This window comes from Humulus lupulus, chromosome 1 (assembly GCF_963169125.1).
Source record: "Humulus lupulus chromosome 1, drHumLupu1.1, whole genome shotgun sequence".
Lineage (NCBI taxonomy): Eukaryota > Viridiplantae > Streptophyta > Magnoliopsida > Rosales > Cannabaceae > Humulus > Humulus lupulus.
In genome coordinates, this window is record NC_084793.1 from 266693872 (window position 1) to 266765960 (window position 72089).

At 35.2% G+C, this 72089-nt stretch overlaps 1 protein-coding gene and 1 long non-coding RNA gene across 2 annotated transcripts; one reads left to right on the forward strand and one right to left on the reverse strand.

Moving 5' to 3' along the window:
* Positions 1-20209: 20209 nt before the first annotated feature.
* LOC133806369 (putative U-box domain-containing protein 50) lies at positions 20210-36587 on the reverse strand. The gene is made up of 8 exons (XM_062244481.1): positions 36227-36587; positions 36029-36141; positions 35764-35891; positions 35312-35630; positions 35078-35218; positions 22095-22634; positions 21056-21751; positions 20210-20544 (listed from the first exon to the last, which is right to left on the reverse strand). Exons 1-8 carry the CDS (start codon positions 36387-36389, stop codon positions 20347-20349), a joined length of 2298 nt encoding a protein of 765 aa, XP_062100465.1. The 5' UTR covers positions 36390-36587; the 3' UTR covers positions 20210-20346.
* A 6448-nt stretch (positions 36588-43035) lies between these two features.
* LOC133806376 (uncharacterized) lies at positions 43036-44237 on the forward strand. Its single transcript, XR_009879033.1, has 2 exons — positions 43036-43452; positions 43785-44237. It is a non-coding gene; the product is annotated as an uncharacterized LOC133806376 (long non-coding RNA).
* Positions 44238-72089: the final 27852 nt, after the last annotated feature.

Here is a 72089-nt window from a genome sequence, read left to right on the forward strand (position 1 = left end):
TAATAAATCATATCCCTTTCATGATCATTCTAGCAAAAATGATGAGAATGAAGAACAAAAGATGAACCTGAATCAATGTTTTTGGTTAGAACCTTGCGAGAAATTTGACTAGGAAAATTCATGGGCTTCTTTCCCTTGGATTCGGAAGGTAGAGGTTCGAAGACATGGTCAGAGGGCTCAGACGGAGTGTCGGATGCATCAAAACCATCCTCTGATTCAACAACTCGTTCTTCAGAGGCAATCAGATCTTCAAGTTCTGGGGTAGATTCTAACCTTTTGGTGCTTTCAGAATTTGACTGGTCAGAAAGATTAGATGCTTCACCAGATGGGTCTTCAGACGGATCAACCTCAGAGGAAGAACATGCAGGTGGAGTGATTTTGAGTTTCTTCGCTGGAGGAGATTTCTTTGGAGGAGAAGTCTTGCCTCGTTTTCTTCCTTTCTTCACGATTGTCGTTGAACTAGAGGTAGTTGCTTTGGAGCGAGTCCGGGAAGCGGGCGACATACCAAAAATAGGTTGTACAGCAGCAGGAGATCCTTTTGATTTGGCTGCCCCGACTTTTGAGGGTTTAGGATTTGGAGCAGGTGGCTCGATTATTGAAGGAAGGGTCTCGGTAGGCACTAAAGGAGAGGTTGTGGACATAGGGAACGTCTTTTTGCAAGCCCTAGTCTTGATAGAGGACTTCAGAGAAGATTCTGAAGCCGTCGGAGGCAAAGCTGATGGAGAAAAACCACTCGCAGTAGTAGAAGGTCTGGGAGCTCCGGTTGTAACGCCCTGGATAGCCAAGACCGTTACACTGTGTGTTTATAAAGTGCCAGACTTGCTAATCAAGTCATTAAAGTAAAAGCGTGTTACTGAAACAGTAGAGGAACTAGGGTTAAAAGTGTTTTGGTCTCAAAAGTTACGTTTCCATTACTAAACATTGTTTATTTACATGGGATCCCAAAAATGACAGTTTAAAAGCCATTTACAAAAGTTACAAAGTTTAAATACATTGACTGGCCATATTAAGGCAAAAACGAGCAGTTAGGTAATTCCCTGTCCTGACACACTCCTCGACCATGGTGATCGAACAGCTGGCTATGTACATTTCACCGCTGAGCTCTCCACCTCAGGCCTGGTCCAGCTTGCTCTTGCCCTTACCTGCACCACGAAGCACCCGTGAGCCAAGGCCCAGCAAGAAAACACAGCAACAACAGAGCATGAACAACTAGCAAACAAGTCAATTACACATATAGCATCTCATAAACTCAAGTATATCATCAGTCAAGTATTTCATATACTAAGCATCTCAGCTCATAATACATAATGCACAGACGATAACCAGGGCTAGCGCTCACAGGCTGCTCCCTCTGTTATCCTATTGTTTCTGGCTCCCAGTGGCCAATTCGCACCCCGTGCGCTAAAATCATGTACGATACTCTTAGACCGCTTTTACGTGTCCCTTGGCATAATACCAACATTGACACAATACAACTCTCGGGAGCACTTAGTCCCATTACGATCATACATTCGGGTGCAGTTTTCTTACCTTTCAATTCACTGGTTTTCGATGCCACGTAGCCGCAAGCACGGTCCTCTACCCCGAGCCTCTCCAAAGTCCTAATCACAACACAAATAAAACATTCTTTGTCACTAACCAATCCAAAACTACCTTCCCGGAACCTAACCCACATTCTCGGAACCCCCAAAACCTTAAAACTATACCCCGGAGACATCCCCCAAATCCCTGGAGTGAAAGGCCAAAATTGCCAAAATTGATGTCCTGAAATTGGCCTTGTGTCGCGGCACAGCTTTATTGTGCCGCGGCACCCAGCAAGTCAGGGGCCCCGTGCCGCGGCACGCTAAAACTGTACCGCGGCGCGCCTTCGCAGGCCCAGAATTCTGGGTTTCCCTTCGCGTTTTTCCCGAGCCTAACTCATTCCAAATCACCCCAAACTCCATCCTAAGTCCCAAAACCAACTCTAGATCCTTAATAAACCCCACAGCAACCTAGAGACATCATACTCAAGCCCATTCACACAACTATTCCCAAGATTCACTCTTGAATTTCATGCTTTGTAACTCAAACCAGAGAATTAAAAACAACTTAAACCCAAACACGAACCACACTCCAAACTCCCTAAACCTTAACAGAAATAAGCCTAATAATTACACAGAAGCCTTACCTTGAGTGGTGAGTCCAACCTCTAGCTTTAGACCTCCTTCCCCTTTGATTACCCAATTCTGAGTTCATACAAAACCAGCCACCAATTTGTTTCAATTCACTCTTATCAACCAAAAATCAGACTTGAAACTTAGATATACCATAACCAAAATCTTACCTCTGAATATTCTTGGCTTAAGCTTGATTTTGACTACTTCAACCCTCTTGATTTTCCTTCCAAGACTCAAATTCAGCTTCCTTCTTCTTCTTTTCTTTTTCTCTATTTCTAGGTCTCCATATTCAGCATAAATCAATCATGCCCCAAATGAAATAACGTTTATGATCTTTTCCCTTCAGCTAATGGTCATTTATCCTACCAAATGACTATTCTACCCTTCCACTAATACCCCTTCCTAACTAACCCCCAAGGGCATACTCGTCCTTTTACCAGCTTTGCAATTCTACCACTTTCCCAATAAAACCTGTTACTCTCTATGGTTACTAACAGTTACGCAGGTTACCAAATTACCAGTTACCACTATCTAGCTTCCTAGGACCGTCTCGGCACGTGCATCACATTGGTATCACAGCACCCACGTGGTACAATTCACACATCATAATTATCACATAACATAATTCACATAGTCATATAACATGCTTAAAATCATAATCATGCGTCTTAATCATAAAAATCACACATAATTCCCATCATGCCCTCCCGGCACACTAATCAAGGCCTTTAAGCCTTATTAGTGAATTTGGGTCGTTACACCGGTGGTCTTAGTTCGAGCCATGGGTTCCTGCACACTTAGACAAACGAGAGTGCAAACAAGCAAAAAACAAGAAAAAAAAATAAAGTGTGAGATTGGAAGAGTGATCGTGGGAGTGGAGGCCAAACTTGGGATATAGGCATAACAAAATGGGTAGTTACCCGTTTTTGACTATGAGAGAAAAAGAAAACTTTTGTGTTAATTGTGACTAAACCAAAAAATGCAACAAATATATTTTTTTTAAGGAAATTTCTCAAATTGTCCTTTTTCTTCACATATTACACAATTAATAATTAGACAACTTTAACTTTAGAGAGAAAGATGACAAAAGTAACACAAAATCATTTTGGACAAAAAAACAATATGCACTGATATTCAATATACCCCACGAGATTCAATTGGTGTATTATTATTATTATTATTTATTTTGGTATTCCTTTTATATATATTATTATGTTTTTATATAAATAACCAAAATATTTCCTTATGATGTTATCAAAAAATGTGAAACATGAAAAACAATAATCAACCAATACAAAAATTAAATGAAAAATGATAATGTTAGAAAATTATTTGATCTATATAAAATGCTTGAGAGTGTTGGAATGAAAATAAATTTTTCTGGACCACAAAGTATTTTTTAGGAAAAACATTAACATAGAGGATGAGACTTACATTTTTTTCTTTTTCTTCATATAGAACAGGTATTTGTGTGTGAAGTGTAAATTATAGGGTCATTACCCATGTTGGCAATTTCGGCCTTTTTATGTAGTACCCAAAGGAGACGTTGTTACACTACACTAGTGGTAGCCCTTTTCAATGGTAGTGTGTCCTCTACATAGGTCTAATTACATAGTCTCAACTTACTCATAGTTGGCTTTCACACACTGGCATAGGTAGCTCTATTCTCGCAGAGGAACTTGAAACTGAAGAAGATTTGTTAATTTAGCTCAATGCCCTCTTAGTAGATGTTTTTCCCAAAAATAAATTGTGAAGAAATTTTTATTTTGAAACCAATAAACTTAACATGTCATATATTCAAAAATAATTAATCTAACAGAAAGTAATCACAAAAATTTTACAATTGTTTGAGAATCGTTTAACAGGAACAAAACACATAAGAGATGAACAGCTGGAATGGTCATGAGACAATAAATAATTACATGCTACAAACCCTCTAGGATTTCCTAAGGGAATCAAACCGAATTGAATCATGGGACTTAGTGAAAATATCAGCAATTTTGCTTGTCTGTTTCAATGTATTCCAAGATTAGTGTCTTATTTTTAACAAGCTCTTTAATGAAATGGTGTCTAATATCAATGAGTTTTGTGCATGAATGTTGGACAGGATTTTTAGAAATATTTATTGCACTGGTATGGTCACAAAAATGGTTAAAGTGTCTAATTCAAACCCATAGTCAAACATCATTTGTTTCATCCATAGAAGTTGAGGACAACAACTGCCAGCTGCAATGTACTTGGCCTCAGCTATAGAAAGAGATATGAAATTCTGCTTTTTTGCTATGCCATGACATCAAGTTGTTCCCTAGATAGAAACACCCTCCATTTGTGCTTTTCGTGTCATCTACATTACATGCCCAATCGGCATCACTAAAACACACAAGATTAGAATTTGTTTCTTTAGAGTACCAAATCCCATATTCTAAAGTACTGTGAACAAATCTAACAATTCTTTTTACAACAGTCACATGTGACTCCATGGGATTTCCTTGGTACCTAACGCATATCCCAACACTATAACATATATCAGGACAACTAGCAGTGAGATACAAAAAACTACCAATCATACTGTGGTATAAAGTGGGATCTGCCTTAACTTCATTCTCATCTTTTGTTAAGAACAGTTGTTCCTATGGGAGTTTTGGTATGTTTCGCAGTATCAAGCCCAAACTTTTTGACCAAGTTTTTGGCATACTTACTTTGAGATATGAACGTACCATCTTTTGATTGCTTAACCTGCAAAACTAAAAAATATGTTACTTCACCCACCATACTCATCCCAAATTCGTCCTTCATTTGATGAACAAATTCCTGCACTTCAGAGTTAGATGTAGAACCAAACACAATATCATCAACATATATTTGTGCAATAATTATGTCTTTCTTGATTATTTTAATGAAAATTGTTTTATCTACTGCACCTCTATGATAACCATAAGACACCAAAAATTGTGTCAATCTTTCATACCATGCCCATGGGTCTTGTTTCAAACCATACAAAGCATTTTTTAATTTAAAAACATGATTTGAAAAATGTGGATCTTCAAACCCCTTAGGTTGTTTAACAAAAGCTTCTTCATTCAAACTACCATTCAAAAAAGTGGATTTAACATCCATTTGATGAAATTTGAAACCCATGAAGCATGCAATAGCTAATAACAATCGAATCGATTCAAGACTAGCAACAGGTGCAAATGTTTCATCAAAGTCCACACCTTCCACTTGAGTGTACCCTTGTGCTACCAATCTATGTTTGTTTCTTACTATTGTGCCAAATTCATCAATTTTATTTTTAAAAATCCATTTTGTTCCAATGACATTAGTGTGAGTTGGTCTGGGCACAAGGGTCCACACATCATTTCCTGTAAACTGTTCCAATTCTTTTTGCATAGCTTTAATCCAAGTTTCATTAGTTAAAGCTTCTTTTAAGTTTTTTGGTTCAAGTGAAGGAGTGAAACACACATGTTGAAAGAGATTCACATACCTTTTCCTTATGACCGTGCTCTCCTCCAAATCACCCAGAATGAGATCGGCAGGATGATTCTTTTTCACCATGGTTGAGGGTTCTCTACTTACGGAATCAGTGATGATTTTTTGGCATTTGTGCCTCCGCCTGTTCAGACGGTGATATATCAGACACCAAGGGTGATGGTTCAGTTGATGTTTTTGACACAGGAGGCAAAATTTCTAATACATCATTTTGTGCATATGAGGAAACAGACGCGTTTTTAATGAATTTGTCTATCTCCACTTTTGTTGAAAATTCTGAAAAATATTTTGTATCATCAACAACAATGTAAGCAGATTCCATAACAGTTTGGGTTCTCATGTTGTACACATGGTATGCCCTACTATTTATGGAATAACCAAGAAAGACACCAACATCACTTTTAGCATCAAATTTTCCAATATTTTCGCGATCCCTCAATATGTAACAGACAAAACCAAAAATGTGGAAGTAACTTACATTCAGACGTTTACCTTTCCAGATCTCATAAGGCGTTTTGGCTGTACTTGGACGTAAGAACACTCTGTTTATTGTGTAGCAAGCAGTATTAATAGCTTCAGCCCACAATTGTTTGGACAATTTATTGCTATTCAACATTACTCTTGCCATTCCTTGAAGAGTATGATTCTTTCTCTCAACAATTCCATTTTGTTCAAGAGTTTTGGGTGCTGAAAATTCATGAGAGATACCACAAGACTTACAGAATTTATCATACACAACGTTTTCAAATTCTTTACCATGATCACTACGAATTCTTACAATTTTTCCAATATGACAATCTTTTTCAACTCTCAATTTAAAACACAGATTTTTGAAAGCATCAAATGTGTCAAATTTTTCTCTTAAAAAATCAACCCAAGTAAAACGAGAGAAATCATCTACACATTAAAAAATATATCTTTTTCCTTTTAAAATCTCAACCTGGATCGGACCCATGAGATCCATGTGAAGCAATTCTAAAACTTTTGAGGTATTTACATCCACAATACCTTTGTGAGTGATTTTTAATTTCTTGCCAAGTTGGCATGGCTCACACTTACCAATAGACTCTTTACCCATTTTGGGTAATCCTCGAACAATACCTTCATTTGACAACTTTTTCAAGATTTTGAAATCAATGTGACCAAGTTTTTCACGCCACAAAACAGTTGAATTATTTATGACTGAGTGACATGACACATTTTGAGAAAGAGTATAACAATTGTCAACTGATCTGAAACATTTTAAAACACAATTTCCATCTTTATCAATCACACTACAATCATCACAATAAATCCTTGATCACAAATCTGACTTATGCTAATTAGATTAGCTTTCAATCCATCAACCAATAAGACATTTTTCAGTTTAGGTACCTTCCAAATTTAGGGTTCCCTTTCCAAGTACTTTACCTGTCACACCATCACCAAAAGTAACTGCACCGCAATTTTTAGCTTTAAAATTAATAAGAATATTTTTGTCACATGTCATATGTCTAGAACATCCACTATCAAAGTATTAAGAATTATATGTATGAGTTATATGACATGTAAATGTAGCAAGACAAGTATTCACATCCTTTTTGACCCATTTTTGTTTAGGTGCATGATGTTTCTTTTGTACCTTTTTGAATTTTTCATGATGAAAATAATTTGTATTAAAAACATTCATCATAGTAAAACACTTTGGTCGAATGTGACCTTTGACACCACAAAAATGACAAGTGGGAATGAATTTCTTAGTCCTTTCATTAGAAGTCAGATTCTTACCAATCTGTCTCTTTGCTGATGAGACAATCTGTGATGTTGATGGATTAGAAACCTGCAGTGTTAGATCAGAAGATATAACAGGTAATGCGCGAGCTTGAACAAATGCATTTTTTCCCTTTGATTGAAACCCTTTAGATCCCAATCCAGCATTGTTTCTTTGACCTGCATTCTGGACCTCTTCAAAAATTGTAGATCCTCAATTAAGCATTTGAACATTTCATTTTATAAGATCAAGCTCTTTTTTCAGACGATTAATGTAACGACCCAAATTTACTAATGAGGCTTAAGGGGCTTGATTAGTGTGTCGGGAGGGCATAATTGGAATATATGTGATTTAATGATTTAAAGCATGTTATATGACTATTTGAATACTTGAGATGCATGACTATGTGTATTAGTATGCATGTAGGCCCTGAATAGGTTAGAAGGGCATAATCGTAATTTTGACCATTAAGGGCATAACTGTATATAAATGTGATAACTGTTGAGACCACATTATTATGTGGATATATCTGTGATCTGTGACTCGAGACGATCCTAGTGAGCAGATTAGCGAAAAAAAGTCACGGCGGGGATTTATACCTGGCTCGAGGCGAGCCTGAGGGTATAAATGGGAATTTAGAGAATATATTGAGGTTAATTTTGGTATTGAGGAATATAATTGGGGATTAGTTAGGTATCGGGAATTAAACGGTAAATATAAGAGACACTCGAGGAAATTAGCGAGAATTGGGTAAAATGACCAAAATGCCCCTAAGTGGATTAAAAGACTTGGGATTAAAGGGGAGGGCATTATGGTCATATGGCTTTTAAGAGATAGGTATTGCTGAGGCTTTATGTTAGTGGAAGTGGTAGAATAATATAGAATTCTGGGGAAAGAAAGAAAAGAAGGAAAAGAAGGAAAAGAAGGAAAAAGAAAGGGAAGAAAACAAAGCTGTTTTTCTAAGGGTCGGTTGGCGATCTCCTTCACCATTTTCTTGAGGTATTTTGGAGCAGAAACCCAAAGGAAACCAGGGTAAGCTTGAGGCAAGAGTTCTTGGTCTGACTTGAAGATTTGGCAAGGGTTTAGCAGGGATAAGCCATTTGGTTGAGGTAAGACTTTGAAGTGTCTTCAGTTCTGGTTTTGATTTTTAACTAAGGTATCTAAGCTGAATTGATGGGGAATTCTAGGGAAGTTGGAGCCAAGGATTGAGGAAGATCAAGCTAAGGAGGTCTAGAGGCAACTTAAGGTCGAATTTCCATCAAAGGTATAAAATTCTAAGCTTTAAAATTTGAAGGTTTGATTGTCTTTGCTGAGTTTCTGAAGTCTATGAGCAACTATGGTGAGTTTTGAGATTAGGGATGCATGTGATTGGGTTTTGAGTATTTGGGATGCTTAGGATGAGTGGAGTGTGTTAATAAGCTTGTTTTTAAGTTTGGTGAAGGTTTGGAGAAGTTTTGGTTAAGTTTGGCACGGGGAAATCGCAGGAAGGGAAAATGTGGTGTTGGTTGTTTGTGACTAGCGCTACAGCGCTAGCCTTTGGGCGTTGTAGCGCTAGGCCATGCTTTCTGGGGGATTTTGGTTCTGCTTGTAGCGCTGTAGCGCCCTCCTTAGAGCGATGTAGCGCTGCCCTATTTCCATAAAGGGATTTTAGGGTTATTTACAAGGGTTTTTGACCAAGGGTTCGGGGTTCGATTCCACCACCCTGTTTAGTGGAATTAGGACTTCCCGGGGATCGGGATTGGTCCCGAGGCTAGGTTTTGGACTTGAGGTTTGGTGATGACTTTGACCTATGGTTGTGATTAGGTGAGCGCTAGGGCTCGAGAGGGATCGTGCTCAAGGAGTCAAGTGATCAAAGCTAGCGAACCTAAAGGTAAGAAAACTGCACCCGGTTATATGTTTATGATGGGACTAAGAGCTCCCAATATTTGTATAATGTCAATGATGGTATTATGCCATGGGACACGTGATAGCGGCCTAAGGGTGCCGTATTCAATATTTGCGCACAGGGCGCGGCTTGGCCACTGGTAGCCAAGGATAGCTTATTATTCACTGAGCTCGGTTTAAGCGAGCCGGAGTTAGTGGGATAACGGAGGGTGCGGCCTGAGGGCACTAACCCTAGTTATCATTTGTAAATTGATATATGATATGAGTTGATAGGTTTAGTATGCTGAATACTTGGTTATTCTGAATGTTTATGTGGTTGTGAACATGTTTATGCAATATGAGATATTGAATTGGCTATTGATTGCTTATGCTCTGCTGTTGTGTTTTCTTGCTGGGCCTTGGCTCACGGGTGCTACGTGGTGCAGGTAAAGGCAAAGGCAAGTTGGACCAATCCTGAGATGGAGAGCTGCGGGGTTGAATGTGCATAGCCAGCTGTTCGGTCGCCATGGCCGAGGAGTGGATCAGGACAGAGATTGCCTAATTGTCTGTTTTTCCTTAATATGGCCACTACTGTATTTAATTCCTGAATCATTTGTAAATGGTTTAATCTTAATATTTTTGGGATCCCGTGTAAACAGGAAATGTTTCTTTATAAGAAATGTGACTTTTAAGACCAAAATCTTTTAACCCTACTTCCATTATAGTTTCTATAACACGTTCTTAATTAAATGACTTGATTAGCAAGTCTAGCACTTTTATAAACACACGGTGTAACAGTCTTGGCTATCTAGGGCGTTACAATTAATTTCAGCATTTTTTTATCAAAAATCTTAGTTTCAAGAATTTTAACATTCGTTTCAAGTTCATCATTTCTGTAAGAAAGAGATTTAATGATTTTTGCATTTGATCTATTCACAGCACACAACTTAATCCATTCATCATACATTTTTTTGTAAGATTCTTCTAGTGAATCTTCATTGACTTCTGATTCATCAGAATCAGTGTCAACAACATCAGTAGTACCTGTCGTATTATCAATAACCTTATATACTGAAACAATATTGTTTAGGCAAACAAATTTTCTATTTTTCTACAAAAGACACGGAAACTTCGAGAGTACAGTAAAGCAACATTTTCTCTATCTTCATTACTACTTTCAGAGTCATTGTCACTCCAAGTAGCATTCATACCTTTTTTTTATTTCTTTCCAAGGTATTTGCACATTCTGATTGAATGTGACCAAATCCTTCACATTCCTTGCATTGAATTATCTTTTTATTATTAAGAAAAGAGGGTTTTAGAGATGTATTACCTTTAGAAAGAAAAAAATTGTTGCCCAATGTTTTCATATATTTTGTAAAATTTCTTGTCAATAAGGCCAACTCATTATCATCTTCATCCTCAGAACTTACCTTCTCAGAACTTTTGAAGGCAATAGATTTTTCTTTTTCTTTTACATTGGTTGGTTTTTCTTTTTGTCTGATTTTTTGATTCAGTTCAAAGGTTCGAAGAGAACCCATTAATTCATCTACCTTCATGGTATTTAGATCTTTGGCCTCCTCCATAGCCGTTAGCTTGGTGCTAAACCTGCCAGGTAAGACACGAATAATTTTTCGAACAAAAACAGATTCTTCTAATTTTTCTCCTAAGGCAAAAAATTCGTTAGCAATATCAGACAATCTTTCATAAAATTCAGTAAGAGTTTCAATCTCAGATATTCTACGATCCTCAAATTTTGTTTGCAACATAATGGACCTAGAACGCTTGACATCAACAATTCCATCAATTTGAGTTTGAAGGATTTGCCAAGTTTCTTTGGCTGAATCACAAGAGGATATGAGTTTAATGTATCTGTCGTCAACACCATTGAATAAGGCATGTAATGCTTTGTTATTGTATCTAGATAGTAAATCATCAACAGTTGATCAATTTAACTCAGATTTTATCATTGTTTCTCCAGTTTTTTCGTCAACTTATATTGGTCTTGACCAGCCTATCAAAACAATTCTCCATGCCTTCTCATACTGAGATTTGATGAAGGCTATCATTGTAATGCCCCGAATTCTCCGATGTGGTTTAATGGCGGGAATAGTAGGTCGGGAGGGCCATACTTGCTTAATTATGCCATTAAATGATATTATGCATGTATATGTGAACTATATTATAATATAATGTTAAATGTATGCATGTGGGTCCACATTTTAATTACAGGGGTGTGATGGTAATTTGGCCCGTTGAGGGTATAATTGTATATTTGTATGCATGTCGGTGATATATTGTTGAGACCACATTATAATGTGGGTTTGTTCGAGCCATTCAGCATGAGACGATCTTGGATTATTGATTAGCGCTTTAGTCACAACAGGTTTAAGTTCGGGGCTCGGGTTGAGTCCCGGGGTCATTTTAATGATTAGAGCGTTACCGGGAACTAAAGGGTAATGGGATATGAATTATTGGTGTTTGAGACTATTGAGAATAGCAGGAATTGGAGAGCGTTAATTATGATTAACAAGATAGGAGGAAAATACCAATTCTTCCCTTGGGAGCCTTTAGAAACTTTAAATTGACCTAGGGGTATTTTGGTCTTTTTACCCCTAGGATAGATTTAAACCATTGTTGGATGAAAGAAGAGAGCAAAACAGAGCAAGTTTCTAAGTTTCTCCCGTACCTTCTTTTCTTCATCCTTCTTTGTGATTTTTGAACCATTCTTGAGGATTCAAGCTTGGGAAGCAAGCCTTGGGAGTTTGGGAGTGTGTTCCCCCATCGAAGAGCATCATAAGCTGAGCTTTGGGTAAGTTTCTAACCATAGAATTCCCTGGTTTGCCCTGTTTTAGTTCTGTTTTGCAGTTGTGATTTCTAGGTTGAGCTCTTGGTTTTGTTGGGATTTTTGGCTAGGCTTCCTATGGTTGGGATGTTTGGGATATGTTGAGATGGTTTTTGGGTTCATTTGGCATCAAAAATAGGTTTTGAAAGCTTTGGAATCAGGTTGGAATCGAAGGAGATGAAGAAGGTCGGTTCAGGGGAGTCCTGGTCTGGAGGTAGCGCTATAGCACCCACCTTAGGGCGCTATAGCGCTACTCAGGAGTCAAATGGGCGTGTTGGGGGTTCTGAGAATAGCGCTGGGGCACTAGGGGTCAGCGCTGTAGCGCTAACCTATTCCTTCAAAGCCCCGTTTTGAGTGTTTTTAAGGGTGTTTGACTTGGGGTTTCAATCCTTAAGGCCCGGGATCGAATCTACTCACCGTGTGGGCATGATTCGAGGTCCCGAGAGTGATGCTTAGGTTAAGACCCTATCCATGTTGATTCTCATTAATGGAGGTTATAATTGGTTGTGATTAGGTAACCGCTAAGGAACCAAAAGATCTATCGTTCTCAAGAGTTGTCCTTATCATATCTCTCGCTTGAACCTGAGGTAAGAAAACTGCACCCTGTGTATATATGACATGCATATTTTCTATTGAGGCATGTTGATTGATGAATGTTGACATGGATTGCATATTAAATGCTAGTGTATGTTGATTACTTGTATATGGCACTGACTAGTTAGGGACACTGACCTAGGTGTCAGAAACGGCATAAGCGTCCTGAACGCAGGGCCGAATGAAGATTAGATCTAATCAATATCAGTGTTGAATGGCTCTAAGGCATTAACACTGGACCGACCCCAAGGTCGATGAACTTATAAGCGCTTGGCTAGTCTAAGACTAATTACTGGGAGCCAAGGCATAAGGCCCAGGTGACTGTTTGTCACATGGCTAGGGAACGATGTTCCAGGGTTATGACTCTATGGTCATGAGGAAGGTTATGTTGGTGACCAGTCACCATGTGTAATGCCCCGAATTTCCTAATAAGGGTTAGGACCTTGATCAGGAGGCCGGGAGGGCCATAATTGAATTATGATGTTATTTAATAATCATATGCACGTTTATGTGAATTATATTATTATAGGATGATAAATGTATGCATATGGGAGTATTTACAATTATAAGGGCATTTTGGTAATTTGGCCGTTGTGGGCGTAATTGCGTATTTTGGGTGCATGTTTGTGATTAATTAATATAGCCACATTATAAGGTGGATTGGTTTGAGCTATTCGGCATGAGACGATCATGAAATGCAAGTGTTCGGTCTAGTCATAATGGGCTTAAGTTCGAGGCTCGGGGTAAGTCTCGAGGTGAATTTAGTGATTAGAACGTTGCTGGAAATTAGAGGGTAACGGGATATGAATTATTGGCATTTGAGAATATTGAGAATAGCGGGAATCTGAGGGTGTTAATTATAATTAACGAGATAGGCAGGAAAGGACGATTTTACCCTCGGGAGTCTTTAGAAGCCTTTATTTGACCTAGGGGCAAAATAGTCTTTTCACCCCTAAGATTTATATAAACTCAAGGTTGTAGAAGAACAGAACAAAAACAGAGCCTCATCATCCTTATCTTTCTCCCTCACCCGTGCACCATTTTCCCTCTTTCACTCTTTGGAATTTTGAAGCCAAATTGAAGGGACAAGCTAGGAGATCAAAGGTGGGAGCTTAGAAACTTAGTTCAACCATTGAAGAGGGTTTAATCTCGAGTTTGAGGTAAGTCTCAGCCATGGAATCTCTGGTTTTACTCTGTTTTTGGTTTAAGTTTTTCAGTTTGTGATTTCTTGGTGGATAGTTGGAATTAATGGAAGCTAGGTTGGTGTTTAACTTGGGTTTTGATGAGGGTGAGTTGTAGATGAAGTTTAGTGGTTGAATTGGGTGTTAGGTTGATGTTTGGGACTGGTTTGAAGGGTTGGTTTCAAGGAAAAACGCAGGGGAAGAAAACTGGTTCTTGCTGTTTTGTGTAAAGGGTCGCGGCACGGCTATGGTGAGCCACAGCCTGCGTTGCTTTCTGGGGGAGATGAGCCTCTATCTGAGGGGTGAGCCGCGGCGTAGCTGGGGAGGGTCGCAGCCCATAGAGTCATTTTTGGCCAGAAATGGGTTTTTGACTTGGGGATGCTTGCCTTAGGCCTTGGGGTCGATCCTACTACTCGATTTAGTTTGGATTGATGTCCCGGAGGCTAGATATTGGTTTGGGAACCTATGTTAATCATTTTTTATTAATGGTGTCCTGTATTTGGTTATGACTAGGTGACTGCTAAAGGACTAAAAGTTGATCGTTCTCAAGGGTCGTTCTTTTAATCATTCTAGCTCGAATCTGAGGTAAGAAAACTGCACCCTGTGTATATGTGACATGCATGGCTATTCTTGATGCATGTTGGTTGATTATTAAATATGACATGCATGGCTATTATCAGTGCATGTTGGATTGTTAAATATAATTCATATGATGCACGAGAAACATGTGATTAGGACATGCTTTGTATATTGGGTATGTTATTGTTCAGAGCTTGAGCCTCTGTGTTTATGCATGATCCTAATTGTAATAGTACTTGTTAAGTAAGCATGTCGAATACCTTGTTTATGGATATTGGACGTAAGATATATGTTTGGTGGCAAGGCTTACCTGTGTATAGTACTGACTTATTAGTCAGAATTGGCAACGGTGTTAGATCCATCTGTGAAGCTGTGATTTATTAGTCAAGTTCACAATGAGTTAAACACTGGTCATGTTTTACTGACCTAAGAGTCAGAAATGGCATAGCGTCATGAACGTCGAGCCAAATGAAGATTAGATCTAATCGAAATCAGCATTGAATGACTCATATGGGGTATTAATGCTGGACCGACCAGAAGGTCGATAAAAATTATAAGTGCTTGGCTAGTCTAAGACTAGTTATTCAGAGCCAGGGCATACGGCCCTGGTGACTGATTGTCACATGGCTAGGGAACGCTGTTCCATAGTTATGACTCTAGGGTCATGAGGAAGGTTATGTTGGTGACTAATCACCATGCACCTATCCTGTTAAAGCTAGTGAGATGCTTACTTATCTGTTAAGCCTTGGTGATCCTAACGTCACATGGCTAAAGGGTGTTGTCCCCATATTAGTGACTTTTGTGACTGTCACCTATTTGTTTGGGACTGAAGGTCTTGAATAACTGTTATGATCATTGTTGATATTATATCATGTTATATTGTGTTTTCTTGCTGGGCTTCGGCTCACGGGTGCTATGTGGTGCAGGTAAAGGCAAAAGAAAGTTGGACCATCCTTGAGAGCTTAGGTGATGACGTGTACATATGAAGCTGCTCGTCCATCATGGCCGAGGTTTGAAGGGGAACTATGGTTAAACCCTGTTTTGCCGCATAGAACGACCTGTTGTAAATATTTTCTTGTAGTAGACTCTGAAATTATAACTTTGGGATCCCAACTTATATATTAAACGTTCTAATGAAACGTTACATCTTAACCAAAAATTTTAATCCCTAAACTGCTAATCATAATTTGTACACGATTTTGGCCAAGTGTCTCGATTAGCGAGTTTAGCACTGTTTACAAGGCACACTGTAACGGTCCCTGGAGTTTAGGGCGTTACACCATGCACCTATTCTGTTTAAACTAATGAAAGGTTTAATTACCTGTTAAGCCCCAGTGACCCTATCGTCACAAGGCTAAAGGGAATTGTCCCCATCTTAGTGACTTTTGCGATTGTCACCTATCTGTTTTGGACCGAGTGTCCTGAATGATTATTATGATCATTGTTGACATTATATCATGCTATATTGTATTTTCTTGCTGGGCCTTGGCTCATGGGTGCTATGTGGTGCAGGTAAAGGGAAAGAAAAGCTCACCCAGCCTTGAGTGGAAAGCTTAGGTGGTGATGTGTACATTTGCGTCCGCTTGACCACCACAGCCAAGGAGTTCTCAAAGGAACTAGGGGGTTTTTCCCTATTTTTGCCGCTTAGGTCAGCGGGGTTGTAAATTTGAAACAGTAGTGGCCATTTTGAGTTGTAAAAAACTTATAAATGTTTTGAATAGCTCATGAGCAATTTATATACTTAATAAAATATATTATTTCCTCTTTATTGTTTTTCACCTTAACCTGTTAATAACACTTAGAACACGTTTTTAACCAAAGGACTCGGGTAGGGGGTCAAATTTCCGGTTCACTGATCCCCGTAACTGTTCTGGGGTAACCAGGGCGTTACAATCATCCTAACTTTCCAGTAAGGATAATTTGAATCATTAAGCAATGGTGGTCGAGTTATAGAACTTCCTTTGGCAAAAACTGACATGTTGCAACCAAAAAACACAACACAAAATACAAACAAACGGAAGGAAACCCACAAGATCTCACTAAGAGTTTAGTGAACTGCTCTTATACCAATTGAAATTCCATTTTTTAAGATTACCAACTGAATTTAACAAATAATTTTGATTAATGTGAAATAGTTAAACAATTGTTTGATCAGACAGATATTCTGATGTATCAGGACAGATTGCTAATGAATCAAAATATACGAACAGAAAGTAAATAAACTAAAAGTAACATGACCCAAGATGTTTTTTACGTGATTCAGAAACCTAGTCTACGGGGTCACGCCCAGAGATAAAATCAATTAGTAAAGTCTCAAGAGTTCAAAAAGCAATTGACTTATACAAGTTTAGACTCCCTCTAAATCCTTGTCGCAACCTTGAAGTACTCCACTTTAATAATTTGATTTTGATAAACACCAAGAACACGAAATCCCTTCTGAACTTGATGAGTGCTTACTTCCTTTCGAAGTAAGCCTTGTGAAGATCTTCTTTCGAAGACTTGTCTGTCATGTTCACAAACTTTATGACCTGTTTAAAAATAAACAACACAAAGCACAAACAAGCAAAGAGATAGTAGAACAAGAACTACTTTTTACAAATAAAATTTCTCTTCAAAAGCATAAAACCTTAGAATACTAAAGAGGTGAGAATGGCTGCTGCTTAGGTCTGTATTTATAGAGTTTAGAAACCCCTAAGCCAGCCAATCTCGTTAATGGCCTAAATCAGACCAAAACGAGAAGTTACTCAAAATAACTTCTCATTTCATTTACTGCAGGAATTTCCAAATGTGACAGACAATCATTCTATAGCATCAGGAAATGGACGAACCTGATCTTAAAACTCAACCAGGTTCATTTCAAAATTTCCTTCCTTTGGGCACAAGCATTATTTGGTTTCCTTATTTTAGATAGATAAAATCAAGGAAAAATATACAGAGAATAATTCTTTAATACACATACTCATTTTAGACAATGTTATCATAAATAATTAAGGAAACTTGACTATATATAAAATGCACTTAATAAAGAATTGATTGTTACCAAAATGAGACACAATCACACTTAATTACCCAATATACAATTTCAAAAAATTCCCTTTAAATAATAAAATATATTTATTAAAAAGGTTAGCCAAACAAGGATTTATATAGTCTTCATGTGGGAGACGTTGGAATAAGACATTAAAAGTTATAAGGGGATTTTAATGTCTTATGTTGGGAGACATTGAAAGTTTTTTTTTGTATGACTACAACGGTAAGTCATTAAAACTTTATGGAGACGTTGCAAGTAGGATGCGCAGGCCCCACGACTCGTTTTGGGCTTAGAGGAGACGTTACATCTAAGCCTAAAATTTATGATCTCTTTTTCTATATATTATTATTATTAAACTTAAAATAAAAAATAAAGGTTGACTGTGTGACCTTCTCTCTTCCCCTTCACTCTTTTTCATTTTGTCTTTCTTTTCCCTCTCTCATGACCTAACTGCCACCCTCTCTTCCCTCTTCCAATCTCTCATTTTCTCTCAAACTCATCTCCCCCCTCTCAAAAGAATCCTACCCCCATTTTCCTATATATCATTCTCTTCCTCTTTCTCTCAAGAACCATAGTTGCCCATTCCCCTTCCAATCTCTCTCTCTCTCTCTCTCTCTCTCTCTCTCTCTAGCTATCTTTGTTCTTGCAAGTTGGCTGCGATGGAGGCTTGCACTAGTAATGGTGTGGAGATCTCTCACTCTCTAAAATGCATCCCCTTTCTCTCTAACTCTCTTTGTTTCTGCAGGTCGGTGGCGTGGTGGAGGGCGAGTGTGGCTCGCGATGATGGAGGGGCGGAGGCGGTAGATGCAATGGAGGCTATCTTTCTTCTCCATTGTATTTGTTTGTTTTTTTATGAATCTGTAAAAATTCTGAATTTTTTCTTTTTTTTTATTTGTTTCTTTTTTAATTCTGTAAGAATTTGTGTGAAATTGATTTTCCATATTATTAATGAGTTTTTCATATTTTTTTAATGAAATATATATTACATATTAATTAATAAAAAAGGTGAAATCAATTTCATTTTATTAATCAATACATTAAATCAAATAATTAATATTCAGATTTAAAAAAAAATTAAAAAAAACCCTACGTCTCCCTGGGAGAGACGTGGCACACTTCCAACGTCTCCCCTTGGGAGACGTCGTACGGTGTCATAATGGTGCCTACAACGTCTACTAAGGGGAGACGTTGGAAGTGTGCCATGTCTCCCATTCAGAGACGTCGTATGGCTACCTACGATAGCTCCCACATTAATGTCTTCTTTTATGAGAGACATTGTAGACCTACAATGTCTCCCATATGGAGTCATAAAGCCCCTATTTTTTTTTTTTGTAGTGGAAGCTGGAAGATTTAGTTATTTTATAGAGGAAAAAAGATGAGGGAGGGATTGATAAATTGCATCACAACAAACAAACCAAAAAAAAAAAACATTTATTGACAATTTGAATGGCAACATAAATTTTTAATTTTAATCACAACTTTTTATATATAATAATAGAGAAATTGGTGAAAATGACCTCTTTTTTTAAGTGATTTTGCACTCTGGCCTACTTTTGATAATTTTTTGCAAAATGACATCTGTCTAAAATTCGACCAGTTATCTAAATCTTTCGATCAGCTATCTAAAATTTTCGACCGGTTGTTTGAATTTTTTACCACCTGTCTAAATTTTCGACTAGCTGTCTAAATTATGAGAGACCATTTTGCAAAGAATTATTCAAACTAAGCTTGAGTACAAAATGACTTTAAAAAATAAGCCATTTTTCCAAATGACCCATAATAATATTTATTATGATTAAAAGTACATTTAATTATGATAAATTATTTTTTTGGTGATTAACACTTTTAATAGTATATTTTTTAGTATTGAATGATAATATCTTCTTAGTCATAAGTTTTTTCAAATTAGCCAGAAAAATTGTTGTGATTAAAATAAGAATTTTTGTTGTGATTGTAAGTTGTAAGGGTGCTCAACATCCGATCTAAACCAACCTAACGGATCCAATTCAATATAAATTTGTCCAAGAAGCCTAGGTAATGTAATGCAAATATAATTTACTATTGAGAAGAGTTGACTAACCAAAGAATAATAATGCTTCATTGGGTGAGAAAGTAATGCCAACACATACAATTTGTACACATGAAAATAATAGGAGAGGAGGTGGTAGTGATGCATGACAAGAATGCTTAGGAGGAATGCTTGTTGACCTTAATAAGCATAAAATGAGCATGTACCGTGTCATTGACATTCATTGCTTATTCTATTTAATCAATTGCGGCTATGTTATAACGTAAGGGAACCTCTAAAAGCTGACATTTATGTAGAAAATCGATGTGTCTCAATATTATACATTAACCATGTCAAAAAAAAAAATATATATATATATATATATTATACATTAAATATAATATCTAATTAAGGTCACGGTTAGCCTCACTGACTCGGATGTAGAGGAATTAAGAATATGCTTCTAATAGATTCTTGAGGAGACCCTTTTAAAATTTGAATCAAAATTATATCATTTATTAATATATTGTACATTATTGAATAATAATTTTTTTTAATCATACATAATGCCTATCGATATGGCGGTTTAGAACGATTTGTTGTCCTTTTCTAAATGAGTTTATTTATTTTTTAATTAAGATTAGGATGATAATTCTTTAAAAGATATACAAATGGGAAACAAACAAGTGTTAAGATAACTTGAAAGATATAACTTAGTTAAGTGTTAAACTAGAATTATGTAATAGCTTTTTTTTCACTCAAATACAAGCTAGTACATGGTAAATTATCTCTTTGTCAATACAATACAATATATAATTTTTTGATTAAATCGTTGAATATTATTACTAAATTAAGGTGGTAGAATGGATCTTTTAATATGCCAATCTGTAATGAGAGAGCGGAGAGAGTTATTAGGGATGAGGAAGTTGTGTTTGAGTTTTAAGTTTGTCATGGGTGAAGTATCCTTTCCCATTCTCATCCATGCTTCCATAGCTTCCATTTCATATGAAAACCCATCTGCCGCTACATGTGGATTTATCATCACATCCTGCACTCATAAAAAGTTGGGTTAATCCTTGTTCCCAAACCAAAATAAAATAATTCTAATCAATATTTGCTTAAATACATCAAAATCTAACTTAGTCTATTGCTTAGCTTTTACTTTGGAAGTTGTTTAAGATTCAAAAATATGTGTACGTGTGTGAGTAGTAAAAAAATAGGCATGTGCGCATTTTTTGCTTATGGGGCAAGGGTATTCAAGTTAGTCAACATTAAGTGACATACGGTAATTAATGCAATTTACTATCAGTTATTATATATATATTTTATTTTATATTAAAATATGTGAGATTCAATATTTAAATATATCAATCAACATATGTCATATTAAATGGTGTTGGACACGATATGGTACCTCGTAAAAAAATTTAGTAATAAATTTGAATAATGATTAATGGGTAAGTCATTTGAGTTAAAAAGTACTTCATATAATTATTGCTGCTAAGAGTATAAGGATGAGATTTATGTATGTTAGAAAAACAAAAACTCAACCATCTTACCTTGTATATGGGGCAAAGGAACACATAGGGTACTTCAGAAGACTCATGTCCTCCATCACTCATGATCTCACCTCCTCTTCTATCAACTAATTCATCACCCTTTTTCCTTAACTCTTCAAGCTCTTCCATCAACACTTCCACCTTCAAATTTGTGGGCCCCACGCTTGAGCCCAAACATCTGAATGCCAACAAGGCAAGTCTCTCCACAAGATCCAATGGCCACGCTCCACTTGTCTCATCCAAGACTTGGACAAGGGCAGCCTTGTCAACAAACATAGCTTCGTCTACAAGCCCAGCCCAATTCCTCCCAGTCAAGAGCTGAAGAAGCAAAAGCCCAAAGGCATGTATATCTGATCCAATATGGGTTTCATCGTGGGCTTGGGCAAGCCCAAACCCACCAATCTTGGCAATGAGGTTGCGGTCGAGGAGAATGTTGGAGGCTGTGAGGTGGGCATGGATTATGGGTTTGGGTTGGGCCATGTGGAGATAGCACAGGCCAGAACAAACCTGTGCTGCAACATGGACTCGAGTGTGCCACGAGAGGGCCCGATTTGCAGCTCCACAAGAAGACGATGAGAATATAATGTCCTTGAGAGAACTACTGTGCATGTATTCGAAAACAATGCATTGCGGCTCTAAGCAAAATCCGATTGTAGCAATCAAATGAGGGTGCCTAATGTTTCCGAGAAACTTCACCTACATATGAAGCATCAAATAATATAAATTATTATTTAAAAAGTTTTTGAAACATAACACACTTTCACTTGAATCATTAATTAGGCAATTATTAGTTAGTTATGACAGTTGTATCAGTTATGCTTAGTACTAACAGAGTATGACTTGACCAATGTAGCAACTTATTCATTGGATACAGATATGAGATAATCTATTGGTTGTTTGTTTCTCAAGAAAATGGTGAGAAAATGAAAAATAGCATGTCTGTAATACGTTTCTCGACCCAAACCAACCAAAGACGTGTTATTATATTTAAAAAAAAAAAAGATTGAGTACATTATGATTGTGTTGTGTTTATAAGTACCTTTAGTTGAAAATCTTGATGAGTGAGTTGTGCATTGTTAGGTGATGAGGTCATCATTTTAATGGCGACAGTTTGAAGATTGATGCGGCATTTGTAAACACTGCTAAAATCTCCACCCGACATGATTCTCAAACGATCTGAAAAATCTTCAGTGGCCAATCTGATCTCCTCACCAGAAAACTCCCTCAAGTTGCACCTTTCTACCATTCTGTTATTCTCTCCTTCCGCCTCTCTATAGAACTGAATCCTCCGCTGGAAAACCTCTTTTTGCCGCCGTAGCACATCGATTTCCTCCACCATCGCCTCCCGTTCCACAACCAACATTTGTAACTCTGCCTCGCCTTTTGATTTAGCCATTTCCAATCTCCGGAGCTTGTCGGAGAGATCGTACCGAAGCTTAAGAAATGAGTTTAGACTCCTCTTACTTTCTTCCACTTCGACTATGGCTTCGTTGAGTAATTCTGTCGTGTTATCTAGTTCCTCCTTCAATTTCGATTTATTCGTTCCCCCTTTTTCTATTAGATTTTCGAGTCCTTGCACCTGTTAAACAATTAAAGCAAAGTAAAAAGTTGTCGATCTTTAGTACTTTTGAAGCTAATCAAAATAAATTTGGATTACCTCTTTTATGTTCAAAAATTAAGATAAAGGTTAAATTTTGTAATTAGTGTAGAAAAACAAATTGGCAATGAAAAAAATAAAGAATACACAGATATCATGTCGAAAAAAAGAAAAATTCATCATCTCGAAATGAAAAGTACAATGTAAGAATTACAACACATTTATATGTGCGGCCGTAGTACATAAACAATAAATAAAAACTTAATAAGATAATAAATCTAACTAGGCCAATTAGAATTCAAGTTACAAACACAAAGAATTAGAATATTTATAAGATAGATTTACTTTTGTAAAAAATATATATATTTTTACATCTTGTTTTTCATACTATCAAATCTTACCAGCGACGAAACAAGGCCCCTTTGTCGAGTTCCAGAATTTACTTAGCTAGTTAGATAGTAGTTGTTGTAGTAGTAGTAGCTAATAGTAGTTATAGTATGTTTATTACTGTGGATTTTGGTTCAAGCCAGGACTTAGTTGAACACTCGTAGCAACATTTATAGATTTTATAAGTTTAACCTATAGTTTAAGAATATTAATTATAGCATAAGGTTTGATTTATATAGCTGATTATAAAGATGTCATTTATTATACTATAAGGTTTAGATAGGATTAATAAGAGCATGACATTTGTCGTGTGCAGGTTTATTTAAGGATTTTACTATAGTTTAAATAAAAGAAAGTTCTAGAAAACTATAGAACCTTCCAAGACCATTAAGAGCATGACATTTGTCACAATCTTATTTATTTAAGGAATTAAGCATTTTTAGGTGGATAATTCAAAAATAGAAGTTTCTAGAAGCTCTAAACCCTTCCATAACTTGCTGGAATCTTGTATTACTCAGTCGAACCTGATTAATCAATTTAATTATGCTGGAAATGTGCAATTACATGTTTAATATATTCACGTATGCCGATATATCGCAGCCTAGGAGCCGATGTATCGCCACACGGGGAATACGAAAAACATGTGAACTTCGCACAAACGAATCGACGAGCACTCGAGGCATAAGCCCAGGCGATATATCGCCTATAATGGGCGATATATCGGCCCTAGGATTATGTTTTCAAACGATTTTGAAATCGAGCTCAATTCATTCCTTAACCTCTTGGTTAGCCTCTAAACATTTTGATCAAGTCTTCAGCCTCTGTTGAACGAATATTCAAATATTTTTCAATTAATATTCATTATTTTTATTCAAGCTAAAAGGAGGTAGTTCACTCCTGGAACTTTATAATTAGGACCTAGTACCCAGCCATTTCTCTCATTCTTCAAGCTGTGTTCAGAGCCTTCAAGCTGCTAGGGTTACTATAGAGTGATAAACACTTGGGTTGGGGTATAAGCTTTATCATCTTAAGCTTTATAAACACTTGGGAAGTAAGACAAATAGTGTGTTTCCAATATCAAGATGTAGTTCGGTTCTAGTACATTCAAAGGTATTCCTAATCTTAAGTTCATTTTAGTTTAATTCTTTAGTTTTCTTTAGTTTTCATTCAGATCTTAACTCATTGTTTTCAATTCTTGGTTAGGTATCTAAGTTCTTTGAACCTAAGGTTTCTATTCGGTAAGTTTCATCTTGGTGGTTTAGTTGATTTCTTGATCATCTCTTTCTTTAGAAATACTTACATTCTTATTGTTGGTTTTAGGAGTGTTCCAAATCTTGTCCTTGTTCTCATATCCCGGTTTTGGTAAGGAAAATAAGATAGAATTATATATGTTTATATGAGATGTTATGTTTATGTTATGTTTACCTTGGGCATATGACTTGTATAGCTAACAAGCCCCAGTAAATTATGGGCATATGACTTGCTTGGCTAGCAAGCCCCATCAATCTATTGGACATATGACTTGTTTAGTTAACAAGCCCCAAGTAGTATAATGGCCATTGTAGTATATGACATATGTTTATAGTATATGTTTATGATATAGTTTATGTATATGTTTTATGTTATTAGCAGATTTTCCTTGTTGGGCATTAGGCTTATTCCTTTATTTTATGTACTCGGGAAAATAGATATGGCGGCAGAAGGATTCGTGGTAGCTTGGCATGTGTATTGAGGAAGAATGGATTCGATGGACTGCGTAAACAATTTGAGGACGACGTTATTTTCAGTCATTTTATTATGTTTTCTTTATGTATTTTCCACATTTAGCTTTGTAAACAATTTTATTTAAGTTTAAAGTTATGTTTTATTTTTAAACAATGGAATCCCATACCCCGAATTTATGTATTTCAACATTTACTTTAGTGTTTTTAATAAAGTTTGTGAATGTTTCTTATGTATGTTTTCTAAAAAATAGTGTCTATGTATAGTAGTTTTAATGGTCCAAAGTCTTAGAATTAGTTGGGTCATTACAGTTGGTATCAGAGCAACGGTTCATTCGCATGAAGTTCTCCTTGATACACACGCTCAAGCTCCGAATCTAACCGCCAATGTAAGTTTTTATGTTATAGTTATTATGTTTATATGTATAGCTAACGTTTTAGCCTTTATGTTTTCAATTAAGAATGAATGGAGCATTAACTTATGAGGATATCTGAGCTATTAAGGCCTTAAAAAGAATTAGAGAACCAAGAAACACCGTAGGAGTGCTAGAAAGAATCACTCGGAGACTACTCTTATTCCACAGGGAGATAGGTCACCTCCAAGAAACTAAGCAAATCATTGATGAGAGCTACGGAGCAATATGTTTTAGTGATTAGACTTTTTAAAGATTATCCTACTGTAATTGCAGCCTTAGAAGACATATGGGAGACGATAGGTGATGAAGATGAATTACTGGTAGCTATGAGATATTACTTTCTCATACTTAGGTTCACCTCTAAGATGGAGTTCTAATTCACAAATGAGCAAAAACATAGAATTTTTACAAATCTTCCTCGGGGGCATTTTGAGGCTCAAGATAATGATGACTATGAAGAAATAGACAATGATATGTTAGATGAAGGATCAGATGTAGGAGATCCCGATTTTTAGAATAGATTAGTTTCTTTATTTATTTTATTTATTATTTGTTTTCTTTTATGATTGTACATAGTGAAAAACTTTTTCCAAATAAATATCAATGTTATTTTGATGACATGTATGAGTTTGATTTTCTTTTGCAATCATAATAAATAATAAATTTAATAAATAATGACTAAGTTCGATGAGGGTGGATACAAATCAATGGATCGGGTTCCATATTGAGAGTTAGGGGGCCATAATAGTGGGAACGATTTTACTGATCCCAGCCCTCCCTCAACATGGTTAACTTTGGAACAACGATAAGTTTCGAGCCTGAGAATTAAGTCATATAGGATGATTAGAAACAGACTTAGAAAATAATAAAGATGGCTTATTTTTAAGTATAGAAACCCACTCTAATTATAAAGAAGGCTCATATAATTTTCATAAGAAATCATAATTAATAGGTCCGAGTTATGTTTGTTTAGATTAAGTTTTTGCCTTAGAGCCTATTAGGGTAAGTTCTAACATGTTTTTCTTAATTGTTAGAACCCTACTAAGATATCGCTCAGAAGGTCTGCTCGCACCAATGCTAATGCCTCCAACGCCACTCCTGAGAGCAATGAAGCCCCTCCGAGAAAAAACATCGGGATCAATAGAGGCTGAAGACAGATCAAAGGGACAGAGAAAAAACATGCTTCTATCACTCCAAAAATGTATTTTCCTTCCTCTCGATTTTCTTGAGCAAAAAAAGGGTGTACGTGAACGACCTCCTTTTTTGCAAAGGGATACTGATGGAGAAGATTGGGTTGTTTTTTTTTCTGGGGACGTCATGGTTAATAGACTGTCTTGCACATACTGGGCAGAGCCGTGAAATGTCTTAAAGAAAGCGACAGTGTTCGCGACTCAACCCAGAGAATTCATACGGTAATATCATTCTAACTTAATTTCTGCAGCAACAATTTTAAGATGATCCTAGTTTCTGCCATGACTGCTACTGATGACTTTTCTGGCTCAGCTACATTTGATATTAATAAGCCTCTTCATTTTGAGGGTTTACATTTTAAACTATGGAAACAAAAAATGTTATTTTTCCTTACTATGAAAAAGTCAACTAAGTTATGACTAGTGGGAAACCAGTTGTGTCTGATACTGCTGATGAAAAAGAAAAATATAAACAAACTAAGGATTTAGAGTCTGGGTCGAGAATGATTTCCATTGTAAGAATTTTATTTTGAATGGATTGTGTGATGATTTGTATGACTATTATAATTCCGAAAAATCTACAAAGGAAACCAGGCCATATGGCACGGAAGTGTAGGAACATGCTAAGCTTTTCCCTACATGCTAACCTGGCTGAAGAGCCTTACACGGCTATGATTTTTGAGATCAACCTTGTTGATGGATCAGATGGGTAGTGGGTAGACACCGGTGCTTCTCGCCATGTCTGCTATGATCATGCTATGTTCAAAACATACATTGTTGTTGAGGATAATAAAGTTTTGCTGGAAGACTCTCACACCACTACTGTTGCTGGAATTATAAATGTGGAACTAAAGTTTACCTCTGTAAATACTTTGTTACTAAAAGATGCAATGCATACTCCAGATATGAGAAAGAATATGGTTTCTAGTTTCTGGTTTTTTTCTTAATAAGGTTGGGTTTACTCAAACTATCGGGGCAGATTTGTACACCATCACTAAGAATTGTATTTTTGTTGGAAAGGGTTATGCTACTGATGGCATGTTTATGTTGAACGTTGAATTTAATAAAGTATATTCTTCTGCTTACATGTTGTGTGATTTTAATGTTTGACATGCTATACGTTGTCATGTTAATAAGGGCGTTATTAAGAACATGAATAGCTTAGGTATAATTCCTAAAATGTCAATAAATAATTTTGAAAAATGTGATTTTTGTAGCCAAGCAAAAATAACTAAGACCCCACATAAATTTGTTGTTAAAGAATCTGAGCATTTAGATTTAATTCATTCTGATTTATGTGAACTTGATGGGTGTTGACCAGAAATGGCAAACGCAAATTTATTACATTTATTGATGAATATTCTGATTTTACTTTTGTCTATCTTATGAAAAACAAAAGTGATGCGCTTGAAATGTTTAAATTATTTGTGACTAAAATGAGAATCAATTAAATAAGAAAACTAAGAGATTTTGTAGTGATAGAGGAATTGAATATGACTCAAGTATGTTCATTGAGTTTTATAATTTACATGGCATTGTACACGAAAAAATGCACCATATTCACCTGAAATGAACGGTAAGGCTGATAGAAAAAATATAACATTTACTAAATGTGTTGTGGCTATTTTATTGAACTCTGGTATTGCATCTCATAGGTGGGGTTAAATTTTGTTAACTATTTGTTATGTGCTAAATAGAGTTCCTAAGTCTAGGAGCAAAGTTTCACCATATGTGATCTTGAAAAATAGGCAACCTAACGTGTCTTATTTTAGAACCTGGGGTTGTGTTGGCTTATGTTTGTATTCCTAATCCTAAAACACTTAATCTAGCAAGTAGAGTCTATGAATGTGTAATTATCGGTTATGCAATTAATAGGAAAGAACATATGTTCTATGAAATAAATGCGCAAGTTATTGTGGAATCAAATGATGCTGATTTTTATGAAAATAGATTCCTGTTTAAATTTAGAAATAGTGGGGGCGCATATTCTAGCAACATTCTTATGATTAGGATTAATGAGGATATTGATGATAGAGAGTTAGAACCTAGGAGAATTAAGAGAGCTAGAGTTGCTAAAGATTATGGTTCTGATTTTTGTGCTTATACCTTAGAGAAGGATTCGACTAACCTCCAAGAAGCTTCGTCTTCTCTAGATGTTGACATTTGGCAAGAAGTCATCAATGATGAAATTGACTCTCTTGAGTCTAATAAAACCTAACATTTAGTTGATTTACCTCCTGGTTGCAAACCTATAGGTTTTAAGTGGATTCTGAAAAAGAAATTGAAACCTGATGGTACGTTGACAATTACAAGGCTCGTCTGGTAACCAAGGGTTTTAGGAAAAGAGAGAATGTATACTTATTTACACTTACTCACCACTTACTAGAATAACATCCATCAGAGTCTTGATTTCTCTAGCATCAGCTCATAATTTAGTTGTGCACCAAATGGATGTTAAGACTGCTTTTTTAATGGTGAATTAGAATAGGAGATTTACATGAATCAACCTGAAGGGTTTGTGATCCCTAGTCAGGAACATAAGGATTGCAAATTAGATAAGTCTCTGTATGGTCCTAAGCATGCACCTAAGAAATGGCATGAGAAATTTGACAAGTTAATCATCTCACATGGTTTTAAGGTGAATGAAAGTTACAAATGCTTCTACTATAAATCTGATAATGACATTTGCACTATTATATGTCTATATGTGGATGACTTGCTTATATTTAGTTCAAATATTCATGTTGTGACTACCGTGAAATCACTGTTGTGTTCAAACTATGATATGAAAGATCTCGAAGAAGTGAATGTAATCCTTGGTATAAATATTACTAGGTATGAAAAAGGAATTTCTCTAGATCAATCTCATTACATTAAGAAGATCTTGAAGAAATACAATTACTTTGACTGTAAACTTGCTTGCACACCATGTGATCCAAGTGTAAAATTATTTAAGAACACCGGTGATGGCGTAAGACAATCTGAGTATGCAAGCTTTATTGGCAGCCTTTGGTATGCCACAAATTGTACTAGACCCAACATTGCCTATGTCGTGGGATTAGTGTGCAGTTTTACTAGTAGATCTAGTATTGAAAGGGTAATGAGATACCTGAAGAGAACTATGAAACTTGGATTACATTATCAGAAGTTTCCAGCTATCCTTGAAGGATATAGTGATGCAGACTGGAACACTCTGTCAGATGACTCCAACGCAATAAGTGGCTATATTTTTAGTATAGCTGGTGTAGCTGTTTCATGGAAATCAAAGAAACATACTATTTTGGCTCAATCCACCATGGAGTATGAAATGATAGCACTAGCTACAGCTAGTGAAGAAGCAGGTTGGCTGAGAAGCCTGGTAGCTAAGATCCCTTTTTATGGGAAAGAACGATACAAGCTGTGTTGATCCACTGTGATAGTACCGCAGCTATTGCGAAAATTCATAACCGTTATTACAACGATAAGAGACAACAGATACGTCGTAAGCATAGTATTGTTAGAGAGTTTCTCTCAACATGGTTATTAGAGTGGATCTTGTACGCACTGATGATAATTTAGCAGATCATTTGACGAAAGGATTAGCTAGAGAGAAAGTCCATAAAACATCGAAAGGAATGGGACTATTACCCTTAGAATGATGAATCACTCATGATGGTAACCCAACTTAAAGACTGGAGATCCCAGGAACTAGGTTCAATGAGTAATAACAAGTTGTGAAGTGATATGAATTGGATCATGCTATTTACTTAAAGTATATAGAAGCATGAATTCCTGAAGAGATGAGAGGATGAGTTAATAGAAGAGTACTCTTGAAGACTCACCTATGTGAATGTGGAATTGGAGCCGCTTCCTATGGAATTTCGGGAAAAATTTCTAAGCGTTCACTATACTGGGATCGACGTTCACGAACATTAACACATGGGATTTTGACTACACCCTTGAAAGGTTGGAGTGTGGTACAATGTTAGAGATAGAGTTTAAGACTACGTGTCACTCTAGTATAATCTAAATCGTATTCACTAAGAAAGTGTTCAAGTCGAAAGATACATTTGTTTATGCGCAATCTTATAGATTCTGATATTGCTCGAGAAATTTTTTTTAAAATCCAAGTGGGGGATTGTTGGCACTTTTGCAAAAAGTAAAAATGATTTATTAAAAAATAGAAAAATGTCTTTTGTGTGTGATATGGGAAATAGTCTCACATGAATTTGGAACACTCTTCCAAGAGTGTATATAAGATGCAAGTGATATCCATTGGGGTGTGCCCCAAAGGGTACACAATTTTGTGTGAATGGGTAAGGACTTACACACTTGACCACCACACGCATGCTCGCACGCTGCCATCGTTGTCTGTCCAACTGATCTAAGTCAGGTGGGTGGTGTGGTGTCACACTTTATTTTTTGGAAAATTATTTAATAAATATAAATTTTTATTTTATTTTATTCATTAAATTATATTTGAAACATGTTCAGAGCAATCAAATTCGGAGACTAAATCATTTATTATTTCTCCTTAATTTTCTGCACAAGACCAGCTCTCCCCCACATTCAGAACGTTTTCTTCATCCCGTTACTTCTCCAAACTAGATTTTTAATTTGATAATCAGATAGATCAAAAGGGCAGAGAAAAAACATGCTTTTATCACTCCAAAATATTATTTTCCTTCCTCTCGACTTTCTTGAGCAATAAAATAGTGTACGTGAATGGTCTCCTTATGTGAAAAGGGATACCGATGCAAAGAAATGGGTTGTTTTATCCTGGGAAGACCATGGTTGATAGACTGTCTTGCACATACTGGGCATAGCCGCAAAACATCTTAAAGAAAGCGACAATGTCCGCGACTCAACCCAAAGAATTCATACGATAATATCGTTCTAACTTAATTTCTACAACAACAACAATTTTAGACTAAAGAAGTGAACTTTTGACAGTATCGTTCAAGCTTTTAGTTGTGATCATTTACAATATATTTATATAGGAAATGCTATAGTAAGAATGTCTATGTCTTTTTTATTTTTTGTACTTTGAGAAATTATAACTTTAATTTTTTTTATATGACAATATATATTGTAGTTATAACAGATATACCACCAATTTTTGATAAATTTCAAATAATTTATGATGTCGAAGCCAGGGTTCAAATAGTCTGTTTTATACACGTATAAAAAAATATGCACTCGTGTAACAAACTGTTTGAACTCTAATTTTGGCACTGTAAACTATTCAGAATTTTTCGAAAACTGGTGGGATGACTACCATAACTATAGTGCACACCGCCATATAAAAATTTGGATTATAATTTATCCACGTACAAAAAACTGAGAAAATCCTACCAATAGGGGTTAAAACGACACCTTATTCTAGAATTTCTCATATTTAAATATATATCTCTATATATAAAAAGTGTGTAGATAATAAAAATTCTTGATTTTAATGGTTTCTTTTGTTAACTTTAATAAAATATTCTAAATATTTAACGAAATATACTTTTAAAATAAATTAAAAAATATATTTATTCATTATATTAATATAAATTCAAATATTATAAGATATCATCGTATAACTATATATTTATTAATTATATTAATATAAATTCAAATGTTATAAAAGATTATTATTATAATAATATTTAATACTAGACTAGATATTTCTTAATTATATTAATATAAATTCAAATTTTATAAAATATTATTATTATTATAATAATAATATATAATACAATACTAGATATTTAATAATTAACAAATTAAAAATATATTTATTAATTATATTAATATAAATTCAAATGTTAAAAAATATCATTATTATAATAATATATAATACAAAAATAGATATTTAATAATTATATTAATATAAATTTAAATGTTATAAATATTATTATTATAATAGATAATCCTAATTTTTATAAAATTTTGCTAGAATAAATATTTAGTAATTATATTAATATAAATTTAAATATTATAAAATATCATTATTATAATAATATTTAATACAAAACTAGATATTTAATAATTATATTAATATAAATTCACATGTTATAAAATATTAGTATTACAATAATATATAATTGTTGTCCGTGTTTTCACTAACTAACACATGCGCAGTCATTAGAGAGTAATTAAGCTTCGCGAAAGCTAAGGGCATGATTGGTTTGCGATTGGAAAACTCCATTTTCAAAAGTGTGTTTCTGAAATAAAAATCTGAAATTTATAGTCTGAAAACATGTTTTGAAAATGTGATTGGTTCAGTATCCAAAAACTGTTTTTGAGTTTTAAAAAACTGAATATGTGATTTGTAGGTAATCTGAAAATATAAAAAACTAATAGAATTGTAGGATTTTAAGATATAATGATTTGGAATCAGAGAAAACGTGATTTTCTTTTTTTTTTATTTTAAAACACAAAATTAGAATACTGATTTGAATTTTATTTTTAAAACCATCTTACCAATTAATTATTCTTGTAGGTCCCACTGTTTTCAAGTTTTTAAAATGATAAAATAGTATTCGAATACTATACCAATCAGAACCTAAGAAATCCCTGGTGAGCTCACCCAAAGTTCCTCAGAAGTTAAGTTGTTTCCCATCTTCGTGCACCACCCCCGGAGAAGGTTGTCATCAGGCGAGATACGCCCCGAGGACCACCGTTATAATATCCTTCGTCTTCTCCATCCAAATCTTCTAGGTTTGTGAGAATCATTCTTCGGGCTTGAAGCATAGTGCCAAGTGTCAAGCACAGTGACCCTGGACCACAAGCAGCCGTCTGATATGTTATGTTCCCTCAGGTGTCGAGTCTGTACAGGGGATAAACAGCAAGTCCCAATGCGCCGCCTGACATGGGAAATCGTGTAGCTACCTCCTGACACTGTCAAGGACGTGCTATCCCAAAAAGTTGTGGGCTGTAACCTTGTATATGGGCCCCGTGTGATACGCACTAACCCGCCACCTCTTTAATTACGAGAATGTGTATTAATTATCATCTATACTCCAATTACTTGGGAATGTTTGTAGTAATTCCTCATTAAGGGAATTAATTGTCATCATCCTCTATAAATAGGGCTAGGGCACCCATTGTAAAGGATCCAGACTTTTGTATTTCAGAGCATTGCCAAGAGCTACCTGAACTCCATAGAAGCTTGAAACCTTCAAGTTTCCTCACATCCTAATACAATAGACTCGTGGAGTAGGGTTAATTAATAACCTGAATCACGTAAAATATGTGTCATCTTATTGCATTTTCTTTAATTCCTGTTAATAAGTTGATAGCGAAAAATGAAGTAAAAAATAATAGAATATAAATACACTGTATATATGTGTGTTTACCGAGTTTTTCGGAAACTAGAATTATAAAAGATAAGAGAGCTTAAGAAGAAAGGATTAGAGATAATCACACAAGGGATTTTACGTGATTGGGGCGTTAAAGAGCCTTTGTTTACCAATTAATTGTATTAGAGCTTAAGGAGCTTTAGTAATTGAGTTTTCTCTAAATTTGAGCAGAGTGTATGCTTACAAGAGAAAAATCGGATCATTTCCACAGTGCACAACTGTTCATATTTATAGGCAGTTGAATGCTCTGGGTTTGGGCTGGACTAATCCAGGCCCAATAAGGGTATAAACACTATTTGCTCACTGATGGAGGCTTAATACAAAGGATTTTAATAAATAAAATGCACTAATCAGGGCCCATTGGGCCAGCCTGAATGTAACCACGCTATAAGACTGACAACAATACGCTGCTTCAGTCTGATTTGCGTGGGTTTCTAAGGAGATTCGGGGGACAAGATCTGTCAGAGTGGTGGTTGTACGGTTCTGAAATAACGGCGTACATTCTATATGTAGCCTCTTCTGCAGATTAGTTATGGGGACAAAACTCTGTGTTTCTCGGGGCGATGTCAGCATCGGGGACAACTTATCAAGCCTAACTTGGTCGTCCGGTTCGGGTTCGTTTACTAACATCCCTCTTCATTTTCCAAGGCCTTGGTTCGTTTATCAAAGCTCGGGTTCATCTGCTACCGTCCCAGTCCATTTTTAGATTTGGAGGAAACAATATCCTTATCGCACCCCGGACAACACCATATGAGGGGTCCGGGAAGATGAATCATGCCAACTTCATGGTCCCGGCTTTTATTCTGGGATAACGTTTAGGCTTTACTGATATTTGGGTCGTCGGGACTCACTCCTTCCTCGTCTATTGGGCTTGATCTGGGCCTTAAGTCCCTTCAGGGTGGCCCATGGACTCAATGTGCAGAGCCGCGAATGGAGGGAGGAAATGAGGATAACAATGTGTCATATGTGTACAAATAATATGATTATGTCACTAAATAAGAAATTATAATAATATTTATCATCTATTAAGAATAAACAAGTTTATTCTCCTATCATTGAGGGGTGTGATTTGAATAATATCATGAATATTTTATACCTTAAATATGAGTTTGTAATCTAAAAGGTTATCGTATTATTTTTTTTAAAAAACCATAAATAATGTTTGGTTTAAATTTTCTTTTAATATGTTTATATCATTCTTTTATATATAATATTGTTTATTTATTTAATAAAAACTTAATAAAATTAATTAGTAAATTTTCTAAATAAAACTAAACAAATTTGTATTGTAACTTATTTGCACAAGTATATATAAATATTCTTAATTAAGACGATAATTCATATAAATAATACGGACAATTAGTAAATCTATATATACGTTTATACCCTTTCATTGCATAAACAAATGACCCTTTCTGCTTTTGCATGCCTTTGAGCATTGGCCTTAACTTCATCTCTTTTTGATTGGATTTTCTCCTTTCTTTCTTGAATTTTTGTTCTCAGACATTGAGATTTCTCTGCAACACTCTGTTAAAAACGAATAGTTTTATTCGTTAATTAATAAAAAACATATATATTCTAGAGAAGTGAATTAATACATAAAAATGGTAAAGACTTTACCAAATTGGAGGTTTGTAGATTCTCCATCTCTGCGTCTATTGGACTACTATCATTATTCTCTGGCTCACAATTATCTATGAATTCTTCATCCAAATTCAGAGACAATAAATGTTGAAAATAGTTGTCAATTTCTTGAGTATAACATTCCCACTGATTTTGCGAATTGGGAGAATCTGTATTTGGAGCTAATGGAATTGAGTCACCAAAATTTTCTTCTCTCATTAGTATCTGTTTTCCACCACTTACAATGAACAGCTCACAAAATTCAGGCTTCTGTTGATAAATGTAAAAACAACCACTAATGGAGGTTTTTGTTTTCCTACATATATATAGCGTACGCAATTCAAAACAGGAAGAAAAAAAAATTAGAACAATCTGAAGTCAATTACATAAAATCACAAACAGTACTAGCTAGTTATAACTTGTTCAATTTATTGGATATATAATATTACCGAGATGAAGATTTCATGGAAGTGAGTCCCATAACGAAGTTGGTTATATGGAGTCCTGAAATCAAATCTATGATGAGTTCACGGATAGGCTTATCATATTTCTCAACCTTGAAAATTTCAGCTTTCACCTATCAAAATTGTTGTCACCAAATAAAAAACTATCAAAACAGTGTGAAGAAAAAGAATAATTAAATTTTATAGGAAAGAAAGAAAAATAAATAGTAGTAAAAATTAACCTTCAACTATATATTAACCAATTACGTACCTTCCCACAAAAAGCTATGTACTGGGAAAGTAGCCTATCGATATTTTCTTGTTCTTTCTTTCTGATAAGTTCTAATAACTCCTCACTTATATAATTTGCATGCATCTTTCCAACTGCATCAAAAATACATGGAAATTTAATAATAGATTATTTTTGTTATTTTTCAAATTTAACAAAGGAAAGAAAGACTAAACTTACAAAAGGTGTTAACAATGTCTTTGGTAATGTTTATGTGGAGAATGATAATGGAAAGTGGATGAAATCTCCATTTTTGCAGTGTCCATCTCAAGGTCTTGAAACCCTCTTCTCGTTCGTTTCCAAGAGCTACATAAACCACCGTATTTCCTTGAGGAGGATCCATTTTACTGCTATGCTAATTGGATTATTGCCTTTTTTTTTTTATAGAAGTCGCTTGTTAAAATTACGAAAAGGGGCGAAAATCTAACTTGAAAAGTAAAAAGAATTGAGAGATTTGTTGACGCAAATAAATAAAAGAAAACGCGTTGATTTATCTCTAGAGTATGAATTTCACAAATAAACAACAAAAATGGTACTTACGTATAGCTGATTATTATAGATACAAAAAAAAATATTTTTCAAAATTATCTAGTAATGTTGAGGTTGGGGGTCTCTGTTTGGCATTATATTGGTTTAGTTATTTGATAATTAATATAAGGCGGCCTAGTTTTGATTATTAATTAGGTACTTTCCTAATTCACTGAACAGTTTTAGTTTTAGCTGGCGTGGCAACGTTTGCTTCTCATTTTATTTGGAATTGTACTGTTTGGGGATTGAATATTCCAGTGAATATCTTCTTGGTTTTACAAGTATGAGTAAGACGTACTATGACCAAAGTATTCTTGGGTTGGTTAGCAATCTTGTTCCAGGGGTTTTTTCTTGAAAAGGATCGACATGAATTTTTGGATCATTATATATTATTACTGGTTAATTATATATTAGGTACAAGTAATATCTAATACACATTTGTTTAGTTTTATTTATAGAATTTATTAATTATTTGTATTAAATTTGTATCATCATTGTTAACTGTCTTTTTGGTTCCCAACTTAATCTGAGAAATTAAATGATAAACAAATAAAGACACAAGATTTTACGTAGTTCAGGTTATAAAAGAACATTAGTTTACGAGTCTCTATTATTTAGTGAGCTTGAAGCTTATGATAGCAAGTTTCAATGGTAATTCTCAGGCAGCGTATATATTGCACTGAGTATAGAGTTTCTCTCTCTAAAAAATCGAACTCTTTACAAGTAGATGCCTCAGACCTATTTATAGAGGTTGAGATCATTAATGCTAATCATTTTTCATTAATATTAGGGTATTAATGTTAAATTAACACACAGGGCTTTGCTACAATAAAGACTATGGCCCACGCGGATTCTACGGGGTCTAGTGCTGAAAGTCGCACACCAACTTTATGGGGAACATATCTGTGACTGTCAGGATGCGGCGCACATTTGCCCGTGTTAGATGGTGTTGTCGGAAATGTCGATTGTCTAGTGTACGAACTCGACACCAATAATTGAGGATCACCAAAAGTTGTCAGACGATCCTCTTGAGGCCCACACCTACCGTGATCAACACATGGCATTACTCTTGGGCCCGATAACCGAAATCCTGGAGTTAGAGAATGGCCAAGTTAGAAGGGCCCTTCGGAGTGTAACATCACCTGGAGACATCTTCTCCCCGAGGAAATACCTCGAGTCATGACCTTACGTGGTTATTAATACTTTGGAGACCGGCTTGGACTGTGGTCTCAATGGAAGACACCCTCACCCGAGAGAAGGCCACGAGGCATAACCACCTGGAGGCATTCTCGACTCGGCTGAACTGGAATACATCAATGAACTCACATCTTGAGGACTCCATGGCCTATCGCTAATTACTCTCAATTGCCACATGTCGGATGGTCAAACACAGACAACAATTATTATATAAACTAGAAAACATAACAGCACTTCGCGCAGTTTTTTGTATTGATTAAAATATATATATAAATATTTTTTGAGATATTGTGTGTAAGGGATTCTTTTTCACCCTGTCCGTACAACATGCTTCTTATATGGATACGTAAGAGCGTTTTGACTATATGTTTTTTCATGATAGTGTTCATTATATAGCGAGCCTCATGCACGTTTTCGAGAAATTCTGAATAATTAAAATATCGAAAATAAAAGTCAAATTGCTTGTTGTACATGTGTTTTTATTTAATAATATTATTATTATTTGCACTATGGAGAAAAATGATTACAAATGAGAGTTTTCTCAAAATGAATTAAAATTTAAGTCTTCTTTACCAATGAACTTCATCTCTATTAATTATAGTGAAGCATAAGGGTAAACTTAGTAATTTGTGAGATAAAATATTATAAATATCTTCACATTTATTATAATATAATAATCATTTAAATTTGATTAGAAACTTATTTGAATTTAAGTTACATTTATAATATTTAGTTGTTTTCAATTTAATTTTTAGATTAATTATAATGATTAATTTATTAATTATTATAGACATTTTAATTTTTTTTCTTAAATTCAAATCCATGTTCTTTAAGTTTTTAAATATATTAGATATATAGTTATATTATTGATTTACTTTTTTGGTTATAGTAGATTTTAAAACTATTTGTTATATATATAATACTTGTTATTTTTATTATTAATTGATTATTTAATTATTTTTGTGATTAGATAACTATTAGAAAATTAATTAAATAGCTATAAATTAGAAAATTTTAAATTTTTTTAAATATTAGATAGATATTTATATTATTGATTTACCTTTTCAGTTATAGTAGATTTTAAAGCTATTAATTATATATATATATATGATATTTATCATCTTTATTTTTATTGTACCCCATTGCTTGTAAAATGTATTAATCCTATATAATCACTCATTTACAAATGATGCATGAATGTTCCCAAAATCAATAAAAAAGTAGTCAAGAATGTGTAAGATGGCCACTTGAAAAAAAGAAAAAAAGGTAGTAATTTTATATTTGACAAAGCATAAAATAAAATGGCTAGAATTGACATTCCTACTATACAAAGTACCTCCATGTCATGAAAACAGCTCAAGCATGAATTTTGTAAAAGGAACAAACATTTCAATCTTAAGTTGTGTATGTAAGCTCTTGATCGATATCTTCAATTCAACCTTGCAAGATAATATCAACAAAGATTTTAATTAGATAAATTGAAACTACAACAACTTAGTGAACAAATAAAGAAAGAGAATTATAATGATCTTGGTCATATTAATTCAAATTATATATGAAGATTGTAAATATATATATAGAATTTAAATATTTCTCATTTAAAATAATTAATTAATTTTTTATTATTATAAAAAATAAAAATAAATTATCGTAACTATATATAGATATTTCGAATGTAAATATCTCTCATTTAATTAATGAATAATTTAATTCAAATTATATATGAATTAAATATATATTTTTTTATTTTTTTAATAAAAAATGAGAAAATAAAAAATATATATTTTTGAGTAATTTTAGAGTGTCACATCATCTCATTTGTGCTCTCCTTTATATAAATATATAGATATCAACAATGATGTTGTTAGATAAATTGAAACTACAAAATAAAGAAAGAGAATAATAATGATCTTGGTCATATTGAAATTCAAATTATATAGGAAGATTGTAAATATATATATAGAATTTAAATATCTCTCATTTAAAATAAATAATTAATTAATTATTATTATAAAAAATAAAAATAAATTATCATAACTATATATAGATATTTTGAATTTAAATATCTCTCATTTAATTAATGAATTAATTTAATTCAAATTATATATGAATTATATATATTTATTTATTTTAATTAAAAATGTAAAAAAATGAGAAAATAGAAAGAAAAAAATGCTTTGGAGTAATTTTAGAGTGTCACATCATCTCTTTGGTGCTCTCATTTATATAAATATGTAGATTTAAAATAAATAAACAATATTATATATAAAAGAATGACATAACCATATTAAATAAAAAATTAAACCAAAACATTATTTATGAATTTTAAAAATATATATATATAATATGATAACTTTTTTAAACATAAATAATAATTTTTTTAATAAAAATTAAAATTATGTATTATATATTATAATTATAACGATATTTTATAATATTTAAATTTGAATTAATATAAGTATTAAATATTATTATAATAATAATATTTTCTAGTATTTGAACTCATATTAATATAAATAGTAAAAAATTAGGATTATATATTATCATCATAATAATATTTTATAACACTTAAATTTATATTAATATAATTAATTATTAAATATCTAGTATTGTATTATATATTATTATGATAATGATATTTTATAACATTTGAATTTAAATTTATATTAATATAATTAATAAATATCTGTTTTTAATTAGTTTTAAAAGTATATTCCGTTAAATATTTATATATTCCGTTAAAGTTAACAAAACAAACTGTTAAAATCAAGAATTTTTCGTTATCTACACATTTTTTATATAGAAGATATATAGTTTAACAATATATATCTCTTCTATATAAAAAGTGTGTAGATAACGGAAATTCTTCATTATAACAGTTTTTATTTTTTTTCCATTAACTTTAACGAAATACTCTTATATTTAACGATGGATTGTAAACATGACTTAAACTCAAATAAAATTAATTAAATAAATTAAAATGGGATATTTGTTTAGATATTTTACAATAATAATTATTTAAAAATAATAAATCATACATTTTATAACTTAAATAAAATTTAATTAAACGTCACATATTAAAATAATATCATATTAAACATATAATATAATCTACTATCAACTAACAACAAACTTCTTTAAAAAAAAACTAGCAGCAAATTTAAATTCAATTAAAATCCATGTATAATATATATACTATTAATACCATATTAATACAATTAATATACATAATGAAATCCAAATAATAGCAAACTTAACAACAACGCTAAATATATTAATTATTATATATAATTTTAGTGTTGTATATATATACATGTTTTAATATTAATATTAATGTAAGTTATATAACTTAAATAAAATTTAATTAAGCTTTAACTTCCCTATTAGAATAATATCTTATTAAACATATAATATAATATAATCTACTATCAACTAGCAACAAACTTCTTTTCAAAAATAAAATAAAATAAAAAATAGCAACAAACATAAAGTTAAAATTCACGTATAATATTAATATTATATTAAACATAAAATATATAATCTCTTGTTGTCACTATCAAATTCAAAAATTAGAACAAACATAAACTTAACAAAAATAAAATAACTAAAATAAAACATTTTTAAGATATTTTATGATAATTTAAATAATTAAATCATAAGTATTTAAAAATAATAAACCATTCATATTTTTTTTTTATCTTATAAATTTGTGTGATAGTTTATTTTTTATCAAGTGATTGGAGTTCTTTTTATTCATCATCAAATTCACCAAAGGACATTGCGAGATACATTAGAAACTAAAAATAGTTGATATATGTATATTACTCTACAATATGACTTTTTCTATTCTTATTTTATTCTATTATTAATTTTTTTTAAATATTATTGTAATTTATATATATGTCATATAACCATGTAAATATATATATGTTAATATTGTGTTTATATGTTATATATGTACATATTATTCATATAAATATTTATATGTACGATAGAATTATATCTCATTCTACTATATATATATATATATATTAAAAAAAGTAAACTAGCAGTTTTTATTAAAATTATAGACAATGTTTTATAATAATATTTTTAATGCATTTATGTCATACATTATATTAAACATTTTTTATTTATTTTTATTATATTTTTTATTTATTTAAAATTTATATGATAATTAAAAATATATATAATAAAAATAAATACATATTTAAATAAATATATTTATAAAACTAAGCAAACCTCTATTCTATTGATTCTACTCCAAGAAAAAGAGGGAATCACATCGATTATTTTATCATAAATATTCCTGGTTAATTATTATATATCTATAGAGCTTAGCGACAGCAAGGATATATTACATATAATTTTATTTTTGTCTTATTATTATAAGGAAATTGCACCAACTAGTTTAACAAATAATTTTATTTTTGTCAGCTTCTAAAATTAATGATCCATGTATACAGATGGTCGTGGTGACTTTCTTATTTAACCGAATTATGAACAATCTTTTCTTTTTTTCTCTATCATCTCCTAAAAAAAATACATATAAGTAATATATTATAACTTTTTAGAAAAAATAAATTAATATTATCTTTTTTTTTTTTAAATTGAGAGAAAATGCTACCATATATTAATTTAAGAGTCAAAATACATAAGAGATATTAGTGGAGTAGAATAGTCTCCAACCAAGTGCATATCCACCGTGAACTTTTGGAAGAAATGAACTTTAGGCAACATGAAAATTTGGGGCCTTTTTTTTTTTCAAAACGATTACAGTATTTTTCAATATACTATAAAAGTGGTATTTTTGTAAATTAATTTTAAAATATGAGACATTTTTAGAATAGAGGCCCTAGGCATGGGCCTAGCCCACCTATGCCTAAGGTCGGCTCTGACCGTGAGAATAAATTTAGTAAATGTCTAAAAAGTTATACACAGAGAGACTATTGCTTCAGTAAAATTGGATACAAAAGAATTGATATTAGACAAAAGGGAATGAAACTCTGAATAATTAGGATGCTCGTGCTTCAAACCCTGCAATACCATACGGGAATCAGTCTCAGCGAAATGGACAGGCAAATGCAATTCTAAAAGCCATTGTAGTGCATAGATAAGTGCTTATATGTATTCGATCGGTTACTATATGTTTTGTTAAATGACATGATACCTTAAATTTAATGGTCAAAATATTTTTAATATGACCAAAATATTCTTATATTTTTTTATTAATGAATTAAATTATATAAAATAAATCGTTAATAAATAAAAAAATTAAAAATAATAGAAAATCATATTTAAATTAATTAAAACTTTAAAATAATTATAACAAAGAAAATTAAAATTAAATCTAAACATAAATTAAAATACAAAAATTAAATTAAATTACATAAATATATTTTTCTTTCTCCTATTTCTCTCTCATTCCACTCTTTCTTCTCTCCTGCATCTAGTCGGCCCTAGCAGCTCCTCCATTGCAGGTCATGCCCTTTCGTCTCTTCCACCATGCATTTCCTCCACGACAATAGATCAACGATGATGTGATAGTGCTTTCTCTGCTCTCCGACCTTTGGATGTGATGGTTGTGGCGATTAGCGATGGTAGGTTATGGGCAGGTTGAACGATGATGGGTTATGGGCTATGGGCGATTACAACGACTAATAAAGGTCGAAGGATGAAGGGTATAGGGCTTCAATCTGAGCTATTGTTTTTTAAATGATCTCAGACCCGAATATCTTACTGGTACTGTCAAATTGGAGCCGGTTAGGCAATGTTTGGACGGCCAAAGATGAAGCATTAACATCCCTCTTCTGGGAATGTCATTCTTGTTTTGCTTTGATTTTGGTTTCAGATAATAGAGGCAAAACAAGGGCTAAGCTGTACTGTGGCCATGAATTCCATTTTGATTTGTGAAAAATATTTCCTGGTTTAGTTTTTTATTTTAATGAGTTTTTGCATCTGATGTTGTTGGAATCCTAATTTGAATATGCATTGAAACTTAATTTTTATGCAGGTATATAGTGGAAGGGGACACTTGTGATATGGATGATTTGTTGATGAATTGGTGGAAAGTAGAAACCCTAACTCTAGGTCTGATCTGGAAAAATGGGGAGCAATAATGTCTCTGATACGCAAATGAAACAATGACTAAAGGTCGAAGGACGATGGGTAGTGGGCTTCGATCTAGGCTATTGTGGAAGTCTATGGAGAATGTGAGCAAGAATAGAAGCAACCGGTTTGGGGAAATCTGGGTTTGGGCTTTGGTTTGATAGGTGATGAAGAAGAAGAAATCTGAGTTTGTTTTTTAAATTTTGATTTAAGATAGACTTAATTTTGTTTAACTTTTGTTTTGTTTTGTTTTTTTATCAAGTTTAGGATTAATTATGGTTAGATGCAATCCAGATTTTAAGTTTTAGATTCAATTTTGTATTTTTTTTATTGTTTAATAAAGTTTTAATTTATTTAATTTTGGTCTTCTTTATTTTAAAAAATTTTAATTTAATAATGATTTATTATATATACTTTAATTTATTAATGAAAAAACTTGAGGGTAGTTTGGTCATATTGAAAAATATTTTGACCAAAATCAGGTTCAGGGTACTATTTTGATCCATTTTGCAAAACAGATGGTATGATTTGTCAATTAACAAAACACAGGTGCCGATCGAGTATTCGGGCAAAACATAGGGGTCAAACTGGTATTTTTCCTAATATTTATATTGTAACGCCCAAATTTCTTTAATATGGCTTAGTGCTTGGATTAGGGAGTCGGGAGGCAATAATTGAATTAATTATATGCTGAGGTATTATGAGCATGTTATTATGTGAATTGTATTATGATATGATTATGCTTGCATGTTTAAGTGTATTAAGTATGCATGTGGGCCCGTTTCTTATTAGAAGAGCATTTTTGTAATTTTGACTCGTTCCGGGTATAATTGTAATTATGTGTGATATATGATCGCGACCACATTATTATGTGGATACATTTGAGTTACTCGGCACGAGGCGATCCGAGGGAGCTAGTTAGCGAAAAAGTCACAACTGGGTAAAATACCCGACTTGGGGAGAGCTTAGGCATATTTTGGCAATTTGGCAAATTACGAGGAATTATAGAGTAAAGGGACTTAATTGATGAACATTGGTTTGATAGATTATTTGGGATTGTATGAAATAATATGAGGTTGGCAGGAATTATGCCAAATGACTAAATTGCTCTTGAGGGTAACTTTTAAGGTAAAAAGGGGCAAAGGGCAAGGGGCATAGTGGTCATTTGACCACATGAGTCACTTGACTAAGCCAGCAGCTGAGCTTAGCTCATTCATGTTCAAGCTTTTCTAGGGAATTTTGAAAATGTCTCATTGAAGAACACAAGGCACTCCAAGGATTAATCAAGCTAGAATTTTAGAGATTTGGAGCCATTTCTTGAGGAATTGCAACTGTGGTTTTGGGCTACAACTTCTAAGGTCATCACCACTTCAAAAATTCAAAATTCTAAGGTGAGATTCCTCTGTTTTGAGATTAAAGTGGTGTTCTTGAGTTTCTATGGTTTTGATTTCCTAGTTGAGTTGTATGTGGTGTTTGTGATGGTTTGATTGGTAGGTTTTGTTGCCTAGGCTTAATATATAGTTTCTGCGGCTGGAATTATGTTAGAAACACTTGGATGGGTCAAATTTGAGATTTGGAATTGGCTGGAAATCGCAGAGTTGCGATTTGGGGATAGAACACTTTTGTTCTGGGCAGATTTTTGAGGTCTGGTGACCCAGCATGACTGTGCTGGTGTACCAGAAAGGGGGAAATTGGGTTCCAATCTTGGGGCTCGAGTTGAGGGGCGCGACCGCACCAAGGGTAGAAGAGACCGCACAAATGGCCAGAAGTCCCAATATTTCTATGGGCGCGATTGCGACAAGGGTAGGCGCGACCACGCTGGATGGGGAAATTGGGTTCAAATCTGGGGGCTCGATTTGAGGGGCGCGACCACACCAAGGGTAGACGCGACAGCACCAATGGCCCAGAAGTCCCAATATTTCTGTGGGCGCGACCGCGCCCGGGGCCCCGAAATGATAAAATGCTATTAAGGGCTCGGGGGACATTTCTAGCGCCCCATTAGTTGAGAACCATGGTTTTAAGAGTTAGAGTTTGGTTTGGAACTTGGGGTCTGGGGTTCAATCCTAATGAACATATATATATATATGTGTGTGTGTTGTAACTAAGGTTTCCGCCAGGCTCGGGTCAGAATTTGCGCTAGGGGTCATTTCATTATTTACACGAGGATCGAGGTAAGAAAATTGCACCCAATGCGTGAGATATGTGATTAGGGCTTGGCCCCGTTGTTGAATATATTATGATTAGAGCTTGGTCCAACTATCAAATGTATCGGCCCATCTATTAAATGTATTATGATTAGGGCTCAGCCCAACTGTCGAATGTATTATGATTAGGGCTTGGCCCAACTGTTAAATGTAATATGATTGGGGCTTGGCCCAACTGTTAAATGTAATATAATTGGGGCTTGGCCGAACTATTAAATGTAAACATGATTAGGGCCCGGGTCCAACTAATGAGCATGATTATAATTATGCAAATCATGCATGTGTATACCTGTGTAAGTACATTGTAATGTGTTGTATCTGTGTATGATAATGGTATTATATGTATGTATGTTCCCGACTGGGAGGCTCGGCTTATAAGTCAGGAGTCTGTTTATTGCACCTAACCAAAAGCTCGGCCTGCTAGTCAAGGGTATATTTGATTCAAAAATGGCTCGACTTATAAGTCAAGGGGTTTACAAGGCTCGACTTATGAGTCACGGGGTTCATGAGGCACGACTTATAAGTCGAGGAATTACAAGGCCCCGTTTATAAGTCGAGGAATTACAAGGCCCGGCTTATAAGTCGAGGATTTACAAGCTTGGTTTATAAGTCAAGGAATTAAAAGGCTTGACTTATAAGTCGAGGATTTACAAGCCTGGCTCATGAGTCGAGGAATTACAAGACCCGGTTTATAAGTTGAGAATTTACAAGCTCGGCTTATAAGTCGAGGATTTACAAGGTCAGCTTATAAGTCAAGGATTTACAAGGTCGGCTTATAAGTCGAGCATTTACCAGGTCGACTTATAAGTTGAGGGATTACAATGCCCGTCTTATAAGTCGAGGGTTTACAAGGCTTGACTTATAAGTAGAGGGTTCACAAGGGTAGACTTATGAGTCGAGGGTTTGCAAGACTCGGCTTATCAGTTGTGATCGGCATTATGCGCGCTGAGCGCAGAATGGGAGTGCGACATGCACTTGTGTGACCCTATTGTCAGTTACTGGTACAGTGTGTGTGTGCTTGGTTTCAGTTATTACTGTCAAGCATGCTGTTATATTATGTTGACTATCTGAATCTGTTAGTATGTTTTCTTGCCGAGTCATTTGGCTCACGGGTGCTTCGTGGTGCAGGTAAAGGTAAGGAGAAGCTTGACCAGCAATGAGTTAGAGAGAGTTAGGGGTGATGTGTACATATGCAATCTTCTCGATCGCCACGGCCGAGGTATCGCAGGGAAACTAGGGTTGGACCTTGTTTTTCCGCTTAGGTCGGCTTATTTTGTAATCCCTGAACTGTAAACAAATTTTTAAACTTGTGTTTTGGGATCCCATGTAAAGACTAAAGTTTTTTTTTTCTTTTAATGGAAATGTCTATTCGTTGACCAAGACTTTTAATACATGAACCCTTAGTGGCTTAATCAAATGTTTTAGTCCAAATGACTTGTTTAGCGAGTCCCGCACTAATTTAATTACACATGGTAATGGATCCTAATTAGTGGGGCGTTACATATATGGTACTTGAAATGACACAATCAGTATAATGGTAACCTGTACTAAAATTTTGTATAAAAAAAATTCAATGTGACCAAATTATCCTAGTAAGGCGATATTAAATCATTTATATATTATATTAAAATTGTATTTTATTTTTTTTGACAAATTGATAAGTGTCGAATTTGCTTATTATTAATTTATTATTCTTCTATGATTATGCACTTGATTATTTTATTTATGTTTAATTAGTTTATTTTGTGTTTTTAGGAGTTCCAAGACATCATGAGTGAAAAAAATAATGAATTTAAAATGTTCTACATACGATGGTTAAACTCGGCATTACAAGTCTGAAACTCCACGCTCAATTTTTACATTGTTTCAGCCATATTTTGGGAATTTTTCAAAAAAAGTTATGGATCTTTTTCTTATATTTCCATAGCATTTCTAATCTTCTAAGTCCGAGTTATATTGAGAAAGTTATAGTTAAAATACCGTCAGTGGTCTAGGAAATTGAAGAGAATAAGGCAACAACTCCAGGTCGCGGCCTAGACATTCCAGGCCCCAACTCAGCCTAGATAAAAAAATTGGTGCGTGTTGTATGTTGTACCAAATTTAACTATATTTTATTACTTAATTTTTCTAACTAATTTAGTATAGCAGTAAATAAAGATTGAACCTACAAGGACTACTATTCAATTAAGAAAATTTAAAATAACATAAAATTATGAAAGAGGCAATTGCACTGATAATAACAATTTTAAGAAACAGTTTAAGAATTATTCTTCACCTTCAATAATCATTCAAGATTAACAATGATTACTATTATTCTCTATTCTAAATTAAATTATTAACCCCGCAGATAACACATAACCATTCATTATCACAAGTCTCCCTAATGTACCTTACTAAAGCGAAGAGTTCTTAACAAATTCTTTTTAATAAACAGCCTAATGAGGAAGCAAATACATTAGTTTGTTGGAGATGAGTTATTCTAAGCAACAAACCCAACAAGTTTGTGATTCATTTAACCTAAGTTAGATACTTCATGACAATTAAAGACAAATTTGACATTTCCCTTAATTGTAAATTATCACACAAATCTAGAGTTCTAAACTATTAGGTGAATAAAAACCTTAAGATGGTAATAGACTATAGCAAAACCATATTCATTGGCCATCTACATAAGATTAAAACATTAATCATAAAATTAAGCATAGAAGAATATAAGCAATTTAATATTAAGGAATAAGAAGAAAAATAATCATCATTAAAATCAATAATTCATGTCTAGGGTTTTAAAATAACCCTTGACCTAGAAAGAAACTTCTCCATAATCTAAAACATAATTCAAAATAATAGAGTTTAAGAAGAAGAAGAAGAAAAACTAGAATGTTGATATAGAAGATCATCAAATCTTCTCTCTCGAGTTCTATCTGATTTAAGTCTCTAAAAAATACAATAAAAAGTTATTTTGGAATTTCCCCTAAATTCATTTTTATAGCCCCCTATAACTGCATTAAAAAATACAATTCAAAATCAAAAATCGTCCTTGGGCTACGGCTTGAGCATTCTAGGCAAGGACCTATGTTGTCCGTGTTTTCTTCATGCAACAACGTGGTCTCAGTGGGTGGTATCGCTTACTCCTCCACAGGTCCTAGAACTCGATATGTTGAAGTATCGTTTCATCACGACCAGAAAACATGCTCGAAGGTTCGTCAACAGAACCATCTCCCGAAGACCCCAGACAAGAAGTAACCTCACAAGTGTCAACATTGATCTAGTAAAGCTCATAGAGATGTGATCAGCCCAGCAAGCCTGCAACGTCCTAATAATCTAGGGTCGTTACACCGTGTGTTAAAATAGTGTTGAACTCATTAAGCGGGCCATTTTGACGTAAGAGTGTAAGTCAGCTTAAACATTAGTTTTGGTATTAAAATTTTGGTCAATAAAGTTAAACTTTTCATTAAAAAGGTTTAAATATCTACAAGGGATCCCAAAAGTTTTAAATCAAAATACATGTACAAAAAAATTACAGAATTAGCCAGCCTAAGCAACAAAATCGAGCTAATAAACCATGTCCTTGATACGTGTCGTATGTCGTACCAAATTTAGATATTTATTTGATCAATCACTTATACCAGCTACTTAAGCATAGCGGTTAATAAGGGTTGAACCCACGACCCACGAGGACTACGATCAAATTATTATTCAAACTAAGAACTAAACAAAAATTAGATAGGAGGTTTAGTTTTAAAAACAGAAAACATAAAATAAAATGATGACTAATGATTAAATAACTAGGGATAAAATAATATTAAAGAAATAGTCAAGAATTACTCTCCACCTTCGACAATCAATCTACCAATAATGACAAATAATATTCCATATTCTCAATTAAACTATTAACCCCGCAGATAACACTTAAGCAACCAATTATCTCAGTTTTCCTATTATAATTAATTAAAGCTAAGCACTCTTAATCAATCATTTTTACCAAGCAATAAACCTATTAAACATCCAATCTATTTAACCTAGTAAAAGCATTACACTCTATGGAAATAGGTTAATCTAGGCAACAAATTCATTAAGCATGCAATTCATTTGACCTAGGTTCTATTTTTCATCACAATCAAGATTCTTGTCACAATATCCTAATTGTAATTTATCACTCTACTTAGAATCCTAAACTATTAGGCGAATATCAATCCTAAGATGATAGTAGAATAATGTAAAACCCTAAATAGTTGGCCACCTAACAAGATCTCACAATATTCATAGCATTCAAATAGAAAAATATAAACAACTTAATACAAAGGAATAGAATAAATAAAATTTACGATAACATTCAAGATCTTATGTCTAGGGTTTTGAAATAACCCTCTCCTACAAAGAAAACTACTCCATAATCCAATTCTTATTCACAAACATCAATATTCAATGACAATAAATGAGTTTTGAGAAGAAAGAAAAACTATAGATTAAAGAATATAGATGATGATGTATTTTTCTCCTTCTTCTGTTGCTCTAGCCTCTAAAATTCGCAATCCAAAGTTATTATAAAAGTTAGCCCTAACCCCTTTAATAGCTCTTTAAAAAATACATTTAAAATTCAAAAATTAAGGAAAAAATTGTTTGACGGCCGCAGCCAGTGTTTCTTAGCAGCCGCGGCCACTAGAACATGTATTTTGTAGAAAATCGGGTTTCAGCCGTGGCCTAGAACATTTCTGGCCACGTCCGTAGCAATTTTTTTGGTTTTTTTTTGTTTTCTTCAACTGCAGCCGCTGACAGTATTTTAACCATAACTTCCTCGATATACCTTAGAATTGGACGATTCAAAAATATATGGAAAGCTAAGAAAAAGATATAAAACTTGTATTTCTAGAAATATTTCAAAAATAGTATTAAAAAAATTATTAAAACCAAGTGTGAAGTTTCAGACTTGTAATTTTGAGCTTAACCATTGCTTGTAAAACCATCCCAAATTATTTATTTTTCACCCAAATTTTTTGGAAGTCCTAAAAACACCAAATAAAATTATTAAACAAATATGAACAAATAATCAACTGCATAATCATATAAGAATAATAAATTAAAAATATAAAAATTCGATACTTATCAAATTCCCCCACACTTGACATTTGCTTGCCCTCGAGCAAACAAAATAAAAACTAAACACATAAAAAATGGTTTTTTCGAACGCGCTAGTTGTCTCAAAAATTGATCAAAAAAGTAAGTCATAGGAAAAATTTGAATTCCACATTCCTCATAATTTCAACTCAATGTCAGTTATCACTTAAACTTGATCTCTTATGATTATACACAATCAAACTTACCAAACACACAAACATTCGAATCATAGTCTTGACCACTCAAGAAACTAGGATATGTTGTTTATTACTTGTACATAGTCTTGACCACTCTAGAAACCAATGATTAATTGTTTGAGGCAGAATCCTAAGTAAACATTATTAGGAAAATGATTAAGGCGTGTTCTTTGGATCATTTGAGCCTTTCAAGCTTACCTATGAAAATGAATATCCTAGTTTCCAATTTTTGAGTCATAATGACTAACCTTTTTCTTTTATAAGCCAATATCTAAACTTTTTGCAACTTAAAATTTTTATAATTTTTGTGACCCATTACACCATAGCTTTATATGATTGTTTGATTTTGTAGGGTGGGTTATGGATTGTAAGAAGGGGAAGTTGTATTAGTTTGTTGGATTATCATGTGAAAGTATATGTTCTACTATCTCTCCCGATGAGTTGAATTGAAAAGAAAAAAATAGAGAGAGAAAAAATTCATAGAGAAATATTGAAAAATAGAAAGAAAAAAAAAGTTTTTCAAAAGTAGACGTGTAGGGGAAATAGTGAGATCAATGTGAAAAGAAGGAAAGGGAGAGATTATGTATTCTTGAAGTGTACGGGAAGATCTAGAGAATAGAAAATATATATAGGCTATGGTGTGATTTAAGCTTAAATATTCTTTTTTCATCTACCTTCAATCTTAGCCGTACATTACAAGTTTTTAAGGACCTTTTAATTCTTGATTATGTGTGTTTACATTACTGGAGAACAATTGGTTAATGTCTATGGAGTAGATGTTTTTCATGAAAATATTATTATATATGAGACTTTAAAACATATTGTGGCATGTATAAATTGATTCGAATGTTTGTCGTTTGGTAGGTTTAATTTTGCATAATCATAAATAGATCGAGTTTAAGTGGTGACAAGTCATTGATTTGAAATTCTGAGGAATGTGGAATTCAAATTTTTCCTATGATGTATTTGCTTGTTTAAGACAACTAACACTTTCGACAAAACCATTACTTAAGTTTTTATTTGTTTATTCTTTTTTGTTTTTATTTGTTGTTTTGCTAAGGGACTAGCGAAGTCTAAGTGTGGGGAATTTGATAAGGACATTTTGGATATTATATTTGTTATCCTTTCACATTTAGATAATGTTAATTTTAAGTGTTTTTAGGTATTCTTAGCTTTGTTTTACAAGTCTTTGATTTTTAAGCCATAAATTTTTTTATAAGGTATTATTGATGAATTTGATGTATTCTTGTGGTTAGGAATGGATGTGCAATGATAGGACTCGAGAAAATGAAGTTTGGGACGAGTTTGAAGTGTTTTAGAAGTCCCTAAACCCGAGGTTCGCGTTTAAAGTTGAAGATTACAAAGAAAATGAACGCGAGCTGATTTTGGGCTGTGGTCGCGACCACCAAGATTCATTGGCCGCAGCCTGGGAGTCAGAGAGTAGTGGCCACCATAATCTCCTGGCCGCGGCTGCTGGGCGTAGTTGGCCCAAAACGTCCTGTAGCCACGGCCACCAGGAATCAGTGGTTGCGGCCTGTGATAGTATTTTTCTTAAATTTTTAAATGTAATTTTGAATTGGCTATAAAAGGGATTGGGGTTAATTTGAATACAACTTTGGATTGCAAATTTTAAAGGCTAGAGAAGCACATGAGGAGAAAAGATATCATCATATACATTCTCCAATCTAGTTTTTCTTTCTTCTCAAAAACTCTTTTATTTTCATTGAATATTTATGTTTGTGAATATGAATGTGATTATGGAGTAGTTTTCTTTATAGTTGAGGGTTATTTCAAAACCCTAGACAAGAGATCTTGAATGCATTGATGAATTATTTTCCTTTTAGTCCCTTTATATTAAATTGCTTCTATTTTTCTACTTGAATGTCATGGATCTTGTAAAATCTTGTTTAGACGACCGCTAATTATAGTTTTGCATTGTTCAACTATCATCTTAGGATTGTTATTCACCGAATAGTTTAGGATTCTAAGTAGAGTGATAAATTGCAATTAGGGTATTGTGACGGGTATCTTCATTGTGATGAAAAATAGAACCTAGGTTAAATGAATTGCATGCTTAATGAATTTGTTGCCTTGATTAACTTGTTTTTATAAAGTGTAATGATTTTACTAGATTAAATAGATCGAATGCTTAATGGGTTTATTGTTGGGTAAAAAGGAATAAATAAGGGTGCTTAGCTTTAATTAATTAAATAGGAAAACTGGAATAATTGATTGATTAAGTGTTATCTGCGGGGTTAATAGTTTAATGGGGAATAGGGATTATTAATTGTCATTGTTGATAGATTGATTGTCAAAGGTGGTGAGTAATTCTTGACTATTTCTTTAATATCTTTTTATCTGTATTTATATAATCTCTAATCATTATTTTATTTTATATTTCCAGTTTTTAAAATTAAATCCCCTATCTAATTTTTGTTTAGTTATTATTTTGAATAATAGTTTGATCATAGTCCTCGTGGGTTTGACCCTTATTCACCACTATACTGAAGTAGCTGTTATAAGTGATTGATAAAATATATTTAAATTTTATATGGCATACGACACCCGTCAAATTTTTAGCGTCGTTGTGGGCTGTGAAAAAGTGTAACATGGAGATAATGTAGGCCAACAAAGATTGTTGCATTTACAAGAGCTGGAGGAAATTCGTAATGAAACTTATGAGAGCTCTAAGATTTAAAAAGAAAGGACCAAGGCCTTTCATAATCGAAATAGAATAATACGAAAAACATTTTATGCGGGACAGGAAGTATAATTGTATCATTTTCGTCTTAAACTCTTTTCAGGTTAGGGTAAACCCCGATGGGATGAACCATTCATAGTGGTACACCATTATTCTCATGGAGCAGTATAAATTACAAGTCCATCAATGGGAAAAATACTCAAGGTTAATGGTCAGCGATTGAAGCCTTATTATGAGTCTTTCGAAGAGGAACAAGCTATCATGATTTACCTCTTCGATCCGGAATATGTTGAAGAAGTATGAAAAGTTTTATGTCGAGCTAGCGACGTTAAACTTAGCCAAAGTATATGTACTTTATTTTTATTTTTAAGACATTTCTGTTTATTTTTTTTCCATGTAATTTTTTCTTTTTGAACCTAGTTTTAATGTTTTTATTTATTTTAGAACCGTGAAAATCATGAAAAAAAATTATTGGCAAAAAGGCCTATGGCTGCAGCCTGGAAATAAAGAGTAGTGGACGCGGCCACCAATAACCCCGAGCCACAACCACTGAGCGATTTCGGCCAATTTTTTTTAAAATAACCCCAAGTCTTTTTTTTTCCCATTTCCCACAAAAACAAAACCTCCCAAACAAAAAATACTCTCCCATTTTCAACAAATTTCATCACTTCAAACCTATTTTCACTCAATTTTTTCCCCAAAACCATCACAATTCCAACTCTCAATCTTCATTTTCTATCATTTTTCACCTATTCACACCAAAATCCCAATATTCTACAACATTTCCTCTTTCAAAACTTAAAACCCCATAATTTCAAATTTGACAATTAAGGTTCTCCAAGTAGTTTCAAGGTGACAATCAAGTAGTTTCTCTTCATTGTTTCATTTGTGGGTTTTGAACATTGAAGAACGAGAATGGGGGCATTTTGGATTTTATGATTTTTGGTGGATGAATTGGTTACCCATTGTGATCATTGGCTGGGATTGAGTGTTTATATTGTTGTATTAGTGATAATCTAAATTTTTGGGAGATTGGATTACTAAACCCATATTTTTAACTCTTGGATTAGATCATGCCTACTAAGTGTTTGATAAAAGTTCTAAGAGAAGTGTGATAGAGTTTTAAGGGGAATTGATTGAATATTTTTTAAGAGGAAGCATTTAATTGCTTAGTTGATATTTGGTTGGTGTAGTTAGAGGAGCTTGAATTGATATTTTTGGAATATCTTGAATTGTTCTCTTAGTGCTTGATTATGGTTGTTAAAGGAAGTTTGTTACTGAGTTTTGAAGTGAAGAATGACACCAAAGAGATTTAAAAATAATACAAAAGGTGCTTCCTCATCCGAGGTTCAATTTGATGCCAATAAATTTATTTTCGATGAGACATTTAAACGCTATCAAAATGCAGTAGTGAAGTAGAAAACAATGATTGAAGAAAAGGGGTTTGATATGGATGTTTGTAACGCCCTGGTTACCCCAGAATAGTTATGGTGATCGGTGAACCGGAAATTTGACCTGCTACCCGAGTCCTTTGGTTAAAAACGTGCTCTAAATGCGATTAACAGGTTAAGGTGGAAAATCAATAAAAGGGAAGGATAGTTTATATTATAAATTGCTCTACAGAGCTAATCAAAACATTTACAAGTTGTTCTTAGTACAAAATGGTCATTACTGTTTCAAATTTACAATCCCGCCGACCTAAGCGGCAAAAATAGGGTAAACCCTCTAGTTCCTCTGAGAACTACTTGGTCGTGGTGGTCAAGCGGCCGCATATGTACACATCACCACCTAAGCTCTCCACTCAAGGTTGGGTGAGCTTTTCTTTCCCTTTACCTGCACCACATAGCACCCATGAGCCAAGGCCAAGCAAGAAAACATAATACAACATGATATAATATCAACAATGATTGTAATAATCATCCACGACTATCAGTCCAAAACAGATAGGTGACAGTCGCAAAAGTCACAAAAGTGGGTACAGCCCCCTCTAGCCATGTGAGGATAGAGTCACTTGGGCTTAACTGATAAGTGAACCTTTCATAAGTTTGAACAGGATAGGTGTATGGCGAATAGTCACCAACATAACCTTCCTCGTGACCTTAGAGTCATAACCCTGGAACAACGTTCCCTAGCCATGTGACAAACAGTCACCAGGGCCATATGCCCTGGCTCTGAATAACTAGTCCTAGACTAGCCAAGCGCTTATAAGTTCATCGACCTTAGGGTTGGTCCAGTGTTAATGCCTTAGAGCCATTCAACGCTGATATCGATTAGATCCAATCTTCATTCGGCCCTGCGTTCAGGACGCTCATGCCGTTTCTGACTCTTAGGTCAGTGTCCTTGACTACCATATACAAGTAATCAACATTCACTAGCATTTAATATGCAATCCATGTCCACATTTTCAATCAACATGCCTCTATAGCAAATACACATGTCATATATACACAGGGTGCAGTTTTCTTACCTCAGGTTCGAGCGAGAAGTATAATAAGGACGACCCCTGAGAACGATCGATCTTTTAGTTCCTTAGTGGTTACCTAATCACAACCAATTAGAACCTCCATTAATGAGAATCCACAATAATAGGGCCTTAACCTAAGCACCACTTTCGGGACCTCGAAACATGCCCACACGGTGAGTAGATTCGATCCCGGTCCTTAAGGATTGAAACCCCAAGTCAAAAACCCTTAAAAACACTCAAAACAGGACTATGAAGGAACAGGGCAGCGCTACAGCACTGAACCCCTAGTACCCCAGCGCTATACTCAGAACCCCCAACTTGCCCATCTGCCTCCTGAGGAGCGCTGTAGCGCCCTAGGGTGGGCGCTATAGCGCTACCTCCAGCCAAAACTCCCTTGAACCAACCTTCTTCATCTTCTTCGATTCCAACCTGATTTCCAAGCTTCCAAATCCCATTCTTAATGCCAAATGAACCCAAAAACCATTCTAACACATCCCAAACATCACAAGTATAGGAACCCTAGCCAAAACTCCCAACAAAACCAAGTATTCACCCTAGAAATCTCAGCTGCAAAACAGAACCAAAACAGGGCAAACCAGAGAATTCTATGGTTCGAAACTTACCCAAAGCTCAGCTTATGATGCTCTTCAATGGATGAACACACTCCTAAACTCCCAAGGCTTGCTTCCCAAGCTTGAATCCTCAAGAATGGTTCAAAAATTACAAAGAAAACTAAAGGAGAAGATGGTACGGGAGAAACTCTTAAACGTGCTCTGTTTTTGCTCTCTTCTTCAGCCACCAATGGTTATATCTATCCTAGGGGTGAAATGTCCATTTTACCCCTAGGTCAATTTAAAGTTTCTAAAGGCTCCCAAGGGCAAAATTGGTATTTTCCTCCTATTTCGTTAATCATAATTAACGCTCTCCAATTCCCGTTATTCTCGATAATCTCAAACACCAATAATTCACATCCCGTTACCCATTAATTCCCAGTAACGCTCTAATCATTAACATCACCCCGGAACTCCACCCGAGCCTCGCACTTAACCTGTTGTCACTAGACCGCTAACCAATATTCCAAAATCGTCTCATGCCAAATAGCTCGAACAAACCCACATTATAATGTGGTCCCAACATATCACCGACATGCATACAAATATACAATTATACCCTCAACGGGCCAAATTACCTTCACACCCCTGTAATTAACATGTGGACCCACATGCATGCATTTAACATCATATCATAATATAATTCACATATACATGCAAAATATCATTTAATGGCTTAATTAAACAAGTATGGCCCTCCCGGCCTACTAATTCTGCCATTAAACCACATCGGAGAATTCGGGTCATGGCTAATGCTACAGTGAGAGGGGTCAATGTGAATTTTTCAAGTGTGGCAATAAATCAATTTTATGGGCTTCCTAGCATAGAAAATGATGAGTATAGCCAAATAGTGGATAATCCAGACTTTGATGAGATCATCCAAGTTATGTGCAAACTGAAAACCCAATGGATCTTAACAAAAATAGGTCATCATATTAAGTTTAAGCGAGAGGTGATGGGAGTTATTGAAAAAACATGGCATAAGTTTACCAATACGAAGTTGTTTCAAACTAAACATGTTAGTAATGTGAATGTGGATACTGCCATACTTCTATATGCCATCTTAAAGGGTAAAACAATTGATGTGCGACAAATAATCAAGTCATCCATTCAGAACAGTTTCAGACATGTCTCTAAGGGGTTTTATCATCCCCATCTCATTACCGCCATGTGTGCTCAAGCTGGTGTGAAATGGGATCCTTCTGAGCCTTTATTGCAACCTACGCATATACTGAATAGATCATCCATCACTCGCTTCATGGTCACTGACACTGTTGGGGCATGCTCATCATCTCAAACTTGGGCTAGGCCACCGCCATCTACCAAAAATATGACCTTGGCGGACCGTATGATACTTGTGGAGGAATCCATGTACAACACCTCTCAAGAGTTTCATGTTCACCGTATTGAATTCCAAGCACACTAGCAGTGCATGATTGAGTGAGCCAACTACCAAGATGTTTGTTTCAGGATGAATACCATGCACCTTGGTATGGAGATGCTAAACTATCCACCTGAACCACGGTGGTTTCAGCCGCATCCACCCCATATTCCCATGATGCAAGATGACGAGAATGAGGAGGAAGCTAAAGATGATCAGGCATATATGCCTAATGAATGAGCACTTACTTCGATTGAGGGAGTTTTTCTTTTTCTTTTTCTTTCTCTTTTCTTTTATTTTTCATTGAGGACAATGTAATGTTTAAGTGTCGGGGAAGGGAGCAATTGAAACTAAACTGCTTTGTTTTTATTTTTATTATGTTGCGTTTTTTTTATGTCATTTTTTTCATTTCTAGTTTGTTTTAGGTTGTCATAAGCATGGTTGTGTTGAAAGTTGTCTGTCAATGATAAAACTTCTGATTGAGATGAGACTACTCCTAGGAAATTGATGAATTTTGCATGAATTGTGTGCTTAACTCTTGTGTGGTTGTTACTTAAGCTTGATCTGCAATTTTTAAACATAATGTGTGTACAATTACATGTAATTTTTCACTAGTAGTTGGAGATATATATGCATGCTATTACTTATATAAAGTCTCGACCACTCTAGAAACCATTGATTAATTGTTTGAGGCGAAATCCTAAGTACACATGATTAGGAAGATGATTAAGGCATGTTCTTTGGATTGTTTGAGCCTTTCAATCTTACCTATGAAATTGAATATCCTAGTTTCCCATTTTTGAGCCATAATGACTAATCTTTTTCTTTTATGTAAACCTTTTGCAGCTTAAAATTTTAATCATTTTTGTGACCCATTACACCATAGTTTTATATGATTGTTTGATTTGGTGGGGTGGGTTATGGACTGTAAGAATGGGAAGTTGTATTGGTTTGTTGGATTACAATGTGAAAGTATGTGTTCTACATTTTCTCCCGATGAGTTATTGTATATCGATACACCAAATTAGCTCACTTTCTACCAGTGAGGACGACTTATACGATTGACCAGTATGCAGATCTCTACATGAGAGAGACAATACGTCTTCATGGGGCTCTGAGGACGATCGTGTCAGATTGGGACCCCACATTTACTTCCAAGTTTTGGGGAAGTTTGCAGAAGGCGATGGACACACAGCTAAAGTTTAGTACAACTTATCATCCTCAGACCGATGGTTAGTCTGAGCGGACTATCCAGATATTAGAGGACATCCTAACAGCATGTGTACTGGACTTTGAAGGGTCATGGATTAAGTATTTGCCCCTGATAGAGTTTTCCTACAACAACAGCTACCAGGCGACCATTGGAGTAGCTCCTTATGAGATGTTGTTGTTGGGGTTTTATGCCCTAATTAAAACCCAAATTCTTTGTAATCTCATTTTATTATCAATAAAAGAATAGAAATCATTTTTGACTTGGTCAATCACTTTGCTCACATGTTTTATTTTCATGATTATTTGTTTAATATAAACTTCTATTAAATCCCGAGCATATAGCTAATCTTATTTATAGTGACGTAATCATAGTGGAATATAAATATGATTATATGTTCAAAATAAGTTAGTCCTAAGATTAGTCAGTGCACTGGATTTACACTGACTTGCCAATCTACGATATGATCTACTTACACATTACAGTGTTATGTTCTTTCCAGAACATTAGCAAAATAGATAAGATCGGATGTATTTGTTACATCGGACAGGACCGATATTGACAGTTGATAAAATAAGTAAACATACCGTTATTATCTATTCTAGTCATATCATATAGTTGACCATAGGTCAATTCAATCTCAATTCTGAGTCGTTAGTATTCTAACTGATTGTATTATTTGAGTTCTTTGACTTGTTCGTTACCAGCTTACCCTACGGACTAGCCCATACTTACATCTTGGGAACTCGGTAGTATAATTGAGTGGGAGTGTTAATCATAGATATGAACATCTATAGCTTCTAATGAAGAAGTGAAACAATGGTTTCCTTTTAGTTTGGTTCAAGGTGTTAAATGATAGGGATCTCATTTCAGTAATTAAATTAGTTTACTGAAATATCATTTACAAGGAACTAAGTGTTTTAAGGATAAAATACAATGAAGGGTAAAACAGTATTTTAGTCCTATCTCATTGTAGACCGTCTATAGAGGATTGAGTAACAATTATGGTTGTAACAATGGATAATTAATAGCGTATCTATATTTGTTATAGAGCGTTCTATGAATTCAAGAGTGCAATTCCAAGTCTATAGTGGAGTCACGAGGAATTAATAAGTTAGTAAATTTATTTGTTAGATTTATGATAACTTATCGGAGCTTGATTTCATAGGCCCATGGTCCCCATTTTACCTTGGATAAAATCATCTAGATAGTCTCAATTAATTGATTTAATCATCAATTAGAATTATCAAAGTTGACCAGGTCAATTTTGGATAGTTTCACATAGTTGTGTAATTTTGAGAATTAAAGAGAAATTATGGAAGATTTATTAATTAAGATAAATTGCTATCTAAATTAATAAATAAATTTAAATCAAGGTTCAAATTATAAATAATTAATTTGATAAAGGATTTAAATAATCATTTAATTAATTAAATCAATAGAAAATAATACATGCATTGATTTTAAGTCCAATGGGCTTATAATCAAATGGGAAATTTCACGGGCCTATAGCCCATGATGATTTCGACCTAGGGCTTCAAAATGGATGTTATTTTATTTATTTTTTAATTAAATTAAATGGCCTAATTGAGTCTATAAAAGGAGTGCTTAGAGAGAAGTCAAAACAGAAGTTTGAGAAGTCACAAGTCAGATGTTCTCATAGTTTTAGATTCTCTCTAAACACAAGTCCTTTTCTAAGCCTCTTTGTTATTTTCTCTTCTTCTCTCTATATCTATCCCATGTGTTGAGAATTTCCCACACTAGTCTAGGTGGTTCTAAGGATACATTGGAAGATTGTGAAGAAAATAGAAGATCGGTTCAGTTTCTTAATAATACTCTGCGACAGAGAGGATACAAGAGTTAGAGAAACTGAAGGAAGGACTCTATTAATTCTGCTGCGTATACTGTAAGTATTATATTATTTGTTTCTCTTTGAATTCAATTTTAGAAACATGTTTTAGGCTATCTCGTATTAATTTGTTTAATATTAGATATACATGAAAATAAATAAAGATCCTGTATAAGTTTTTCCAACAGTTGTATGGTAGGAAATGAAGATCACCCATTCACTGGGATAAGATGGTTGAACAGAGATAGTTAGGTCTTGAAGCAATTCACAGGACTAATGAGGCTATCGAGAAGCTTAGAGCTCGGATGCTCGCATCACAGAGTAGACAGAAAAGTTGTGTGGATCTGAAGCGCATGAACATGGATCTCCAAGTGGGAGACTATGTCTTCCTTAAAGTTTCACCACTAAAAGAAGTGAGGAGATTTGGGAAGAAGGGCAAGTTGAGCCCTAGGTTTGTAGGTCCTTTTCAGATCCTGGAGAGAATTGGTCAGGTAGCCTATAGATTGGCCTTACCTCCGGCATTGTCGGCCGTGCATAATGTATTTCATATTTTGATGTTGCAGAAGTATGTATCTAATGAAGCTCATGTACTGAGTTATGAAGATCTGGAGCTACAGGCAGATTTATCGTATGAGGAGCAGCCAGTCCAGATCTTAGATAAGAAGGACAAGGTCTTGAGAAATAAAACCATACCTTTGGTTAAGGTATTATGGAAGAACAGCAAGGTCGAGGAAGCGACTTGGGAATTGGAGTAAAAAATGCGAGATCAATATCCTGAGGTGTTCATGTAAAATTTTGAGGACGAAATTTCTATAAGGAGGGGATAATTCTAATGCCCAAATTTCCTTAACATGGCTTAGTGCCAGGATTAGGGTGCCGGGAGGCAATAATTGAGTTAATTGTGTGCTTATGTGTTATGAGTTTGTTCTTATGTGAATTGTATTATGATATGATTATGCTTGCATGTTTAAGTGTATTAAATATGCATGTGGGCTCGTTTCTTATTAGAAGGGCATTTTCGTAATTTTAACCCGCTGAGGGTATAATTGTAAATATGTATGATTTATAATTGTGACCACCTTATTATGTGGATATATTTGAGTTACCCAGCACGAGGCAATCCTAGGGATCAAGTTAGCTGAAAAGTCACAACGAGGTAAAATACTCGTGGGGTGAGCTTAGGGGTATTTTGGTTATTTGGTAAATTACTGTGATTTATTGAGTAGCGGGAATTAATTGATGAATATTGGTTTGATAGATTATTTGGGATCATGTGGGTTAATTTGAGATTAGCAAGAATTATGCCAAATGATAATTTTTCCCTTAGGGGTGGGGTAACCCTTGAGGTTAAATGGGGCAAGGGGCATTGTTGTCATTTGACCACATCGGTTAACTAACTAGGCCAGCAGCAGGGCACTTAGGCTCACATGTTCAAGACATTTCTAGTGACTTTGGGAGCATTTTCTTTGAAGAACACACAAGGCACTCCAAGGCTAGACTAAGCTTAGATTTTTTACGAGATTGAAGGCATTCCCTGTGGAGTGGCAGCTGTGGATTGGGATTAGAGATTGCTAGGCCATATTCAACCTCAGGGAATTCAAAATTCAGAGGTAAGACCCCCTGTTTTGGCATTCTAAGGGTGTTTTGAATTTCTTTTGATTTTTGATTCCTAGTTTAAGGTTCTATGGGTGTTTGTGATGAGTTGAACATTGGGTTTTGTTGCCTAGGTTTAGTATTAGGTTTTTGTGGTTGGAATCCTGTTAGAAACTCTGGTATTGGTCAAATTCAGGGATTGAAATTGTAAGAAATCGCAGAGTTTGCGAATTGGGGAAGAATACCATAATTTGGGTAGATTTTTGGTTTCTAGCGACCTAGCACGACCGCTCTAGTGTCCCAGAAAGGGTGAGATTGAACTTGATTTGGGGGCTCGAGTTGTGGGGCGCAACCACGCCAGGGGTTGCCGCGACCGTGCCAATGCCCTGGAAACCCCAAACTTTCTGGGGGCGCGACCGCGCAAGGGGCCCTGAAAATGTCAGTTTGCTTAATTTTAAGGGCTAGGCCCGAGGGAACGAGAATTCGATTTAGGACCCCGCTTTGGGGCTCGGAGGACATTTCTAGCGCCCCGTTAATTGGAAACAATGGTTTTAAGAGTTAGAGTTCAGTTTGGAAATCGAGTTCTGGGATTAATTCCTGATGAACATATACTTGTGTTGTGACTAGGGTTTCCGCCAAGATTGGGTCAGGGATAGCGCTTGGGGTCGTTTCATTATTTGCACGAGGATCGAGGTAAGAAAACTGCACCCGACGCATGAGATATGTGACTAGGGCTTGGCCCAGTTTTTAAATGTAAATAGAATTAGGGCTTGGCCTAATAGTTAAATGTAGATAGGATTGGGGCTTGGTCCGGCTATCAAATGTAAATATGATTTAAGGGCTTGGCTCGATTGTTAAATGTGAAGATGATTAGGGCTCGACCCCTGTTAACAAGCATGAATATAATTACACATGTGGATATTTGATTAAGCATTTTGCAATGAGATGCATTTGTTTATATGTTGATTGCACTATGTATACATTATTATTCTGGATTGGAAGCTCGACTTATAAGCCGTGGTCGGCACTATGCACGTAGAGCACAGTCCGTTATTGCTAGGCCACCCTAGGAGTGAATTATGCACTTGACTGGCTCGGATGTCACTTGAATAAATATAAGTGTGATACGTACTTGTGTGACCCGGTGGTCACTTACCTGTACAATGTGTCTGCATGGCTTCAATTATTACTATTGAGCATGATGTTATATTCTTTGATTATCTGAATCTGTTTAAATATGTTTTCTTGCTGAGCCTTGTCTCACGGGTGCAATGTGGTGCAGGTAAGGGTAAGGAGAAGCTTCACCAGCCATGAGTTGGATAGAGTTAGAGGCAGTGTGTATATATGCAGTCTGCTCGACTGCAACGACCGAGATATCGCAGGGGAACTAAGGTTGGACCCTGTATTACAGCTTAGGTCGGCCTATTTTGTAATCTTTGTGTTGTAAACAATTTTCAAACTTGTATTTTGGGATCCCATGTAAATACTAAAATTTTCTTTTAATGGAAATGTCTATTCCTTGACCAAAATTTTTAATACCTAAACCATTAGTCACTTAAACACATATTTTAGTCCAAATGACTCGTTTAGCGAGCCCAGCACTAATTTAAACACGCATCGTAATGGTCCCTGATTAGTAGGGCATTACAGCTCCTAATTAGGGTTTAGCATTGTTCTACTATCATCTTAGGATTTCTATTCACCTAATAGCTTAGGATTCTAAGTAGAGTGATAAATTGCAATTAGGGTATTGTGATGAGTATCTTGATTGTGATGAAAAATAGAACCTAGGTCAAATGAATTGCATACTTAATGGATTTGTATCCTAGATTAACTTGTTTCCATAAAGTGTAATGCTTTTACTAGGTTAAATAGATCGCATGCTTAATGGGTTTATTACTAGGTAAAAAGAATTAATTAAGAGCGATTAGATTTAATTAATTATAATAGGAAAACTGGGATAATTAACTGCTTAAGTGTTATATGCGAGGTTAATAGTTTAAGTGGGAATAACAAATATTGTTTGCCATTGTTGTAGATTGATTGTCGAAGGTGGAGATTAATTCTTGACTATTTCTTTAATATCGTTTTATCATTAGTTATATAATCTTTAATCATTATTTTATTTTATGTTTTAAATTTTTAAAATTAAAACCCCTATCTAATTTATGTTTAGTTATTATTTTGAATAATAGTTTGATCATAGCCCTCGTAGGTTCGACCCTTATTTACAGATATATTGAAGTAGCTGGTATAACTGATTGATAAAATATATTTAAATTTGATATGGCATACGACACCCGTCAGGAGTTTTGGGATGCAAAAACTATCCCATCCTAATAGAAATTTCGTCCTCAAAATTCACCCGAACAACTCATGATATTGATCTCGCATATCTGACTCTAGCTCTCAAGTCCCTTCCTCGACCTTGTTGTTCCTCCATAATACTTTGACCAACGGAATAGTCTTGTTTTGCAAAACTTTGTCTTTCTTATCCAGAACCTTAATCGATTTCTCCTCGCAAGACAAATCCGTCTGAAATTCAAGTCATCATGTATCTCAGTACGTGTGTAGTATCCAATACATATCTTTAAAGCATCAATACATGAAACACATTATGTACTCTTGACAAAGTTCGAGGCATCGCCAGTCTACAGGCTACCTGCCCAATCCTTTCTAGGATCTCAAAAGGTCCTACAAACCTAGGGTTTAAATTGTTTCACTCTTCTCAACGGTGAAACTCAGAGGAAGACGTGGTCCTCAACTTAAAACTCCACGTTTCTATGCTTGGGATCAGCGTAGCTTTTCTGTCTACTATGTGAGGAGAACATTCGAGCTTTAATCTTCTCAATGGCCTTACCGATCCTCTGCACTGCTTTAGGACCCAAATATTTCCTCTCACCCATTTCATCCCAATGACTGGGTGAACTACACTTCCTACCACATAACATCTCATATGGAGCCACTCCAATCGTTGACTGATAACTGTTGTTGTTGGAAAACTCAATAAAATGGGAGTTACTAACTCCAGAACCCCTCGAAATCTAATAAACATACCCTAAGCATGTCCTCCAACATCTGAATTGTCCTCCCAGATTGTCCATCTGTCTGAGGATGATAAGCTCTGCTGAACTTCAACTGAGTTGTAACGCCCTGGATAGTCAAGACCGTTACACTGTGTGTTTATAAAGGTGTTAGACTTGCTAATCAAGTCATTTAATTAAAAAAAAAACGTGTTACTAAAACTATAGTAGAACTAGGGTTAAAATATTTTGGTCTCAAAAGCCGCATTTCTTATAAATAAACCTTTTCTGTTTACACGGGATCCCAAAAATAACAAGATTAAACCATTTACAAAGATTCAAGATTTAAATACAATAATTAGCCACTCTAAGGCAAAACATACTATTAGGCATTCCTTGTCCTAATCCACACCTCGGCCATGGCGGCCGAACAGCTGACTATGTACATTCAGCCCCGCAGCTCTCCATCTCAGGATTGGTCCAACTTGCCTTTGCCTTTGCCTTTGCCTTTACCTGCACCACGTAGCACCCGTGAGCCAAGGCCCAGCAATAAAACACAATAGCAAAGCACAATCAATCAACAGACAATCAAATATCTCATACCGTATAAGCATGTACTCAATCAGTTTAAGCTTTCATGATAATCAAGTATTCATCATATCAACTATAGCAATCCATAACAATAATTATTCAACATATGATAACTAGGGTTAATGCCCTTAGGCCACACCCTCTATTTATCCCACTGACTCCGGCCCGCTTAAACCGAGCTCAGTGAATATCAAGTTGTCCTCGGCTACCAGTGGCCAAGCCACGCCTTGTGCGCAAATATAATTTACGGCACCCTTAGGCCGTTTATCACATGTCCCATGGCATAATACCATCTATGACATTATACAGACATCGGGAGCACTTAGTCCCATCACAAACACATAACTGGGTGCAGTTTTCTTACCTTTGAATTTGCTAGCTTTGTTCGATTTGATCCTCAAGCACAATCCCTCTTGAACCCTAGCGCACACCTAGTCACAACCATAGGTAAAAATCATCACCAACCTCAAGTCCAAAAACTAACCTCGGGTCCAATCCCGAGCCCTAAGGAAGCCCCAATTCCACCAAACGGGGTGGTGGAATCGAACCCCAAACCCCTGGGCAAAAACCCTTGAAAATAACTCAAAAACTCCTTTCAGGAAACAGGGTAGCGCTACAGCGCTCTAAGGAGGGCGCTACAATGCTACAAACAGAGCCCAAAATTGTTCCAGGGTATATGGCCTAGCGCTACAGCGCCCAAAGGCTAGCGCTAGTCGCAGAACAACAAATTATGTTTTTTCCCTCCTTCGATTTTCCCCGAGCCAATCCTTACCAAAACTTCTCCAAACTTAGAATCACGCTTACTGACATGTCTAACTCATCCCAACCATCCCAACCATACCAAAGTTAAACACATGCACCCCTAATCTCAAAATTCACCATGGTTGAACCTCAAACTCAGAAACTTCAGCAAAACAACCAAAACCTCAGAATTTAGAGCTAGAATTTCATACCTTCAATGGGGATTCGACCTGAAGTTAGCCTCTACACCTTCTTGACATACTCCTCCTCAAACCCTTAGCTTGATTTCCCTAGGATTCCCATCAAATTTAGCTTAGACATCTTAGTTCAACATGGAAACCAAAAACTGAAGAAAACCTCAAAGTCTTACCTCAACTGAATGGATTGCTCTTGCTAAATCCTTGCCAATTCTTCAAGCTAGACCAAGGACTCTAGCTTCAAGCTTTTACTCTAGCTTTCCCTGAGTTTCTACTCCAAAAGACCTCAAGAATTGATGGAGAAGAGCCTAAACCGATAGAGAGAAAAACAGGCTTCTAATTCCCTTTCTTTCCTTCTTTTTCTTTCTTTTTTTTCCTTTTCTTTCAGACTCTAGACTTTTCTCACTAAGGCATAAAGCAATTGTTATCCTTATCCCAGTTTTTAACTCAAATGACCAAGATACCCTCCCTTATATCCCTAAGCCTTTAAATCAACCTAGGGGCATTTTGGTCATTTCACCCAATTCCTCAAGTGACTCTAATATTTATCGCTTACTTCCCGACACCTAACTAATCACAACTTATATTTCTCAATGTCAAAATTGACCCCAATATACTCTCCAAATTCCCAGAAATACCCCCAGGCTCGCCCCGAGCCGGGTATAAATCATCGCCGTCACTTTTCCGCTAACTCGCTCACTAGGATCGTCTCGAATCACAGATTACAAATATATCGACATAATAATGTGGTCTCAACAATTTATCACATATATATACAGTTATGCCCTCAACGGGCCAAAATGACAATTATGCCATTTCTAACCTAATCAGGGCCTACAAGCATACTAATACACATAGTCATGTATCTTAGATATTCAAATAGTCATATAACATACTTTTAATCATTAAGTCACATATATTCCAATTATGCCCTCCCGGCACAATAATCAAGGCCCTTAAGCCTTATTAGTAAATTTGGGTCGTTACATAAGTACCCATAGCCTTCTACAGGCTCTCCCAAAACATGGAAGTAAAGATGGGATCTCGATCTAACACTATAGATTATGGAACCACGTGGAGACGTACAATCACCCTCAAATACAACTCAATATACTGATGCACAATGAAATTCATCTTTACTGGCAAAAAGTGAGCCAACTTGGTATATCATTCCATGATTACCCATATCGAGTCATGCTAACGCACCATCCTACACAATCCAACTACAAAGTCCATGGTGATGTCCTCCCACTTCCACTCAGGGATACCCAATGGTTGTAATAACTCTGCTGGCCTCTAGTGTTCAGCCTTCACATGTTGACAAGTTAGGCACTTAGCCACGTATTCCACCACATTTTTCTTCATTCTCGACCACCAATACAAAGACTTCAAATCCTAATACATCTTTGAAGTGCCTGGATATAACAAATACATGGTGGTATGAGATTCATCCAAAATCTCTCGTCTGATAGCAACATCCATCGGAAGGCAAATCTGATCCTTGTACCTTAACATACATATCTCAGAAACGATGAAGTTCTTCGCTCATCCATCTAGGACATCCTCTCTATGTCTCACTAACTGGGAAGCACCCAGTTGACCCTCTTTTATTCTCTTCAAGATTGTAGATGTAGGGAAAACTTATATAGGATCTTGTTTATTTTCATGTAGATCTTATACTAAACAAATTAATATAAGAAAACCTAAAACATGTTTCTCAAATTGAATTCATATGGAGATAATGATAAGAAAACTTACATTATATGCAGCAAAATGATAGAGTCCTTCCTTCAGTTTCTCGAACCCTTGTATCCTTTCTGTCGCAGAGTATCACCAAGAAACTGAACCGATCTTCAATTTTCTTCACAACCTTCCAAAGTATCCTTAGAATCACCTAGACTAGGGTGGGCAATTCTCAACACATGAGATGAATACAGAGAGAAGAAGAGAAAAGAATAATGAGGCTTAGAAAAAGACTTATGTTTGTAAAGAGAATCTAAAACCTACTAGATCTTATGATATTCTCAGAAACCAGTATCTGTCATCTGTTTTCAACTCTCACTATGCATTCCTTTTATAGACTCAATTAGGTCATTTATTTTAATTATAAAATCAATACAATAATAGCCAATTAACAGCCCTAGGTCAAAATTCTCATGGGCTTTAGGCCCGTGAAATTTCCCATTTAATTATAAGCCCGTTGGACTTAAAATCAAGGCATGTACTATTTTCGATTGATTAATTAATTAAATAATTATTCAAATCCTTTATTAAATTAATTATTTATAATTTGAACCTTGATTTAATCTTATTTATTAATTTAGATACCAATTTATCTTAATTAATAAATCTGCCCTAATTTATCTTTTCTTCTCAAAATTGTATAACTCTATGAACCTATCCAAAATTGACCTAGCCAACTTTGATAATTCTAATTGATAATTAAATCAATTAATTGAGACTATCTAGATGATTTTATCTAAGGTACAGTGGGGAACATAGGCCTATGAAATCAAGCTCCAATACGTTATCATAACTTCAACAAATAAATTTACTAACTTATTAATTTCTTGTGACTCCACTAAATACTCGGAATTGCACTCTTGATTTCAGAGAACATTTTATAAGAAATATAGATATGTTAATGTTGATGCTCAAAATCTCATCAAGGGAAAACACACGGTTTACAAGGTGTGGGTGCTAAGATGTCATGGCCTCGCACGGCCCCGCTCGGATGCTTAGGCACCAGGCGACATGGCCTCGCTTGGCCTCGCCAGCCCACGCCACCCAAGTGGCCTTGCGAGACGCCTAGGCCGCGCCACCCAAAGGGCCTCGCGAGATGCCTAGGCCACGCCACCCAAGTGGCCTCGCGAGACGCCTAGGCCGCACCTCCCAAGTGGCCTCGCGAGATGCCTAGGCCACGCCACCCAAGTGGCCTCGCGAGACGCCTAGGCCGCACCTCCCAAGTGGCCTCGCGAGATGCCTAGGCCACGCCACCCAAGTGGCCTCGCGAGATGCCTAGGCCGCGCCTCCCAAGTGGCCTCGCGAGATGCCTAGGCCACACCTCCCAAGTGGCCTCGCGAGATGCCTAGGCCACGCCACCCAAGTGGCCTCGTGAGACGCCTAGGCCGCGCCTCCCAAGTGGCCTCGCGAGATGCCTAGGCCACGCCACCCAAGCGGCCTCGCAAGATGCCTAGGCCGCGCCTCCCAAGTGGCCTCGCGAGATGCCTAGGCCACGCCACCCATGTGGCCTCGCGAGACGCCTAGGCCACAACTCCCAAGTGGCCTCGCGAGATGCCTAGGCCACGCCACCCAAGTGGCCTCGCGAGACGCCTAGGCCGCGCCTCCCGAGTGGCCTCGCGAGATGCCTAGGCCACGCCACCCAAAGGGCCTCGCGAGATGCCTAGGCCACAACTCCCCAGTGGCCTCGCGAGATGCCTAGGCCACGCCACCCAAGTGGCCTCGCGAGACGCCTAGGCCGCACCTCCCAAGTGGCCTCGCGAGATGCCTAGGCCACGCCACCCAAGTGGCCTCGCGAGATGCGTCCATGGTTTCGCCCATGGCTTCGCCCATGGCCTCGCCCATGGCTTCGCCCGTGGCCTCCGTGGCCTCGCCCATGGCCTCGCCCACGGCCTTGCCCACGGCCTCGTCCATGGCCTTGGAGGTGAGAATACTCACAAGGGGCAAGGTACATGCATGAATATGGAATGTGCCTACAAACCTAAAGAAGTCAGAGTACGGATATAGTACCCCTACCAGACAAGTAATGGGAATGCCAGGAGTGGGTATGCAAGGATAGGAGTTATGGTCCGTACGTCTACGGCCATAGGTCAGAGCCGACACCACTACCTCCTGCGCCACTACGCCTGCCACCACGCATTAGACATGGATACAGACAAGTAGTGGAGACATCCTCCTGACACCTGCTCCTGTACGGGGTGTACGACCACAGCCTCTGGAGCCACTCCCCTAACACAGTACGTATGTACCACTTGGTCCCCTGGACCACTATGTACCTAAGGCCATTAGAGCCTACTATAAAATGAACTCTAAAACCACCTGAAAGGGGGTTGGAAATTTGACTGTAGCAAAGGTTTGAGTGTGAATGAAAGACTGAATTCTCCATTACTGTTCTATCATTGTTCTTGAGTTATTGTTCAAGTTTTTTATAGTTTTCAGATCAGTGATATTGATTTGATAATTTTTCCAACTTAATTTCGTTGACGAGTTCTCACCGTCAACAGTTAATAATTATCCATTGTTACAACCATAATTGTCTCTCAATCCTCAATAGACGGTCTACAATGATATGGGACTAAAATACCATTTTACC

What these genes read in the sequence shown, in the direction of transcription:
- LOC133806369 (XM_062244481.1), bottom strand. Translation starts at nt 36,389, where the DNA reads ATGGATCCTCCTCAAGGAAATACGGTGGTTTATGTAGCTCTTGGAAAC. An exon ending in ATCAAGATTTTCAACTAAAG is followed by an intron (nt 21,752 to 22,094) that starts GTACTTATAAAC and finishes CTTCATATGTAG; the next exon opens with GTGAAGTTTCTCGGAAACAT. An exon ending in TCCTTTGCCCCATATACAAG is followed by an intron (nt 20,545 to 21,055) that starts GTAAGATGGTTG and finishes TTATGAGTGCAG; the next exon opens with GATGTGATGATAAATCCACA.